We start from the raw sequence: 72089 nt of genomic DNA, 5'->3' as shown, positions 1-72089 counted from the left end.
TGGGTACACCGATGATTCTGCACTGAAATGCATGCTTGATAAAAAAAGAAGCTAAACAAAGATTGATTAGGTGGATTTTATTGCTACAAGAGTTTGACCTTGAGATTAAATCTAAGAAATGTGTAAAGAATGTTTGTGGCAGATCGCTTGTTTAGATTAGAACACATTAGTAGTGGTCGTCGAGATAATGACATTGATGCTTGGTTTTCTGATGAACAATTGTCTGTGCTGACAAACTGTCCCTGGTAACTGAATTTTGAAAATTTCTTTGTAGTAGATTCTCTCCTTCCAAATTTATCATTTCATTAACGAAAAAAATTCTTTCCAGATGTAAAATATTATTTTTGGGAAGATTCAAGATCTGTGCAGATTCAATGATAAGGACTATCATGATTGTGAGGTAGGTGGTCAGTTTGGAGCAACAAGAACAACGAAAAATGTAATTGAATGAGGTTTTTACTAGCCTAGTATTTTTAAGGATTCTTTTGCATAATTTCTTACTTGTGATAGGAGTCTGCACACATGTAACATCTCTAAAATTCATGAAAAATATCATTGAGTTTGAAGTGTTTTATGTCAGGGTGTGGATTTTATGGGACCTTTTTCTGCTTTTTTTACAAAAAAATATATTTTGGTAGTTGTTCAAATCGTGAAATCAAGAGAATATTGGAAAAGACGGTGAATGTAAGTAGGAATGATTTGTCCGTAAGGTTGGATAATGCCCTATGGGTATATCAGATTGTCTTTAAAACACCTATTGGCACTACACCATAGGTTGATTTTTGTAAGACATATCATTTACCAGTTGAAATAGCGCACAAAGCATATTGTGTGACTAATGTACTAAATTTGTATTTTACTTCTGCAAGTGAAAATATACTGCTACAATTAGACCAATTGGAGGAGTTCAGAGAGCAAGCCTATGACTTGGCATTGTCATACAAATAACAGACAAAATTTTCTCATGACGAGAGCATCAAGAATAGATAATTCAAGAAAGGTGAGGCGGTTCTTTCGTACAATTCCAGACTGAGGATGTTCTATATAAAGCTCAAGTCCAGATGGTATGGACCATTTTTTATCACCAAGGTGTACTCGTCGGGTATTGTAGTTGTTGAACGCGTGTCTTCCAATTGCAAGGCTGCTGGATGCAACAACCAAGAAGCTGAAGAAGTGAGTGGCAGTTGCAACCGATTAAAACAGCAAGTGGCAGTTAGGAACGGAAGGCATGAAGGAATAAAGAGACAGAGATATATATCTTCTTATTGAATTGTGGAACTTACTAATATACACACAAGAACAACAAAGAATACACCACCAAAAGAGAGAAAAGAAAGAACAGAGAGATCAAGGGATATAGGCTTGATTGCAGTTATTTCTTCTTGCACTGATAGACTTGAAAGTCTTGTATACTGTAACACAAGAGAGTAGATTCAGATATTGATCAATAAAGGTATTTGGCTGTTCTCCCGTGGATGTAGGCTACATGATAGCCGAACCACGTAAAATGATTCTTGTGTTCTTCATTCTTTTGGTTTTTTTTCTTCTGTGATTCTTTAAAGAATACGAGTGTGATTGTAAATCGAACAACATACTCAACAGTAGCTCTGAAAGAAGCCAAGGACGGGATGATCACAGTCAATGCTGACCACAGTCTTGTAACCTATTTACTCCAGGGTGAGAAAAAAATTGGAATGTGGAGGATGATAGAGGTCGTAGTTGCATATTTTATTATGTTGATTTTATTTTTGCATAAATTTGTGTGTTGATCCACGTTTTCTTCATTATGTTGTTAATGCATGCCTATGGTGACTTCTCACGTACGTCGGTTGAATTGTAGGTGAAAAAGATCAAAATTTATGAGAATTTTTGAAGCAAGACATAAGATGTCACGCCACGTGAATGCATGAAGATTGAGGAAGCAAAACAATTAAGGGGGAACTAGGACGGTTGTTTTTGACTGCTCTAGCTTGAATCAATAAAGATTTTAGTGCTAGAACAGAGGACTTGGCGCTATGAAGATAATTTATTACCGCCCCAGCACATCCATGTGCAGTCTGAAGTGTGCAGACAATTAATGTCGCGCTAGGACAGTGTTTTCTGACCGCCCTAGCGCGACTAAAGGAAAGAAGAATCTGCCTGATTTATTTCAACTCTCGAGGACTCTTGGCTGCTTCTATATCTTATGGTAGACCTGTTACACAAGATTAATCATGAGACTACACAAATCTCAGCTGCCACAAGGAAGAAAAAAGTTCGGAGTCGAGGAGGCAAGGAAGAACGCGAGATTTTCATGCTGTGTTTTCTCATTTCTTCATTTTTGAATATTTTTAGTTTGAAGACGTTTTCAAACATATTTTTTATATTTCTATGGCGACTTTGAATAGATGAATTTCATTTTTTTTTTGGGATTTAGGGGATGCTACCCAAATTTTTTTTATTAATTTAATTCTTGTTTTTGTTTCATGTTTGATTATGTTATTGTTTGCATTTGAATCATTGAAGTGTAGCTAGCTTCTATGAAATTTTTACCTTGTGAATGAATTCGATAGAAGATTTTGCAATAGGAACAAGTAACATCATTTTTGAATTTACAATTTACATATACATATGAAATTAAATACACGTTGATAATGATAATCTAATAGATAGAATTAAAGCTAGGGAATTTCACAAATCGTTAATCCAGTCACCTCTAATAAATAATTTGAGAGAGTATCTATACATACACAACTTTCGACATTAATTATTTGAATAAGTCATGGGTAGGTAACTATTCTCTCATATTCTTTCTTCTCGGGAGTTGATGACTACGTAACTTTGTAAAACTAATGTCAATCACATAACTTTAAGATAAAATAATAGTTGGTAAAATTGTAATAAATTGATTGCCCTATATCTTTAAATTTCATTTATAGTTTAGATTGTCCGATGAATGAATTATTTCGTTCATGATGCACCAGTGCAGAATGTAAATGAACCATGCCGTTGGTGAGCTACTCAGAGTATGGCTCGATAAAAATCTCTTCGAGATCGTTCGTGTGAGAGCTCGAATTTTCAGCAGCAGCTAGCAATTTTAGTAGCAAATGAAAATTCCAGCAGAAGCTAGCAATTCCAGCATCAAGCTTATATTCCAGAACTTGATATTTTCCAGCAGATTGAATTCCAGCAGATAGAATCCAGCAGCAGAAAAACGAGATTCCAGCAGACAGTTACTAATTAAACTCATGACTTGTAACTGAAATATTCAAAATGGAATAAAGGTTGTTAAACGCAAATTATGGTCATTAAGAGGGAGTCTAACAGTCAGATTTTGACCTATAAATAACACTCTCAAATCTCTGATTGATGTTACACAAATCCTGAGTTATCACTTGAATTTTCGAGTTAAGAGAGTGCTTATTTTCGAGCTGTAAAATCCAGTAGAAAGAGCAACCAGATTCCAGAAGACCGCAACCGAAATTCATTGAGCAAATTACGGTAAGTGGGCTTATGTTTAAATATCTTGAAAACTGTTTGATGATTTCTGTTTTAAAGCAAAGTATATTTTTGATTCCTGATATCTGATTTCGAAGCACTGAAACTTAGTGAACTAATGGTAGGAATATATATTCTAAACATTACTGGTGACTGATTACTGGCCTCACCCCTTAGAGGAGAGAACATATAGGGGACTGATATCAGTTTAGCCATGAAATTCACGAACGTGTTCAGTGCTTACTTGTTAAACTTCTGATTTCTGATTACTGAATACTGATTACTGATTTCTGAATACCGAATACTGATTTCCGTTATGATAATAAGAATTCTTTATATTTTCGAATTACTGTTTTTGTATGATAATGATTTCGAAAACTGGGAGTTATTCCCGCCCCTGCTTACTGAGTGACAATCATATCACTCACCCACCAAACCTATCTCAGATAAGAGTACTGAAGAAATGTTAGAAGAGGAAGAGCAGATCCAGTTCTGGGGCTGGTGAAGAAGACTGTTATTATCAGTTTTAAATTATATTTTCCGCTGCATCTGTAGAAGCAATGTTTTGTCTGTTTTACATTTCCGCTGTAAAACATTTATCTTTGAGTTCGTATCAGATAATGAATTATTTCGTATTATGAATAAAAATACTGTTTTACATTTCCGCTGTAAAACATTTATCTTTGAGAGCAACGCCGGTGTCAACCAACCCCCGTCTCGGGGCGTGACATTGAAGTGGTATCAGAGCAGAACCGGGTCTCATAATCTGGGGATGAGGAACAAGAAATAATGAGTTCTTATAGACTTCTGAAAATAGGTTCTGAAAGTTACTGAAAATAAATCTCGGGAATAGACTACTGAAAATAATAAGCTACTGTAATAGACTACTGAAATGATAGACTGAATACGTACAGTTAGGAAAATCAGTAGGGAAACAAACCAGTAAACCAGTATATCTGAAACCAGAACCAGTAGATGGAAACCAGAACCAGTAGATGGAAATCAGTAAACCCAAAACCAGTAGCCCGAAATCAGAACCAGTAGACGAATCAGTAGATCTGAATGCAGAAGACTGAGTCAGCAGACTCGGAATGTAGCAGACAATGCTGGAAAAGCAGCAGACTGATTGCAGTAGCATCAGAGCGGAAGTAGATAAAGAATTCCAGCAGGCTAATGCAGTAGACATTGCAAATGGCATGGAAGTTGAGGTGTTTTTCGCGCAAACTTCAAACGGCCATAACTTTTGATCCAGGAGGAATTTTTACTATTAAAAGTAGGCGTTGGAAAGCTCTCGACGAGGAGTTTTACACCAAACTTGGTACCATTCATGTTCTTGATGTGAAGGATATTTAGTAAATTTTTCACGCAATTTTGAGACCGAAAATTTTTGGGCTATTTCTTCTATTAATTGTATAGGCATACTGATTCTGTTCATTCCAGTAATTGTCTATATTTCGACTGGTATTCTTGATATCGTTTCTGAACCTTCACTCTCATGTTTTGGATGTAGGATATGGCTGACCAGATTAGCTACATTAAGAGCTTAGAGAGGAAGCTAGAAAAACTCAAGGAGAATAACTACTGCCTAAAGTTGGACAGAGATGAGTTAGAGCGTCGAGCAGAGCACTTAGAGGGTGATGTTCAACGTTATGCTCACTATATGCATGAAGCAGAAGAGAGGAATAGGAAGACTCAAGAGGAGTTTGAAATATCCCAAGAGACTGTGGCAGAATTCATCGAGCTACGTGATAAACTAGTTGACAAGATCCAAATACTCAAGGATCAGAATCACCAACTCGTGCACCAGCATAATCAGTATAGTGAACAGACTGATGCACATATTCATGAGTTGCAGAGTACTGTTGAAGTTCTTAGCGACCAGAATGCAGTTCTGCATGGTCATATTGAACATCTACAAGCAGTAATAGCCAACCAGGAAGAAGAACCTGAGGAGGATCCAGAAGAAGAAGAAGAAGTTGAAGAGGATCCTATGGAATTGGGATTAGGAGAAGTAGTAGATTAGCCTATCAGTAGTTGTTTTCTTTGTAATAGCACTTGTTCTATTTGCATCTCTGTTTCCATTTTCGAAGTTCAGTTGTAATTGCACTTTCTTGGAAAATCAATAAAATTTCTTTCTATCAATTGATTTCATATTTAATTCTCGAGCAATTACTTAAACATTGTGTTTCTTTCGTTTAGTTCATATTCTGCCAAAACCTTAGAATTTTCATAATTGTAGGATATGGACGGAAGACCATTGAGAAACAACCGCAACCCTCGTTACAACAAACGTAACAACAACCGCAACGATGAGGATGCACAACCGCAGCAGCAACAACAACAACAACAACCACCAGCGGTTGGACTCAGTCATGCCGATTTGATGGCCATAGCCACGATTGTGGCAACTACGCTGCAAGGGTTTGTCAACCCAAATGCTAATCAGCCACCACCATCACCTCCAGCTCAGAATGGAACGAAGCAGCACTATGAGGCTCTACGAAGAGCAAGAGTTCCAAATTTTGATGGAAGCTCCGATCCTGAGGTCGTACAAAATTGGATGAAGGAGGTCGAGAATCACCTTTGACTCCTGGAGGTTCCACAAGCGATCAAGGTAGATGTGATTACACCATTTCTTGTGGACAAAGCTGCCAAATGGTGGGAAGGAGTCTCACCAGCTATGTTAGAGGCGGGACCTATCACTTGGCAAAGGTTCCGAGAGACATTCTTGAGGCAGTACTTTCCGACAGCAGTTCGAGTGCAGAAGCTGTCAGAATTTGAAAGCTTGGTTCAAGAACCAAACATGACTGTAGTGGAGTATTCATCCAAGTTCCACTCATTGGGAACTTACTCACCAACCATCATGGGAGACGAGGCCTTGAAGATGCAACGCTTCAAGAAGGGATTGAACAGCCGTATTCAATCTGCCCTTGCCATTATCGAGCCCAACAGTTTTGATGAATTGATGGGAGCAGCCATCAGGGCTGAGAACGATATTAAGAGGCGTGAAAGCAAGAACAAACTCAAACGTCTTCAGTCAAGTCAGTACCAACAGGGCCAACAATTCAAGAGGCCTAGGTTCCCAAGCAACCAATTCACCAGTGATTCAGCCAAAGGAACCACTTCTTCTCCATCAAGCAAAGAGGGAGTCAAGTGCCAAAATTGTGGATTCACTCACACTGGTGAATGCCGCAAGATTTCTGGAGCTTGTTTTCGTTGTGGAAAGATGGGCCACCGCATTGCTCAATGCCCTTTTCTGGATCCAAGGAATGGACCAGCAGGAGGAACAACTCCAAATAAGCCTAAGGAGAACAAGCCAAATGCTCGAGTCTAAGCTATAACTCAAGAAGAGGCTGACAACTCCAATGATGTCGTAGCCGGTACCATTCTAATCAATAATATACCTGCTTATGTGTTATTTGATTGTGGTGCTACGCATTCATTCATGTCTAAGAGATTTGCCAAGAGGTTAGGAGCTAAGCCTGATGACTTAGAAGAACCATATAGAGTAGCAACCCTTGCAAATCGAATTTTAGAAACTCGCACTCTATATTGGGATATTAGTGTCCTCATAGAAGATTAGAATTTCAAGGCAAACCTGATTCAACTAAACATGGTGGACTTCGATGTAATTCTTGGAATGGATTGGTTAGCCAAGAATCATGCCTTAGTAGACTGTCATGGAAAGACGGTAACCATCCAAGCTCCACACCAAGAGAAAATTTTATTTCATGGCAAGACCAAAGAACGAAAGACTCTTCTTTCTGCTTCTCAAACTTGGAAAGCCATGAAAAGTTGAGAAGAAGTTTACCTAGCCATGTTAAGCGAGGTAAAACAAGAAATTGCACCCACACTAGAAAAGATTCAGGTAGTGCAAGAATTCCCGGATGTCTTTCCTGAAGAACTCCCGGGCGAACTTCCTGATCGCGAAGCGGAATTTGAGATTAACTTAGTGCCCAATGCTACACCAATCTCAAAAGCACCATACCGAATGTCTCCAGCAGAGTTGAAAGAACTCAAAGAGCAACTTCAAGAGTTGTTGGACAAGAAGCAAATCCGACCAAGCGCATCTCCGTGGGGAGCTCCTGTCTTATTTGTAAAGAAAAAGGACGGAAGTATGAGGATGTGTATCGATTCCAGAGAGCTGAACAAGATCACAATAAAAAACAAGTATCCGCTTCCAAGGATTGATGACTTGTTTGACCAACTTAAAGGAGCTTCAGTCTTTTCCAAGCTCGAATTGAGGTCAGGCTACCACCAATTGAAGGTCAAATCGGATGATATTCCAAAGACAGCCTTCAGAACAAGGTACGGACACTATGAGTTCACAGTGAGGCCGTTCGGATTAACAAACGCTCCGGCAGTATTCATGGATCTGATGAATAGAGTGTTTAAAACATTTCTTAACAAGTTTGTGGTGGTATTCATCGACGACATTCTATTATATTCGTCAAGCGAAGAAGACCACAAAGAACATCTTCGTCTCACCCTCCAGAAGCTGAGAGAAAAGGAACTATACGCCAAGTTCAAGAAATGCGAATTCTGGCTAGAGAGCGTCGCATTCTTGGGACACATAATATCAGCAGCAGGAGTATCTGTGGACCCTAAGAAAGTAGAGGCAATCTCGGATTGGCCTAGACCAAAGAGTGTGACAGAAATACGAAGTTTCTTGGGATTAGCAGGCTATTATCGAAAATTTGTTGAAGGATTCTCTTCAATAGCCGTACCACTCACCAAGCTCACACAAAAGAACTCTAAGTTTCAATGGAGTGAAAAATGTGAGCAAAGCTTCGAGACTTTGAAGAAGAAGCTTACATCCACACCAGTGCTAGTATTACCTATGGAAGGTAAGGACTACACCGTCTACAGTGATGCATCCAAAGAAGGGTTGGGATGTGTACTCATGCAGGAGGGAAGGGTGATTGCATACGCATCAAGGCAGTTGAAGCCGTATGAACAAAATTACCCAACGCATGACCTCGAACTAGCTGCAGTGGTATTCGCACTAAAGATTTGGAGACATTATCTTTATGGAGCCAAGTGTGATATTTTCACCGATCACCAAAGTCTCAAATATTTGTTCACTCAAAGGGAACTAAATATGAGACAAAGACGGTGGATTGAACTCAAAAAGGATTACGACTTGACGATAAGCTACCATCCAGGCAAAGCCAACAAGGTAGCAGATGCTTTAAGTCGAAAGAATATGAGTAAGGTAATCCTGACATCACTTTCAGCATAACCATGTCTTCGAGAGACAATCAAGATAAGCCAAGATAGAGATTCCGCTTTGGTGAAACTGAAAGAGCAAGCCAAAAAAGGGAAATCACAAGATTTCGAGATAGACAACAAAGGAATCTTGTGGATGAAAGGACGATTGTGTGTACCAGACGTTGATAACCTTCGACAAGAAGTAATGTCTGAAACACATAAGTCAAAATTTTCAATTCATCCTGGCAGTACCAAAATGTACAGAGACTTGAAGAAAAATTTCTGGTGGAGTGGAATGAAGAGGGACGTGGCAACGTTCGTTTCTAAATGTCACGTGTGCCAACAAGTCAAAGCAGAGCACCAGAGACCTGGTGGACTTCTTCAACCATTAGAAATCCCGGAATGGAAATGAGAACATATTTCCATGGATTTTGTAGTTGGGTTACCCAAGTCGAGACAAAGTCATGATGGAATATGGGTAATCGTAGATAGACTCACAAAATCTGCGCATTTCTTACCCGTACGTATGAACTATAATCTGGACAAGCTAGCCACCTTGTACATGAATGAGATCGTGCGATTACATGGAGTACCAGATAGCATACTATCAGACAGAGATCCTAGATTTACATCTCGATTTTGGAAGAGCTTTCAACAAGCTATGGGAACCAAGGTTACTTTTAGTACGGCTTATCACCCTCAAACCGACGGCCAAACTGAGAGGACCATTCAAACTCTAGAAGATATGCTGAGAGCATGTGCTCTAGACTTCAGTGATAATTGGAGCGAACATCTGCCCTTAATCGAGTTCGCGTACAATAATGGTTACCACAGCAGCATTGGAATGGCACCATACGAAGCTCTGTATGGACGAAAGTGTCGATCGCCACTGTATTGGAATGAGGTCGGGGAAAAAGCCATTGTTGGACCCGAAATGATCCAAGAAACAGTGAATAAAGTTGTTGTGATCAAGGAGAGATTAAAAGCTGCACAAGATCGACAGAAAAGCTGGGCTGACCTTAAAAGAAGACCCGTGGAATTCGAAGTTGGAGAGAAGGTATATGTGAAAGTGTCACCCATGAAGGGTGTAATCCGATTCAATAAGGCTGGGAAACTAAATCCCAGATACGTCGGACCATTTGAAATTCTTGAGAAAGTGGGAACACTTGCTTATAGATTAGCACTCCCACCCGACATGTCAAGATTTCACAATGTATTCCACGTCTCGCAGCTGAGGAGATATATTTCTGATCCAAGTCATGTTCTGGAAGCTGGATCACTTTTGGTTGAGAGCAACCTAAATGAAGAACTGAAGTATGAAGAAATTCCGATTCGGATTGTAGATAACAAAGACCAAGTACTAAGGAGACGAACTATTCCATATGTCAAAGTACAATGGTCCAACCACACCGAAAGAGAAGCTACTTGGGAGTTGGAAGAAAAGATGCGAGATTAATACCCTTATCTCTTTGAGGAGCATGTGCAACCAAGCTTCGAGGACGAAACTCCTCATAAGGAGGGAGGGATGTGAGAGCTCGAATTTTCAGCAGCATCTAGCAATTTCAGTAGCAAATGAAAATTCCAGCAGAAGCTAGCAATTCCAGCATCAAGCTAATATTCCAGAACTTGATATTTTCCAGCAGATTGAATTCCAGCAGATTGAATCCAGCAGCAGAAGAACGAGATTCCAGCAGACAGTTACTAATTAAACTCATGACTTGTAACTTAAGTATTCAAAATGGAATAAAGGCTGTTAAACGCAAATTATGGTCATTAAGAGGGAGTCTAACAGTCAGATTTTGACCTATAAATAACACTCTCAAATCTCTGATTGATGTTACACAAATCCTGAGTTATCACTTGAATTTTCGAGTTAAGAGAGTGCTTATTTTCGAGCTGTAAAATCCAGTAGAAAGAGCAACCAGATTCCAGAAGACCGCAATCGAAATTCTTTGAGCAAATTACGGTAAGTGGGCTTATGTTTAAATATCTTGAAAAATGTTTGATGATTTCTGTTTTAAAGAAAAGTATATTCTTGATTCCTGCTATCTGATTTCGAAGCACTGAAACTTAGTGAACTAATGGTAGGAATATATATTCTGAACATTACTGATTATTGATTACTGGCCTCACCCCTTAGAGGAGAGAACATATAGGGGACTGATATCAGTTTAGCCATGAAATCACGAACGTGTTCAGTGCTTTTTTGTTAAACTTCTGATTTCTGATTACTGAATATTGATTACTGATATCTACTGAATACTGATTTCCGTTATGATAATAAGAATTCTGTATATTTTCGAATTACTGTTTTTGTATGATAATGATTTCGAAAACTGGGAGTTATTTCCACCCCTGCTTACTGAGTGACAATCATATCACTCACCCACCAAACCCATCTCAGATAAAAGTACTGAAGAAATGTTAGAAGAGGAAGAGCAGATCCAGTTCTGGGACTGGTGAAGAAGACTGTTCTTATCAGTTTTAAATTATATTTTCCGCTGCATCTGTAGAAGCAATGTTTTGTCTGTTTTACATTTCCGCTGTAAAACATTTATCTTTGAGTTCGTATCAGACAATGAATTATTTAGTATTATGAATAAAAAGACTGATTTCTGAATTTTGTACTTCTGAGGCTTGTTGTTTTCGAATGTAACTTTGAGAGCAACGCCGGTGTCAACCAACCCCCGTCCCGGGGCGTGACAGTTCGTTAAGCTTAACGAGCCGAGTTTGAGCTTACATATATTCCCCTCTTAATCTCGCAAGCATGTTCGCGAGCTCAAACTCAGCTCATTTATGTCGATCTCGCTGAAGATTGACTTGTTTGTTGGGTATGAGTATACAATTAACTTGTATTATTTCACATCAAAATTTGAGTAAAAAAGGAAGTGATTTAAATCCTATAAAATGAGAAGTTTACCCTATTAAATTATCATATCTTAGTCGGACTTTTTCCCAAGAATGTCTGACGAGCTCGAAAATACGTTTGAGCTATTCACGAGCTTAATACTTATGAAATAAGCCAAGCTCGAACCTGATATTGTTTGGTTCAAATCGACTCGTTTACATCCCTACATCGGTGTATTCTATATGTACTCCAGTTTATTCCAAGTTTTCCAACGACGTAACACCGTCAACTTATTGAGAAAAAAGAAAAAAAAAACCCACTTTAATATCTTGTTTTCGAGAACTAAGTGGCTCAAAAGGGACATAAAAAATGTATTCTTCTTCATTTCAAGTGTCATACAACACTTCTTCCAATCTCGGATGGGGAAAATTTGTAGGAATGACTTAACGATAATCCATGTCCTACACAACTAAGGAAACATCGGTGAAGCTGTAATGAAATGCAAATAGTTTCGTCGAAGGTGACATCACTGGGATGATTCTAGATCGAGTGAAATATTTGTAAAACTGATGTCAAATTACACACAACTTTAAAATAAAATAATAATAATAAATAAATAAAAGTTGGTTTCTTAATAAAAACTGTCATAAATTGATTGTCCTAAATCTTTCAAATTTCATTTTCATAGTTCAAAATTGTTGGATATGAATGAATTATTTTGTCCGTGATGTACGTCACGTGCTTGTGGTGTTTTAATTTATAACCTCACACTTTGGGCGACACAACATATCAATGCTAGAGAAAAGGCACCATCATTATGCAACCACTTATTCAAATATATATGAATTTGTCACATATACTAATATAGAACTATTCATGGAATATTCATAAATAAATACATCTGTAAATGAATTAATAACTATTATTTTTTGGGGAAAAACCAAAGAGACACGTCAGCGTCACATCGAAAAAAAATAATAAAAAATTGCTAAAATAACGAATGTTGATATATCAAGACTTGAATTTGACAATATAGTCGAAATATACATTACTATTCATTGGCGATATTGTATACTCGAAATTAGGGGTGTGTATGATATGGTCTAAACATGAAGACCGAAAATTCAAATCAGAAAAAAACCGAAAACCAGATCGAACCATAATATGAAGTTCTTATTTTGGTTATATAATATAAAATCAAAATAATTAAATTTTGATTATGGTTTTATGTAACTCAAAACGGAACCGATCATTTATATTTATACTACTAGTAACTTAATATAATTTTAAAAATTAAAATATAAATTATTGTGTTTCTATTTATATTTTTTTAATCTATTTTTCCATGTGTCAAAATGGTCCTATGCATTCCAAATTTACATGATGAAATCCTCAACATCCTGAAACATTATAAACAAACAAATTTGAGAAGATGATAGTCACGAGACCATTTTCTTCCAAAAATTGGTCACCAATGAGATCAACAAATGTAAAATCCGTCACAAATTTGGAATGAAGGATCACAAATGAGATCCCATTTTCTTCCACAAATTGGTCTTAATTTCATTCCATTTCCATTTTTTCAGGGTGATTGAAGGAAAACGATGAGAATGATAAGATGAAACCAGAACAGGAGATCGATTAACTCAAGGAAAAAATGGTCTCGGAGCTATCATATGTTCGATCCCATATGTGTTGGAATATCGTTTTCTTGCATGGAAGATGCAATATAAATTTAAAATTTTCCAAATAATTTTCATTTTGACAATCAAAATTCTTGGATGCCATAAGATTCAAATCCATACATATGATGTTTATAGTTATTTACGTTTACTTTCTAAACAATTGACACCAAAATACTCCGGATTTTAACGTATGATAATCATTCTTATAAATCCCCACAAACGATCTACTGAAAGTTTCTTTTCTTCAATCTCCAAGAATTAAGTCAATGATTGAAAGCTTTGTCACTTGCCTAGATTGCACTAGAAATGTAGATAAATTTGCATCGTGAATTGGTCGCTGGAAGTTGGTAGAACTACGACGGTATAGCGACGACAAGCGGCGTGATGGTGGAAGAGGGAGGTTTCGGCCGTGACCCTTGTCTTGTACAAGGTGGTGGATGATTTTGAGAGTTATGACGAGAGAGATAAAGTCTAACATCTTAATATGATACGCATTATCATATTTATAATTTCATGGATTGATTTAAAATCCTACTACGGCTCTTGTGTTAGAATCCTATTAGTATTCTAACTCAGGAGATTTGGCCTTGTCAAAAACTCTACTATGTTTTATTATCTAACTATGAGCCTACTAGCTAGATTTGTATTAGGATTATCCAATCCAATTAGTCAACTAATCCAAGTTGCGTCACGATATCATGTAGTATTTTCAAATTTCAACAATACATGACATAATTAAATAACTATTAATTAATTTTAGGTTCTTCTAGAATATTCCACGAAAATTTCACATAGTAATCAAAATTACTTAATTAATATTTAATTAATATATTCAAAATTTACTAATTAAATAATCGTGACTCCATTATAATCAAGATCTACGATCAGAAACTGTCGTTGTGATGATGGTATAAATATATTACTTTAATGAAAATTAAAAATTTCTAATATCAAAATTTTACGCTGACTCATTTTTGGCAGCTACCAACCTATTTTGGAACTCATTCACTTAATTAGGCAGTTGTACAATACTTACAAAATTAACAGTCAAACTAACTTCCAATATGAAACTCACTTATAAACTCCTTCATAATAAATATGTTCGATTTTCATAAAACTTAATCATCAAATTCAATCTTTGAATTTGACCATCTCAATGAGAATACATAATTCAATACTTGTGATCCTCAATAGTTTAGAGCTACAGTTAATCGTTGGTTCACAACTTCATGTGATTCAGGACAATATTTGTTCTTATTCGAGTTTATCCGAATTAGCCTCATTATTTTCATCAACCTCTCGACCAAGAACGTCAGAACTCAAGTCTGATTGCGCCAATTGGATCATGGTAAAAATGCCTAGTAATATCATCCCATGATATCCCAGGTTGTACTGATAGTTTCTGTAAGAACCAGTAAGTTATGATTAGCATACATTAACACTCTTTTAAACATGTATATCCTAATCGAATCTGTAACAATTTATATATGGAGATTTGCAAATGAACTTGATAACGATCTGATGTATTTTTGAGTAATTATAGTGTCCATCATATGCGTAACTAAGAAAACACATTTTTATAATGCACATATTTTACTCTAACCAGAGATTCCTTGCGCTATTAACTCATCAAATCACATAAGATATCCACCCATAGTTGAGCAGTGAATCTCGAAACACAATGTATCGACTCCTACATATGTCAAAACTACACACATCCTCGCTACTGATGACTTTCGTGGAGCCGATAAACAAATCAAAGTGCAGTGCTAGTACGTAGAGTCTCCATGTTGTCCCGGGTCAAAGGACTAATAGTGTACAAACATACTAATCCACTCGACAAGTGATAATCAATTGGAAAGTCCAAGGGATAATTGTTCAGTGCAATCGTCATATGATCAACCCTCTGTATGGTTGGTTATCTCCATGCTCATATTAATGAAACATGACGTTAACACCACAGATACTAGTATCGAGCTTGAACAAAATTTATCATTCTTTTATCTGGCTGAATCGACTAAGAACAAATTTATAATATACTTCATAATGAATTTCATGATCCGCGTGACTTGTGAGCTTCATGGTACTTATAGAATACTCATATTTATGTAGTAGTCTATAAATCATGATAATCAGATAAACTGTGTTGGGCATTCTATACATGACAAAAGCAGTACCCAATGGTATTGCTCTTGTGATTGGGGATATTGTTTATATAAATTGTTATATATATAAATATAAGAAAAGACGAGAGATATACATATACCAATACATACAAAATGTTATATGCATGATATAAAAAGTCCAGAGTACAGAGACTTGACCGAGGCAGCAATGGAGTTTGCCACAAACTTTAAAAACAGTATCCTTTTCTTCCTCTGGTGTCTCGCCCTCTAATCCTTCCCTTTTCCAGCTTGTTTCACCAAACATGGAACAACACTTCCGAGCTCAAAATATGGTCGCCAGTTTTGCTAACACTTTACACCATTTTAACTGAGTGAACTTAATCCAGCTGGTTGCTCATGGATTTTGGTGTTACAAGCTTCGATAACTTGGCGTATTGCAATATTAAAAATGGCAGCTTCGCTTCAGCTAATGGCGCCGAGTCGAAAAAGCTTAAATGGTGTGGATCTGGATTTGTGAAGCAAGAGAGGACGTTAAATGAAGATGTTTTTAGGGAGCTTAAATTGAACGAAACTTGTAATAGCGGCAATTTCTTTGAAGGGCAGCAGCAAATGCTCAGTTTCTCTGCCCCAAATTCGCAGACTGTAACTTGGCCTTATCTTCAACACATATCATCAAGTCCCTTTAGCAAGAACACAGGTCAGTGCAAGTTGTTCATCTGAAATGTGTGCAAAAATGGGATGAGTAAGAATAAAGAATTTGCGACTTTTGTCAACAGTGGCAAAGATTTGTTTTTGCTGTTCAGGTTAAATGGTCTTGTCATGTGGGTGGAATGAACAGATTCGCCCAGAAAATGCTACCGTTTTCTCGAAATTTTTCGGACATTTTTTACCAAGAAAAGGTTTTTTTTTTTTTGCCATCTTTTCATCATTCATTCTGAATGGTTTTTGCAGGAGTGAGAGGCTCGTTTCTTACTCCCGCACAATGGATTGAGCTAGAGCACCAAGCTTTGATCTACAAATATATCACTGCAAATGTTCCTGTACCTTCTTGTTTTCTGAATCCCATCAGAAAAGCTTTGGAATCTTCTGGTTTGTCTTCCTTTTCTGGCCTTAAACCCAGTGCATGTGAGTAATTTTTGTGCTTTTCCCCAACTGCTTGGAAAATGTGATGTTTTATTTTAATTGTGAAATGGTTTCTTGAATGAAAAATGGGCAGTTGGATGGGGTGGCTTTCATCTGGGATTCTCCAGCACTGATCCTGAGCCGGGGCGGTGCCGTAGGACGGATGGGAAGAAATGGCGGTGCGCCAGAGATGCGGTTGCTGACCAGAAATACTGTGAACGGCACATGAACAGAGGTCGCCACCGTTCAAGAAAGCCTGTGGAAGGCCAAACTGGCCATTCCGCCTCCACGATCACCACCATTTCCGGTATGACGGCGCCCAACGACTCCTCAAAGCCTACGCCTCCGGCTCGTGCCTCCTCTGAATCCAACGCTCTCCGCCTCTCACACAACCGACAAGTCCACAGCTTGGAGCTCGGAATGCCTAATATTATAGTTAATAGGTGAGCTCTATGGTTTCACATGATGTTACCTGCCTTGTTGTGTATCAGTATGACTACAGATAGGTTTGAAGAACTTTCCTTTTACTTTGAAAAAAATTTAATCACTTAACTCACTCGTTGAACAAAAAGATATAAATAGGAGCCTTTGAAATCTCAAACTACACTAGTTCGGTGGTAAGTGTGGAACTCAAATTTTTAAAAATTGAGCAGACATCTAAACATTATGTCTCGATCGTTTGTGTCTATCGACCATCACATATAGTAATGGAGGCCATTTTTTCTTCCTAACTTTCATGCTATTGTGGTTTGTGCTGCAATAGAATGCAGGATCGAAAAGTTTTTGGCAATGGGCCGTTGCGACTTATAAGTTATTATAACTCAGTAACATTCCAATTGTTTTTCACTCTCAGATGTGTTCCTGAGAAGGATAATGCGAAAGGGGTGAATCGACATGCTACCATCCTTTCCATGGCGACTTCAGGGACAAGTCTTAAGGAAAACCAGTATGACAAATCCTCTCCTCGTTCAGAGTTTGGATTAGTCTCTTCAGACTCTTTACTCAACCCTTTAGACAGGAGTTCGTCAATCGTCAGTTGTGGAAACCACAGTACTTCAGACGACATCAATGATCAAGAAAACAAATCTAAAACTCCGCTTCAACAGTTCATAAATAACTGGCCGAAAAGCCATTCAGAACAGAGTTCTACCTTTTCTTGGCCTGATCACCTTGATATTCAACCGGACGGAACACAGCTCTCGATTTCTATCCCAGTTGCAACCTCAAACTTCATGTCTCCTACTTTGCCTTCGGCGAAAAATGAACTTCAAGCAAACCGAATGGGCTTAGGCTTTGGCAAGATTAGTCCTACTGAAGAAAATCGAATCCAAGCCAACTTTATTCCGATATCGTGGGAAGGGGGACCCCTTGGAGAGGCATTGAGTACCACAAACAACAGCTCCCTCGGGTTCATTAATGCTAAAGCATTAAGCCTCATAGAGATCCAGGATAATAGCCGTCGATCAGCATTCGGTTCACTGTCTAACAGCAGTTGAGGGAATAGTTCACCACCCGAAATGGAAAACTTGTGACGTACCTCGTCTCCATGTCTGAAGGATCCATATTTAAACCAGTGATCGTGTCTTATTGTCTTAGCACACGTTGCATATCAGAGATTAATTTGTTTAAGATAATGTAATATTTCCTTTTTAACTTTATTATCATGGTCCGTATTGTATCTGAATGTCGAAATGAGTCGTCGAATTGCCTCATTTTCTTCTATTTGATGTTGAAATTGTATGATTTTGTCTGGTATATTATGTTTATTCTCATTTTTCTGAGGTTGGTGGGAAGGAAGCATGCTGGCTTTTGGGGAATTTAGATGATATACTCACTAGAAAGAGCTTTCTTGATATTTTGTGAACTAAAAACTTGGTTGTTGGTGGAATCTCATTTCTAATTGGGCTATTTTGTTTTTGGTTTACAAATGACAGTCAGAACTGAGACTTGGTCTTGTAATTGAGGTTTTTTTAAATAGTTTTTGGTCTTGTTTCAGCAAAATATTGATGTGATGTCGAAAAATACTGACTTGATATTAAAATATATATCCACTCTGGCAAAATAAGACCACTAGCTGAAAAGAACCAACTTACAAAATCAAAACTCATTTCTGATTTTTTAGAGGAGCAAAATCCAAAACAGGTTATGGGTCAACCATTTTTCCTAAATATTATAAATTCACTGTTTTTTTTTTTTTGTACGAATGTGGATATGAAATAATTGATAGCAATATAGGCTTTATTTTGGTAGGATCTTGAGAGCAGAAGTGATTTTGATAGATACAAACCAAATATGATATCCAATTGTATGAATCATCGGTTCCGAGTTTATTTGTACTAGAGAATGATGCCCACGTGTAGGGATGACAACTTTCCCCACGGGTTTGAGCCTCGCGGGAAAAACCCGAAATGGGGATGAGGATCCCCGATTTTTTCGGGTTTATGTTCGGGTTCGGGGATTTTTTTAAATCCCCGATGTAATTCGGGGCGGGTATGAGATTACTATCCCCATCCCCGAAATCTCCGAACCCGTCCCGAAAATAATATCAATAATAAAATAATAGTATTATTAATATTAATAATATTATTATTTTTTAAAATATTAATAATCTTATTATTATTAATATTGATATTGATATTAATATTAATATTATCTCTAATAATAATAGATAATAATAACTTTTGGTTTGAGAAAATCTCCGAATTCATCGTCGTGTTGCCATATTAATATTTTTGAAACGGGGAAGATAAGTTGATCCCCGAAGTTTCGGGTTTGAGGATTCCCCGAACCTGAAAAAGCGGGGATCGGGGTGGGGATGGAATTTGGGGATAAGGATGGTAATGGCAAACCCGCCCCCGCCCATTGCCATCCCCCTACCCACGTGATGCATGTATAAACTAATAATCCAAATTTGCTAAGGACAATTGTTTAGTCCAAATCCTTTCAAACCCACTAACAATTGAAGCCCTTAAAATATGAAGAGCCAAATGGGCAAAGCCATGAAGGGATCAGTTGATGAACACAATGAGAGGAGTATATTCACAATCCACACAATGAGAGGAGTTAGATTCACAATCCACGATGAACGATTGTGGAAGATGGCCAAATTGTTTGGTGGAGTGGAACAAAAGCTGAAAAGAAGAATCAGAAAAGAAGTTCGACAAAAAATCACAAAAAGCTACAGCTTCTTCAAATTCTCTCAATAATTTATCGGTGTATTTTCAATTTCCAGCATTCTAATTTCTTTAATTTTTGACATATTCATCTAACTTTCTTGTAAAAATATCGTTTAAGTTCATAAAAACATAATTAAATTTGATGTTGTACGTAGATTATCTCTATAATTTCATCATATTCATCAGTTTATATTTTTATCTTTGAAGTCATATCGATGAAATTATAACAAACAGTCGAATCCGACACACAACGCTTGACAAAAAAAAAAGTTAGATCATTCCATATTTGACACGATCACATATCTGACACGTCCACGATGAATCTTTGAAGAAAATTGGATTTACAGAGTCAAGAACTGGACTTTTTCCCGAAATGATGAAAACAACCAATGATTGTATATATTTCTGCACCTTAAAAGCACAACAGTAGGCACTTGCGACTCCACAATGCAAGAGCCACGGTTCCCAGTGTCCCTTTCGTCCAGTTGATTTTCGACGTTCTACTGATGCATAACATTTTGTAACAACAGGTTCAATCGGCAGTTGCACCCCTTTGGCCAGCCTCAACTTCCTATTTTCTTCGTGCCCAGTCCAGAAGAAAATCCGTAAATATATGCTCATGTTCGGGCATTTTCCCATATCCTGCATATGATACACAAGTCTGTAAGAACCATAGAAGTTGCAACCTCTTGCACATCTAAAACTATATTACAGCCACCAAAAATTGTTTCCATCTTTGAAATGAAACATCATTGTCATGACACGGCTTCGACTCATACCATGATTGATAAATTCCAGCAAAACAAGTGGGGATACCAGCTTCTGGAGTGAGCTCTCATCATAGGCAAGAGACAACTCATGTGACTTTGCAACCAAAGGCTTTGCCACTGAAATATATGTGGATTGATATAAATTATACAGTAATAATGAGGACAAAATTATAACTAAATTTCAAATCCATATACCAAACTGCACAAAAGTATGAATTTCGGCAATCCAGTGAACAGTTTGATTTTTGCATAAATATGATGCTGGTGAAATGAGTGCACCTGAGTTAAAACTGACACAACTTGTGATAACATACCAATGGGCAGGCCTTAAACCAGCCTTGTTCACTGCATCTGGAATGGACGCTGGATCATTCTTGATAACCAACTGTTTGGGGACACCAACTGTTCCTGAAAAAAAATTGAAAACCCTTAATATAAAGCTTTTGCTGAGGAGACATTTCTGGATTAGGTAAAGTCCGAAAACAGATTTAAACAGTAAAAAAATTTGAATGGAGGAAGATTTTGCATAAACTATTCAATATAAGAATGTTAAAAAGCCTGAAAATCCTTGTGTTCAAAAACTACTCCTCAACCAAAAGAACAGAAGAATTTAAGCCACGAAAGAAAGTGCGGAAGGCTAATCTGTAAAGTTACCATAGGGGTCTGAAAGATTCAGGTCAGCAACATCTCGAAGCATGGATTGACGATTGTGAACATTCTAAATGGCATCAGGAGGATCAAGAACGGTTACCTCCGGATGTGCCTGCCTGTAATCCTTCAGCAAAGGTAAACAATGATTGGAGGGGACCCTTAACAGAACCTGCTTATATATTCGTGTATATTCAAGCAAGGTATACATTTCCTCTGCAACCAAATATGTTATACAATTTTTATGACGAAAAAGTAGTTGGAAGATCAAGAAGCCTTATTCAAGGTGAGGTAGCAAACCATAAATTTTGCAAGTATGTTAATCACAATATGATAGCCACAAACACTTTATTTTCCATAGACACTACACTTTCTTCACTGCTTCAGTCAGTAAGCGTCAATGATTTAGCTGGGTTTATTTGGTCAAGCGCTAGCTTGGTCTCCCATGAGTGATGATTAATCATATGATCGAAAAAAAATCCAACAAAAGTTACATTCTAAAACAAAATGGGACCATGTATGGTGATAAATATGCAGAAAGATCAAGAAGCATGCTTCTAAAAGGCATTCGTCTCTTTTTCGTAAACCTTCAAGCTGACAAGAAAATTATGGTGCAAATTTTTTCCTCCAAAATGCAGCACAGAAGATACAGTCATTTGATCCAGACTAAATTCCAAGATTACTGAACAAAAATGGAACGCGTTTCTGCAATTGAATTATCATCACACTTTAACAAGTGAAATCGATGAACAAAACTGTTAAAATGATCCTTTTTATAACAGGAAAATTATCTTATTGCAAACATACAGGAGTAGCAGTCAGTATGATTGATTCCATTGTTAAGATTACGTGTTAAACAACCAATACCTCAAGAGAGGAAAAAGGAACTTTATTTTACATATTAAACCCCTCGTAGCATTTGAGCTGTGGATATCACAACACTTGGTTTTCTTATACTGGTCTTCTTTGAAAGCTATCTATATATTGCACACATGAACAAACATGCAGTGAAAATGTAAGAAATCCAAACCTCTAGGTATCATTAAGCTACAAGGATTTTTAATGGCTATACACAGTATATATATTAACTATTATTATATGTCCCAACTGGAAATTTGGCGAAATACCTTGTTGTAGCATACATCGATTAAGAATATAAATTCACAAATATCCATAACACCATAAGAATAAAGAACTACAAAACTATAAAAACACATTGTTTAGACATCTCCTCAAAATCTGTAGCTTGTACTGGACCCTTGAAGAAAACAATCACTGAAAAGATAAGACCAGGAATCCTCAACCTGCTGCAAATTGCTAAATATCCCATTGAAGGAGAAAATCCTCTAAAAGCTGGAATCTTGAGGCTCCAACCTCAATTATCAAGTCATGATTTACTATGGAGGAGCGAGGAAATCACTCTACAAATTTTTCAGATAATAAGCTTAAAAAGCCAAAGACATCAGGCTGCCAGCGAATCACTGACAACTTGAGTCCAATCTGTATCATCAATGCCTGCCATGAAGTTGCCTAAATAGCTAGATGTGGACATCTATGATATTTCTTGCAGGTATTTACAGTAGCTAAATATAGAATAAAATACAAAATGATGAGACCAACCTCAAGTATGTGCCGCCATTCCTTTCCTGATAACTGCACAACAATTTAAGCATGTAAGATTTATGGATACAGTGAATGGACAGAATCTGAAAAGTAGGCATGATGGCAAAATTTCAATTCGAAAATAAACAAGCACATTCAAAAAGGCATAGTGTCGAAAGGACCTTGATCTGAAAGGGGTGTACTGGATCGATAGCCACAAATACGATTCCCTTCTTCCTGCATTTTGAAATCAAAACATGCTTAGCTAATGATAGTATCCAGGGGTTCAGATATTCCACAACAGTTAAAAGAGTGAGTCTAGTTTCATGAAATAAAATTAAGGAAAAAAACACAATACACTGGCAATTGATTAGAGCCATCACTGAAAACTCGTAGAATATTATACAGTTTTCTCTTTTCTCCACAATAAAATGACAAATCAAGCTGTAATACCAAGACAGGTATTTTACATCATTTTATCCCAATCCAATCCAATCCAATCCAATCCAGTCCAAATCCAAACATCCAGAAAAGACAAATGTTGGTTTATTTCTGGGGTTGACTGTGCACACGAGCACAGAAGAAAATGTCAAAGACATTGTTGATCATCAAAAAGCTTTCCGACAAAGAATGGATCCAGAATAGTACACCACGAGCTGCGAAAACCCCAATGACAAAACATAGGAAATTCCGCTTAAAATATATCCTATAAGAACTTTCAAATTTTCAATCACAAAACTTAAGCAACATCCGCAATAATAGTAGCATTCAGAATTTTAAAAACCAGAAGCAACGTCCGCACTAACATTTACCCCATTTATCATTCGTTAAACCATCTCAAAAATCAGAAACCCAACTCACTGGGCATCTTTAATCATAAACCACACAAGTATCCAGCATAGAAAAGGATAAAATCAGATCAAAATCACTTGAACCCGAACTCTAAACACAGCTCAGGAACATTTATTTTCTAGTGACGCATCCAAAAAATCATGTCACTTTCAACAGAAACGAATGAATCAAATTACCAAAAAAACAAAATTTACAATGCCCAAATAAATAAATAAATAAAATGCCTTCATTTTATTTTTATAATAAAGATTCCCAAATGACACAAGAAATCGGCTTACCTTGCTAAACGTTCAAGCTCGGGCTGCAAAAAACTCTTGATTTTCTTAGATGTAAGAGCATAACCCGCCACCATTGGAATGACCGGGTTAATCATATGTTATTTGATGATAATTAAGATTAATAATTTTAAATTTTTCAATTTAAAATTATTAAGTCAAATAATTAAATTTTGTGTTTAAAATATGTATCAAAAAAATATCGGTTTATAGGAGATATTAAAATACATATTTAAATTTTATAGCATACAAAAGTTAAATAAAATAGGTTGAATCAAGTTTCGAATAAAAAAAAATAAATAAATAAACACACATATAATATTGATATATATTATAAAATAATAATAATAATCCTCAAATTTTTTCTCCTAAGCCGTGCGTTCTTGCTTAGCTTCTGTTCTTCGTTTCATTATAATTCTCGTTTGTTTTGATCGACCATATTTCCATCATCGGTCATCGAAAAATTAAAGTAAATATATGATTGGAAAGCCTTCGAGGAGAGTTACGTTTTTTGTACCCATATTGAGGTGTTTCTCGATACTTTTTGAAAACTCGTCTTCTCTTTCTCCGTTAAATCGTCACCATATGTCGCCGAAGTTCGGGGGTCATATGCTTCATTTTGGTGTGTATATTGAGGTATAAAACATGATTCCAGAAATTGGTTAAGGATTGCTCCATTTTTAGATCAAATTTGATATTAATGTTGATATTGATTGTATTTTTATTACAAACTTTGAATTGATTTGAGGTATTGAGAAAAATTTCAGAATATTTAACAAGATATTTTTGAATTAGTGAGATGAATAAATCGAGTATCAACCAGTTTGATGCTTTGCGACAAATTAAAATTGAAATGATTGATTTTAGGTATTTTAGTCGAATATTGGAATTTTAGGAATTTAAAATGTCTAAATTGTTGAAATTGGATTTTTATTGAATTTAAATGATTTTGGAAATTTTATATAATAATAAGAAAATTTAAATTAGTATTCAGGTTATTTGTCTTTGTTGGCAATTCCAGGACTTTCTTGAGGATTTAAGTTACTGGTAAATTAGTTGAGGTACGTAGAGATCAGTTAATTTTCATAATGTCTGACAGAGGCATCTGATGAATCTGTGTATGATTTATTTGCTATTTGTTGATTTATGTGATATTATATGCTGACTCGCATATTATCAATTGGTAATTGATGTGCAAAATAAAATAAAATATTTTATTTGTTCACACACATTTTATTTTAGTTAGACACATCAATACGCTGAATATATCATATTGAGCCTATCTGTTATTGAGATCCAGTTATATTTCGGTTGAGATCTGTTATATATGTATGATAGGATATGGTGTTCTGGAGATGCTTGGCTACCTTGATTCGGTCCGTCTGAGGTTGTTGCTGGCTTCGAGGCTGGGCCATATCCCAGGCACGGTCCGTTGAGTTGTGGACCATCTCGAGCATTTATGTATGATTGTTGATATCGATCATTTGACTCCTGATATACCGATATCTTGCACATATTCATGCATTGCATTGCATTCATGAATGGAATCATTGCATATCTATGTCATATATCGTGGTTTCTTGATGTCTCATACTGGGGTTGCTGACCTGCGAGAGGGGGCTGTCGTGTCTTTTGTGTGTGGACATAACAGGTGGTACAGGTGGTTCGACCTCAGGTGCTCGAGAGAAAGCCTCAGGAAGTACCAGAGCTCCTTGAGAGTAGACTCGGTTGTATTTATGTATTGGATGGTGTTGCTGTCTCCCAGATATTATATGTATATATTTGGAGGATTGTATTATGGTATTATCGAACCTTGTCGGCTCTATGATATTTTGGTTTGTATATGTCATGATCGTGTCTGGCTGACACATGTATATTTTGTTGTGTTTATTGATCGCATATGTTGTTTATTTTGAGTATTTGATTTTCTGGTATGTCCTATTTACGAGAAGGTCATGCAGAAATTTTTGTAGGCCCAAACGCAAATTTTTAATTCATTTTTCCGATGTTTGCTAATTAATCAAGATTGTATGTTAATAAATCGTTAATTAGGATAACAGGCCCTCACAGTTGGTATCAGAGCGTAGACTGGGATACGCTCGTACTAGAGTTAGTACACTCGAGTTTAGGTACAAGAGATTTGTGTGTATGTGTTTGATTATTTGAAATTATTTGCTCTTGCCTGGAATGAATTACATGTTAGTATCTTAGAGATATGACATGTAGATTATACATTTGAGTTTTATTTCGGCTCTTTGGATTATATTGAGATTATTGAATATTTTGGGAATTTAACCTTAAATTTTGTAGAATGACAACTAGAGGAAATAAAGGGAAAGGAAAAGAAGTGGCTCAGGAATCCGGGGCACAGAGTATCGGAGGAAATGATAGAATTCCTCGGGGTAGGCGCGGGCGTCCTGCTGCAAGGGTATCCGATAAAGCTGATGCAGAGGTAGAACAGTTGGTGCACAGAGTTGATGAAATGGAATTGATTGTAGCTCGATTTCAGAATATGCATCCTGCGAAATTATTTGGAAATGAAGGCAGTGATCGAGCAGAAGGATGGTTGAAACACATGGAATTCCTGTTTAACATAGTACATTATGATTCTGATAGAAAGTTAACTATGACAGTTTTCATTTTCCAATTACGAGATCGTGCACAACGTTGGTGGGAGGCTACTACAAATGTATTGCAGCAAACAGGTAGTCAGATCATTTGGGAGGTGTTTCGTACTAATATTTTCCAAGAATATGCTCACCATCCTATTACTCAGCCAGAGAATCAGAATTTCATCGACTAGTTCAAGGCAATATGTCTGTTGAGGAATATGCTCGACAACTTTCTGTTGTTCTCACTTATGTACCACACGTGGCTGTCAGTGAAAAGGGAAAAAGTTCAAAAATTTTGGAAGGACTGGACTACCAAATACATGATATGGTTATGGCTGGGTCGCTTACAACTCATGCAGAAGCTATTGATATGGCGATTGGAATTGAGGTGGGGTTGAGACGAGGCAAACAACCACAGGCTCCACCAATACCTAGTGGTAGTTCATATCTTTGAGCAAGTACACTATTCATTCCACCTCAACAGTCATACCAACAACAAAAACAAAAACAATTCAGACCAAAAAGAAAACAATTTAAAAAGAAATATCAGTCAAGTTCCTCTAGTTTGACCAGTTCACAAAGTGCAATAGGTGGATAGTACCCCATGATTTTCTGTGATAGATGTAGAGGCAGACACCCTACTGTGCAGTGTAGCGGAGTACAGGGGTCATGTCATAGTTGTGGTCAGCCAGGGCAAAATGCCAGAGTTTGTCCGAGCCGTGACAGAGACAGATGCAGCCACAGCAGTTGCCTTATGGCAGAGGTAGTTTTCCAGGTGGCTCATCTCAGCGACCATTTGCTCATGTACCGTCCTACCAGCAGTCTAGTTACCCACAGGTCAGGGGTAATGTGCCATAGTCTTTTCAGGGTCCCCAACAAGCCCGAGTGTATGCTTTGACTGAGGATCAGGCTAGAGAGGCTCCAGGCGTGGTGATCGTAGGTACTTGCCTTATTTACGATCATATTGCACGAGTTTTATTTGATACTGGAGCATCTCATTCATTCATTGCATCCGATTATGTTGATGAATATGAACTTTGGACCACATCATTTCATGAAACTGTATCTGTGTCTACGCCAGTTGGTCGATTTATTCCATCTGGCTAATTGTGTTAGATTATGTGTTGTATTTCGATGATAGCATTATGATCACAAACTTGATTATATTACCGATGCATGATTTTGATTGTATCATTTTTATGGACATATTGTCCAGTTATCGAGCCACTGTAAATTGTTTTCATGGTGCAGTACGATTTAGGCCATACTATGGTAGCAAATGAAATTTTTATGTTCGAGGATCACAGACTAAGATACCGTTAGTCTCAGCGATGGAAATGTTTAGATTATTATCTTCAGGAAATGAGGGATATATGGTTTATGTTGTGGATTCTACAAATAAAGAACCGAAATTATCTGATATCCCAGTCGCGAAACCCGATGTCTTTCCTGAAGAAATACATGGCTTTCCACCGCAGAGAGAAATCGATTTTAGCATCGACTTGATGCTGGGAACTGCGCCGATCTCTAGAGAGCCGTACAGAATGGCTCCTGCAGAACTGAAAGAATTGAAAGATCAGTTACAGGACTTACTCGAAAAAGGTTATATACGCTCTAGTATGTCACCCTGGGGAGCGCATGTACTGTTTGTAAAGAAGAAAGATGGTTCCATGAGAATGTGCATTGATTATAGGCAGCTCAATCAAGTCACTGTTAAAAATAAATACCCTCTGCCTAGAATTAATGACTTGTTTGATCAGCTTCAAGGAAATTCTGTTTATTGGAAGATTGATCTTAGATCAGGGTACCATCAACTTCGGGTTAAAGAAGACGATGTTCCTAAAACAGCTTTTAGAACTAGATATTGGCACTATGAATTTCTATTAATGTCATTTGGTTTAACAAATGCACCAGCAATGTTTATAGATTTGATGAATATAGTATTCAAAAATTTTCTAGATAAGTTCGTTATTGTCTTTATTGATGATATACTGGTGTATTCGAGATCAAAGCAGGAACATAAGGAACATTTATGATTGGTTCTTCAAAAACTTCGAGATTCTCAATTGTATGCTAAGTTGTCGAAGTGTGAATTTTGGATAGATAACGTGATATTTTTGGGTCACGTGATATCAGCCCAAGGTATATCTGTAGATCCGAGTAAAGTTGAAACAATCATGAATTGGGCTAGACCAACCAATATACCAGAAATTCGAAGTTTTATGGGATTGGCTGAGTATTACAGACGATTCATTGAAGGATTTTCACAGATTGCCCGAACTATTACCCAACTAACCAAGAAATATGCAAGATTTATTTGGTCAGATGAATGCGAGAAGAGTTTTCTTACATTGAAAGAGAAGCTGACAACAGCACCAGTGTTGGCATTGCCATCTGGATTAGGTGGATTTGTGGTTTGTACTGATGCATCATCGAGAGGTTTGGGATGTGTTTTAATGCAACATGGAAAAGTTATTGCCTAGGCTTCGAAGCAATTGAAAACATGTGCATCGCGATATCCTGTTCTTGATCTTGAACTAGCAGCTATTTTTTTTTTTTGCTTTAAAATTTTGGCGACATTATTTATATGGTGAACAATTTATTATCTACTCAGATCATAAGAGTTTGAAATATCTGTTTAATCAGTCAGAACTGAATATAAGACAGAGACGATGGTTTGATTTACTGAAAGATTTTGACTTGGAAATACAGTATCGGCCAGGAAGAATGAATCAGGTTGCATATGCATTAAGCCGGAAGTATCACGATGTTATGATAGCATCTATCCATTTCTGACAGAATTATGATGATTTATGTACTTCAGGTTGGAATTTTTAGCCGAAAGGCAATCATTTTATTGTTTCTGCTTTACAATTTGAGCCGAAGATTATTTAGAAGATCAGGAAAGCTCAAAAGAATGATCCACAGGTTCAGAAATCAAAAGACTTGGTTTTGTTTGGTAACCCAGATAAATACAATATCTCATCAGATAGTTGTTTACGCATGAATAACAGGTTAGTGGTACCAAATGTCACAAGATTGTGAGAAGCATTGCTTCACGAGGCGCATTGCAGTCGTCATAGTGTTCATCCTGGTACTCATAGAATGTACCACATACTGAAGCCATATTTCTGGTGGGATGCGATGAAGAGAGATATTTCAAATTTGTAGTGAAATGTTTGACATGCCAGGAGGTTAAAGCCGAGAGAATGAAACCTGGAGGTATGTTACAGAGTTTAGAAATACAACAATGGAACTGGGAACATATTGCAATGGGCTTCATGACTCACTTGCCCAGATCAAACAGACGTTGCGATGCTATCTGGGTGATAGTCGACAAATTGTCCAAATCAGCACACTTTATTCCATACGATCGTACTTATGCTTATAATAAAATGGCACGATTACATGTGGATAATGTTATTCCATTGCATTGAGTTCCAGTATCTATTGTATCCGATCGAGATCCATATTTGCTTCCCAGTTTTGGAGTAGTCTTCAGAATGCTTTCGGTACTAAGTTGGCAATGAGTACATCTTATCATCCCCAAACAGATGGTCATACAGAGAGGACTATACAAACTTTGGAAGATACGTTACGATTCGTGGTCATGGATTTTGGGGGAAACTGGCAAGAATCTTTACCATTGGTTGAATTCTCATACAATAATAGTTTTCAAACAACTATTGGGATGGCACCATTCGAAGCTTTGTATTGTAGAAGGTGTCGATCGTCCGTATGTTGGAATGAGGTTGGAGAAAAACCATTGGTATAACCCGAGTTCATTGAAGAGATGAATGAAAAGATTAATTTGATTAGAAAAAGGATGAAAGCATCTCAGGATCGTCAAGCTAGCCACGCAAATAAAAGTCGTAGGCCTTTATAATTTCATGTTGGTGGTCAAGTTTTCTTGAAAGTGTCACCGTTCCGTGGCACGATGATATTTGGCGAAATTGTTGAGAGGATCGGCTTATTGGCTTATTTGTTGGACTTTCCGTAGAGATTGTTTGATATACATGATGTGTTTCATGTATCTATACTGCAGAAGTATGAGCCGGATCCATCTCATGTTCTGAGACCCGAGGATGTGAAGTTGGACAGTTCTCTTAGCTATGTTGAGTATTCTATACAGATTCTTGATCGAAAGGATAAGCAACTTCGAAATAAGACGATTCTACTGGTTATGGTACAGTGGAGTAAATATGGGACTGAAAAGGCTATATGGGAGCTGGAGGCTAAAATGCATCAAGAATGACCTTACTTGTTTGAAACTGTCACAAATTATTCCAGTCACAATTGTTCCATGTACTCTGACTTTCCTATGTACTATCAGTGGTATATGTTTGACTATGTTGTATAAGGTATGTTGTGTGTTTTGATTTCGAGGACGAAATCTTTTGTTAGAGGAGGAGAAATGTAATAATCTTTTGTTGAGGAATTTAAAATAATTAAGTCAAATAATTAAATTGCTTATTTAAAATATATATTAGAATATATCGGTTTATAGGCGATATTAAAATACATATTTAAATTTTATAGCACATTAAAGTTGAAATAAAATAGACCGGGTCAAGTTTCGAACCCAAAAGAGAAAAGATAAACACACACATATAATATTGATATTAATAATATATATATATATATATATTATATATATATATATATATATATATATATATATATATAATAAAATAATCATAATAATCCTTAAATTTTTTCTCGTAAACCGCGCGTTCTTCCCGTAGCTTATGTTCACTTTGATCGACTATATTTCCACCACCGGTCATCGAAAAATTAAAGTAAATATATGGTTGGAAAGCCCTCGACAAGAGCTACGTTTTGGTACCCATATTGAAGTGCTTCTCGACACTTTTTGAAAACCTGTCTTCCCTTTCTCCGTTAAATCGTCGTCGTACATCGCCGGATTTCGGAAACTGATTGAAGACTTTTGTTCTCTGGTTCATATGCTTCATTTTGGTGTATATATTGAGGTATAAATCATGATTCCAGAAATTAGTTAAGGATTGCTCCATTTTTTGGTTAAATTTTATATCAATATTGATACTGATTATATTTTTTAGTACAAACTTTGAGTTGATTCGAGGTATTGAACAAATTTCAGAATATTTAACAAGAGATTTTTGAATTAGTGAGATGAATAAATCGAGTATAAACCAGTTCGATGCTTTGCGACGAATTAAATAGAAATTATTGATTTTAGGCATTTTAGTTAAATATTGGAATTTTAGGAATTTATTTGGATTTTTATTGAATTTAAATGGTTCTGGAAATTTTATATAATAATAAGATCATTTAAATTAATATTCATGTGGTTTGTCTCTGTTGGCATTTCCAGGACTTTCTTGAGGATTTAAGTTATTGGTAAATTAGTTGAGGTACGTAGATATCAGTTAATTTTCACGATGTCTGACAGAGGCATCTGATGATCATGCGTGTGATTTATTTTTTATTTGTTGATTTATGTGATATTATATGCTGAATCGCATATTATCAATTGGTAATTGATGCGCAAAATAAAATAAAATATTTCTTTTGTACACACACATTTTATTTTAGTTAAACACATCAATACCACTGAAAATATTATATTGAGCCTATCTGTGATTGAGATTTAGTTATATTTTGGTTGAGATCCATTATATATGTATGATATAATATGGTGTTCTGGAGATGTTTGGCTACCTTGATTCGGTCCGTCTTAGGTAGTTGCTGGCTTCGAGGCTGGGCCATATCCCAGGCACGGTCCATTGAGTCGTGGACCATCTCGAGCATTTATGTATGATTGTTGATATCGATCATTTGACTCCTGATATCTTGCACATATTCATGCATTGCATCATTGCATTTCTATGTCATATATCGTGGTTTCTTGATGTCTCGTACTGGGGTTGCTGACCCACGAGAGGGGGTTGTCGTGTCTTTTGTGTGTGTACATGACATGTGGTACAGGTGGTTCAACCTCAAGCGCTCAAGAGGAAGCCTCAAGAAGTACCAGAGCTCCTTGAGAGTAGACTCGGTTGTATTTAGGTACTACATTGTGTTGTTGTCTCCCAGATATTATATGTATATATTTGGAGGTTTGTATTATGGTATTATCGAGCCTTGTCGACTCTATGATATTTTGGTTTGTATATGTCATGATCGTGTTTGGCTGACACATGTTTATGTTGTTGTGTTTATTGATGGCATATGTTGTTTATTTTGAGTATTTGATTCTCTGGTATGTCCTATTTACGGGAAGGTCATGACGAAATTTTTATAGGCCCAAACGCAAATTTTTAACTCACTTTTCTGCTGTTTACTAATTAATCAAGATTGCATGTTAATAAATCGTTATTAGGATAACGGGCCCTCACAACCATTGCCGCATTCAACGCGAGCACCGGCGAAGCCATATACTTCCTCTGTGTTTTCTGTTCCTCCACTCCTCCTCCATGATCACACACGCTATTTCACCCATCATCCTATCCCAAAACCTATCTACACATGCGTGTGTATAAACAAAACGCAACCCCTTGTTAGAAGTGAGCTTTTGTGGAAATACGTGTTTACCAATTTACTCAAATTCATTTTAGTATAAAATACAATTTAAGAAAGGTTGTCAATTTTTTAAGGCACAATTGTGAACCTTCCGCATTGCAGTTGTGATGAATTCATTTTACCAAAATTCTCGATAATTCTGAAATGGTATCAGGGCAATAATCCAATCCAAACTCTTCCATGGCCAAAGGTGGTGAAGCTTCGAGGAATCAGACTGCTGCTCAAGCATCGATGGAGGATTCAAGCAGCCCGTTCTATTTGCACAATGGTGATCATCCAGGATTGAATCTGGTGTCGCATGTCCTTACAGGTACGAATTGTAATACCTGGAATCGTGCTATGTCAATGGCTTTGACAGCCAAAAATAAGCTTGGATTTGTCGACGTTAGCTTCTCGCGACCTCCAATTGAAGATCTTCTATACAGATTCTGGTTGAGATGCCATAGTATGGTGATATCATGGATTCCGAACTCTGTTAATCGCGAAATTGCTGATAGCCTACTGTATTTCTCGACGGCACATGAAATTTGGTTAGATCTGTGTGATCGCTTTCAACAGAGCAATGCTCCTCGCATTTTCCAAATAAAAAAATTGTTAAGTGGATTGCAGCAAAGTTCTATTGATGTTAGTACATACTATACGCGAATGAGAACACTTTGGTATGAATTGAAATAATTTCAACCAGTTTCGGTGTGTAAACGTGGTGTTATGAAGGATTGTATCAATTACAATAACCAGGAGTGCATCATGCAGTTCCTGATGGGGTTGAATGAGTCTTATGATCAGAATCGAGCTCAAATTCTCATGATGGATCCATTGTTTGTCATCCCGAAGATTTTCTCATTAGTCATGCAAGAGGAGAGACAACGATCTATTCACACTGATGTGTTCAGTTCATCTAGGAATAAATCCTCCACACCTTTTCACTCATCTCACATTGCTGTTGTCAAAGGCACTTTCGTTGGTAAAGACGGTCGAGATAACAAAAGTGATAATAGGCATGTCTGCTCTCACTGTAATACCAAGGCCACACTATGGATAAATGCTATAAGATACATGGATATCCGCCGGGGCATCCGAGGCACGAGAATAAACAAACTGACACTAAAATTCATGTTAATCAAGTTCCTGAGAAGGCTGTGAACCATGCTGGAGATGCGTTGAGTCCAGAACAATGTAAACAGCTCATTGCATTCTTGAGTTCTCAACTCCAAATTGATTGTGTCCTTCTTCAGATTCACAACAGTATGAGAATTGTGAGGTTTTGGATTCTTGCTTCAGCGGTATGTTTCCTTCATGCCTTAATCTCCTCTCTAACATTCATACGCATTAGGTGTTAGACATCGGTGCCACTCACCACATTTGTTGATCATTATTCATGTATCACACCTCGACACCTGTTTCCTCTAAAGTTACTCTTCCAAACGGTTCCAATACACCAGCAACACATATAAGATCAGCTCATATGTCCCCTAACTTCATACTTGAAGATGTGTTGTGTGTTCCTGCTTTCCATTTTAATATCATATCCATCAGTCCATTAACCAATAATGTGCATTGTTCTGTGTCTTTTTCCTCTAATTCTTGTCATATTCAGGTTCTCACCAAGGACATGATGATTAGGATGGGTAAACGAGTTGGCAACCTAAATGTTCTAGAAACCTCAATTCTATCTCCAATTGTCTGTAATGTCTCTTTCACTCAATACAAGTTATGGCATTATCGTGTGGGTCATCATTCCCCTACTAGACTATCTGTAATTGGAAATAATTCGAGTTGTATTGAAGTATTGATTCAATAAAACATGATGAATTGTTTGACTGTTCCATTTGTCATATGTCCAAGAAAAATATATTGCCATTCTTTTCAAATAATTTCATTCGTGATGCTTCTTTTGATTTAATCCACATTATATCTGGGGTCCCTTCCAACCAGTAAGTGTCGAAGGATATAAGTATTTCCTCAATATTGTTGATGACCATTCACGTTTTACTTGGACTCATTTATTGAAAAATAAATCTGATGTTCTAACCATCTTCCCTGATTTTTGCAAGCTGGTTTCAACTCAATTTGGGGCCAAGATTAAAGCAGTCAGATCAGACAATGCCCATGAATTATATTTTGCTGAGTTCTTCATATCAGAAGGTATAATTTCCTACAAATCTTGTGTTGAACATCGCCGACAAATTCTGTTGTGGAGCGCAAATATCAATATCTTCTGAATGTTGCATGAGTCTTGATGTTTCAATCTCACATTCCTTTGTTCTATTGGACAGATTGCATCAATACCGCATCTTATTTAATAAATAGAACTCATTATCCAAGTTTGAATGACAAATCTCCATTTGTGTTTTTGTACCATAAACTTCCAAATTACACATACCTCAAGTCCTTTGGTTGTTTGTGTTATGGCTCCACACTGCCAAGCCAACGCACCAAATTCTCTCCTTGAGCCGTAAAATCTGTCTTCCTTGGTTACCCATCTGGCTATAAGGCATATAAACTCCTCAATCTAGAAACAAATGAAACTTACATATCTCGTGATGTTATTTTCCATGAGAGTGTATTTCCCTTTGAGAGCCAAAGCCTGACTAATAATGATTTCTTTTGTGATAGTGTTTTTCCAACTCAGCATGCACCAATCTCCTCTTCTGATCATGGTGAACATCTTCCCTCCACTCAACATTCAGTTCAACCGTCTCACTTACGCGATTATCATTGCTTCACTGTTAATTTTCTCATTCCTTCTTCTATTATCCATCCATTGAAGAGTATGCTCAATTACCACAGATTATCTTCTTCCTCTAGAGAATTTGTCAATAATATATCTACTATTATTGAGTCCCAATCATTCTCTCAAGATTTTGTTTCTTCGGAGTGGCGTCAAGCCATGTTGGATGAGTTGCAAGCCTTGGAACGCAATGGGACTTGTACCATTGTTCCTTTGCCACCTGGGAAGAGTGTTGTTGTAAATGGGTCTATAAAGCCAAATTCTTGGCTGATGGGACTCTAGAACGCTATAAGTGTCGCTTAGTGGCCAAAAGATATGCTCAACAAGAAGGGATTGACTACTGTGAGACATTTTCCCTCGTTGTGCCAAGCTTGTTATCGTTCGGAGTTTATTGTCTTTAGCTGCTATACGTGGCTGACACTTAATGCAATTAGATGTGAACAATACCTTCTTGGATGATGATCTTTCTGAAGAGGTATATATGTCCTTACCTAATGGCTATCAGATCAAGGAGGAGTCCTTACCTTCTCACGCTGTATGCAAGTTACACAAGTCTATATACGGCCTTAAACAAACGTCGCGGCAATGGTATACAAAGTTCTCCTCAACTTTGATTTGTATTGGCTTTGTTCAATCACAAGCCGATCACTCTTTGTTCACTCGAACTCATAAAGATGCATTCATAGTATTTTTGGTCTATTTGGATTATGTAGTTATAGCCACAAATGATGAGGCAGAAGCTAAGGCCTTAAAGATATTTCTTAATGACCAGTTTAAGTTGAAAGACTTAGGTAATCTAAGATACTTCCTTGGAATTGAAGTTGCGAAGTCAAAGTGTGGCATTTATAGTTGTAAGGTCACTATACTTTGCAGCTGCTCGCTGACACCACTCTTCTTGGGTGCAAACCACGAACAACACCTATGTATGTTAATATAAAGCTTATACATGATGATGGTGAATTGCTCCCTGATTCCTCTTTTTATCCCAGGTTGGTGAGCAAACTCTTATATCTTATAGTCACTCGGTCTGATTTGGCTTATTCTGTTAACAAGCTCAGCCAATTCGTGTCTGCTCCACGAGATAAACATCTGCAAGCAGTTTACTCGGTGCTCAAATATATAAAAGGAACAACTCTGGTCAAGGACTATTCAATAGTTCATCATCTGCTCTTAAGTTGAGTTTATTCACAGATTCTGATTGGGCAGCTTGCTCGGATACACGCAGATCCATTTCCGACTTTTGTGTGCTTCTTGGAGATTCCATCATATCTTGGAAGTCAAAGAAGAAACATACCGTGTCTAAATCTTCAACTGAAGCGGAGTATAGGTCCATGACGAATGGTACTTGTGAAGTGGTCTGGATGTTATGCTTGTTGAAAGATTTGCATGTCCATATTGATGGTCCAGTGGCCTTATTCAGTGACAATCAATCAGCTATACACATTGCTTCAAATCCAGTCTTTCACGAATGAACAAAGCATATCGAGATCGATTGCCATGTTGTGCGTGAAAGAATACAAGTTGGAATCATCAAGGTTTTCTACATTGCTTCCCATTTGCAATTGGCCGAAATTTTCACCAAATCTCTTCTTCCAGGAAGATTTCGGGACACGTGTTAGTCAAGATGGGAATTCAAAATATACATTCTCCATCTTGAGGGGGAGTATTAGAACTGAGCTTTTGTGGGAACACATTTTTACCAATTTAGTCAACTTCATTTTAGTATAAAATACAAGTTATCAAGTTAGGAAAGGTTATCATTTTTTAAGCCACAATTGTGAATTTCCCGCATTACAGTTGTGATGAATTCATTTACCAAAATTCTCAACAATTCCGAGATCCATGTATACGTATATCTTTATATTCTGTTCATTTTCAATTTCACATGAAATTCAATATGTTATTTCAAAAAAATCAATGCCTTTGATTACATTTCTTTGTTTGAAATTAAGATTTGATTTCTTCGGATGGATCAAATGTCAAATATTTTCAAGATCAGCGTTATACAAATTAGTTAGAAAATGGTAATTAATTCAGCTTGTTCATAGCAAATATACATTATATTTTTAAAGTTGAGATATTTAAAGTAATTAATATGCTCTGTTTTAATAATTATATATTAATAAAATATTAAAATTTTAATGTCAATTACATGTAGTTCTGCAGGTAGAATCTTTGTTCCTAAGTATTAATTTGTAGATTCAATTCCTATTTTAATGTTTTCTGCAGGTAGAATCTTTGTTCCTAAGTATTAAGTTGTAGATTCAATTCCTATTTTAATGTTTCTTTTTCCTTTTTTATATTTATTTTTTTAATTCATATATCAAAATTACAATAAAATCTTTGTTATTTTTAATAATTATACTTTGATCTTCATTTAAATATAAACTAAATGAATTATAAAAAATATTATATAAACACACAACACGTACAACAATAAAAAAGTATAAAATAGAGATACGAGCCGACACGAGTTGAGAGGAGAAGGATACTAGAAAGATTGTGTTGTACTTCCACGCGCCGCCCATCCTATGATTCATATCTTCACTCTTTTTCTAATAAATTCTAATTTGTCTAACTAAAAAAAAAATTATAAATTCTAACTTGTTTTATTCTTTTTTAGCATATGTTTTATCTTTTTGTTTCAAAGTTCTTTTCTATATTCTTTGTATATAATTAAAAACACCATTGAAAGTCATCCATATTTTCATAATATATACACACACACACACACACAGAGATGCTTGTTCAAACAATCACACGTCAGTATTTACCCCACTTTCGTTTATTTAAATTATCGAGTTCAATTCCGGAAAACAAAAAGTAATCATAATCTCATATTAACGCGTGTCTGTGCGCTCCACACACATTATTTAATGTGCGTACATTCATGTGCTGGATAGGGCGTGAGAATTGTTAACAATGGTGGCCTAACATACATGATGATGTCTCCTTTTTAAATATATTGTTTAAATTCAAATTTATCAATTTTTAAAAAAGAAAGCCAGATTTTAAAATAAATTAAAAATAAATTTAAATAAAAAAATAACAGTTGTTTTTATTTTAAATTTAAAACAATATAGATTTTAAAATAAATTTAAATAAAAAAATAACGGTTGTTTTTATTTTAAAAATTAAAAAATTGTTTTAGCAGCTAATTAACGACTAGTTTAATAAAAAAAATAAAATATTCATCTATAAATACTCACACACTACACAAATAATTTCAAACATCAAAACACATTATTCTACATCATAAATCACTGCAAAAATCTTTTCTCTTCTATTTTCATCATCTCAAATTCTTTTTTAAAAAAATTTCTTAAATCCCACTTTGTTCCCAAATGGATGTAAATTACTGAGGGTTTTTTTAGAAATTTCGTGAATTATCCAAAAATGCCAGAAGAAAATACATCTTCCCGAAATTCACAAATTCCACCAAATTATCCACATAATCCATATCTACCAAATTATCCATCTAATCCACATGCAACCAGTATGCATTTATATCTCCGATGGAAAATGAACCGGCCACTTCCACTTTCGTCCTAGAAACTCAATTGTCCGACCGTGAATCCCCAATTGAAGTTGCAAATTTGGAGAATGTGGATTCTGTTGTTGAGGGCAGAAAAAAACGGTCAACCTGGAGAAAAGTTGAAGACGAGGTCTTAGGGAGATCGTTTTTCACTATCAGCGATGGCCCAATCATCGACAATGATAGAAAGGCGAAAGCTTTCTGGGGATGTGTTGCAAGCTGCTACAATGACAATCGTCTTGCAGGTACACCCAATAGAAGTACTAGTGTCATATGATCACACTGGCACAATACCATCAAAAAAATATATCGATTCAATACAAATTACATAAGTATTTATAATGCATATAGTAGCGGCCATAGTGATGAGGATATACTACGGCTTGCATATGAAAAATATCGCGAGGAAAATAACTGCATCGCATTTAATCTTGAGCATGTGTGGAGAATCGTAAAAGACCGTCCAATGTTTACTCCAAAGTCCGTTGATCACCTTGTTTGCACGAAGAAGGCAAGGACCTCGGAGTTGGGAGCAAGCAACACCTCATCCAACCAAGATGCGAGTCTACATGTAGACCTAAACGAAGAAGAAAATCGTCCGATGGGTCAGAAGGCAGCAAAAAGAAAAGGAAAAGGAAAAGAGATCGGACATGGAGTGTATGACAACAAAATTGGACAATATGTTTGCAAAGTTTACTGAGTATACAAAAAAGCTGAAGTTGAAATGAAACAAAAACAACTCGAAGTAGAGGAGATGAAAACAAAAGCTGCCATGGCCAAAGTTCAACTAAAGGAATACGCAATCCTTTCGAAAGACAATTTGCAAATGACATATGAGCAACTTATCATCCACAAACGTCTATGTAAAGAAATTAGAGGAGATGGAATATTTAATTTTCAGTTATTGTATTTTCAATTATTTTTAATTTTCATTATTATAATTTTAATTCAATATAATTTTTATTTCAGTTAATGTAACTCACGGGTCAATTAATATAGTTGTTGCAAAGTAGTCATTGGATAGCAGTTGCAAAGTAATCATTAAAATATAGCCATTGCAAATATGGTCATTGGAAAGTAGCCGTTGGAATATAGCCGTAGCAAAGTAGTCTTTGGAATATAGCCGTTTTAAATTTGATCATCGGGAAGTAGCTGTTGGAATATAGCCATTGAGAAGAAAAAATATATATAGACACCTTGTGCTATACTATTTTCATTCTACAAATATACCATTAGGAAAACACGTAGACTTGAATTTGTTTACTCCAAAATGTCTCAATATTCCAGTAGTTCCAGCTCTAGCTCAACAAGTGAAAACGAAGTCCAAGTTGAAGTCGATGACGAAGATTATGATCCGGGGAAAGAGCTAATGTCATTGATACTTTTACAAAGCCGACAAATAGTTGAAGTATATCAAATTAATAACGTGATGCGGCGAAGAAGAAGGTTTATCCAAATAAATCGTGAAGTCGAGCATGCCAGGCTCTTCAATGATTATTTCTCCACAAACCCGGTGTATCCAGAACAAATATTTCGAAGATGATTTCGCATGCGAAGAGATTTATTCTTTCGAATAGTGAATGAACTTGAGAATTGTTCATCGTATTTTCAGCAAAGGGACGATGCTGCGATAAGAAAATGCTTGTCACCACTGCAAAAATGCATGGCTCCAATTCGTCTATTGGTGTATGGAGTCCCGGCCGACCATCTTGACGAGTACCTACGCATGGGTGAATCTACTGCCATCAAATGTCTTTTCAAGTTCTACGGACATGTGGTTGAACTATTTGGTGATCGATATTTGAGAAGGCCAAATGCTGATGATGTTCAACGTTTTCTTCAAATGCATGATGAAAGGCACGAGTTCCCTGGAATGTTGGGCAGCCTTGATCGCATGCACTAGGAATGGAAAAATTGCTCAATTGCTTGGAAAGGCCAGTCTACAGGAGGCCATGGGTCACCAACAATCGTGCTTGAAGCGTTCGCATCTAAAGACTTGTGGATATGACATGCATTCTTTGGTTTCGCCGGTTCATGTAATGATCTTAACGTGTAGTACGAATATCTCATATCCAATAATGTCTTGCAAGGAAATGCCCAGAGATTAATTTCATGGTCAACGAGACTCAATATACGAAAGGATATTATTTAACAGATGGAATATATCCGGAATGGGCCACTTTCATGAAGACTTTTCCTTGCCCGGAGGATCCCAAGAAAAGGATTTTTAAAGAAAGACAAGAATCTGCAAGAAAATATGTTGAACGAGCATTTGGGGTGCTCCAAGCTCGATGAGCAATTTTCAGAGGTCCAGCTCGTTACTGGTACAGAAAAAAGTTAAAACATTTTATGTTAGCGTGCATTATTTTACATAACATGTTTGTTGATATCCAAACAAATTCAGAAATACGTGACACTCATGTGTATCACCAACTTCGTGCCGACTTAGTTGAGCATATTTGGTCTCAATACAACAACAATCCTTGAATTAGTATTTTGCATCTTCTCTTAAGTTTAATTTATATTTTTTTATGCAAGTGTTATTTATTTTTATATGTTGTGCTGTTTCATTTTAAGTTTATAATAATTTTTAATTTTTTTAAAAACAACACTCATAAAATAAAATAAAATAATTTTACGTACTAAATATATAAAAATTGTTGTGAAAAAGTAAAAATTTATGGTAAAAAGTAAAAATCTCAAACTCTCAAAATTTACCAAACTACACACTTTATAATATTTTTCTCTCTACTCAATTGTGATTTTCTTCACAAATGAGAGATCTATTTATAGGAAATCTTTACAAATAATCCAAAAATAAAATATATCATTACCTACATCATCACACACTAATTTTCAATATTTACAACTCTTATTTTCAACATTCAAATATTCAATACACATATTTTAAATATATTTTTCAACACTCCCCCTTGTGATAATGATCATAATGATTGTCTTCATTACGTGTTTTTATACTGCCTCGTTAAAAACCTTACTAGGAAAAATCCATTGGGATAAAAACCATAGTAAGGGAAAAAGAGTGCAGTCACGTAAACTCCCCCTGATGTTGACATGAACAATTCTTCACAAATTTCGTAGATTGCGCATCCCAATATTATATATGTGCTTTCTGAATATTGTCGTAGGAAGTGCCTTTGTGAAGAGATCTGATGAGTTTTCACTTGATTGAATGTGACGAACATCAATACATTTATTCTTCTCAAGCTCCTTGTGAATGCGAAGAACTTAGGAGGAATATGTTTAGTTCCGTCGCTTTTTATGTATCCTTCTTTCATTTGAGCAACACATGCAGCATTATCTTCATATAGTATCACAGGCTTCTCATCGAATGATAATCCGCATGAGATTTGAATATGTTGGGTCAATGATTTTAACCACACACATTCACGACTTGTTTCATGTAGTGCAATAATCTCGGCATGATTTGATGAAGTTGTTACGAGCGTTTGTTTCTGTGAACGCAAAGAAATTGCAGTGCCTCCACGAGTAAAAACATATCCAGTTTGGGAACGTGCCTTGTGTGGATCAGATAAGTATCCAGCATCGGCATAACCAATTATACTTGGATTAGCATCTTTTGAATACAAAAGTCCCAAGTCTGTCGTTCCTCGTAGATAACGGAATATATGTTTAATTCCGTTCTAGTGTCTCTTTGTTGGATATGTGCTAAATCTTGCCAACAAATTTATGGCAAAAGATATATCAGGCCTTGTACAATTTGTAAAATACATAAGGGCACCGATAGCACTTAGATATGGTACTTCTAAACCAAGAATATCTTCATCTTCTTCACATGGTCGGAATGGATCCTTTTCTATGTTTAATGATCTAACAACCATTGAAGTACTTGAAGGATTTGCTTTATCCATATTAAAACGTTTAAGGATCTTTTCTGTATAATTTGTCTGGTGAACAAACATTCCACATTCTTTTTGTTCAATTTGTAAACCCAGACAATACTTGGTTTTTCCAAAATCCTTCATTTCAAATTCTTCCTTCAAGTATGACACAACTTCTTGAATTTCGTTATTTGTTCCAATGATGTTTAAATCATCAACATATACAGCAATAATTACGCATCCGGATGTTGTTTTCTTAATGAAAACACAAGGGCATATTGAATTATTTACATATCCCTTTTTCATCAAGTGATCACTTAGTCGATTATACCACATTCGACCTGATTGCTTTAACCCATATAATGATCTTTGTAATTTCACAGAATAACATTCCTTGGGTTTTGAACTTTGTGCTTCAGGCATCTTAAATCCTTCAGGGATTTTCATATATATATATATTACTATCAAGTGATCCATATAAGTAAGCTGTAACAACATCCATAAGACACATTTCTAAATTTTCAGATACCGCCAAGCTAATCAAATACTGAAACGTAATTGCATCCATCACAGGAGAATACGTTTCTTCATAATCAATTCCAGGTCTTTGAGAAAAACCTTGTGCAACAAGTCGAGCTTTATATCTTACTATTTCATTTTTCTCATTTCACTTTCGAATAAAAACCCATTTGTATCCAACAGGTTTTACACCTTCAGGTGTAAGGACTATAGGTCCAAAAACATTACGTTTATTTAGCGAATCCAATTCAACCTGGATGGCTTCTTTCCATTTTATCCAATCCTGCCGATTTTTACATTCACCAAAAGATTTTGGTTCATAATCTTCATTATCATTTATGATGTCGATTGCCACATTATAAGAAAATATATCGTCGATTTCTTCTATATCTTTTCGGTTCCATATTTTCCAGTATTAATATAATTGATAGAGATTTCATGATTCTCGTCAGTTTGTGGTTCTGACAGAACATTTTCATCATCATGTGTTTCTTCAGGAACACCATTCTCTAATTTGTGATCATCATGTGTTTCTTCAGAAACATCATTCTTTATTTTGTGATCATCGTGTTTCTCTATGAATTTTCTTTTTCGAGGATTTTTATCCTTGGAACCGACTGGCCTTACACGCTTCAAGCGTTTAATGACATCATGAGTATCTTTAATTTGTTTCTTTGGAATTTCAATTCGAGCAGGGGCATTTGCAGCATGTATATATGATTTAGTTACCCCTTTTGTGTCTGCAAATGCATCTGGTATTTGATTTGCTATTCTTTGCAAGTGTACAATTTGTTGTAAATCTTTTTCACATTGTTTTGTTCTTGGATCCAGATGTAACAATGATGATACATACCATGTAATTTCTTTTTCGGCATGTTTCTGTTCTCCCCCTAACATTGGGAAGATTTCCTCATTAAAATGACAATCAGCAAAACGTGCTGTGAACACATCTCCTGTCTGAGGTTCAAGATATCGAATGATTGATGGACTATCATAACCGATATAAATTCCAACATTTCTTTGAGGTCCCATTTTTTTTTCGTTGTGGTGGTGCAATAGGCACATACACCATACATCCAAAAATTCTCAGATGAGAAATGTCTGGTTCTTTATCAAATGTAAGCTGCAATGAGGAGTATTTATGATATGCACTTGGTCTGATGCGAATTAATGAAGCAGCATGTAAAATTGCATGTCCCCATATAGAAATAGGGAGCTTTGTTTTCATAATCATTGGTCTAGCAATCATTTGCAGACGTTTAATCAATGATTCAGCCAATCCATTCTGTGTATGTAATGAGCATCAGGATGCTCAACAATGATTCCCATAGACATACAATAATCATTGAAAGTCTGGGAAGTAAATTCACCAGCATTATCAAGTCTAATTTTCTTGATTGTATAATCGGGAAATTGATTCCTCAATTTTATTATTTGAGCAAGTAATCTTGCAAATGCAACATTTCGAGTTGACAATAAACATACATGTGACAATCTGCTGGAGGCATCAATCAATACCATAAAGTATCTAAATGGTCCACATGGTGGATGGATTGGTCCACAAATATCACCCTGAATACGTTCAAGAAACATTGGTGATTCAGTTTGAATTTTGACTGGTGATGGTCTTATAATAAGTTTTCCAAGAGAACATGCTTTACATTGAAACTTATTATTCTGAAAGATCTTCTGGTCTTTCAGTGGATGACCATGTGTATTTTCTATAATTCTTCGCATCATTGTTGAACCAGGATGTCCCAATCGATCATGCCAATTGGTTAATATCGAAGAATTATCAACTACCATGTTTGATTCAATTGGACTTATATGTGTATAATGCAATCCAGTAGGGAGCATTGATAGTTTTTCAATCACATATTTCTTTCCTAATTTATATGTGATAAGACACATATATTTCTCATTCCCTTCATTCATTATTTGAGTATCATACCCATGGGAATATATATCATTAAAACTCAACAAATTTCTTTTCGATTGTGGTGAATATAAAGCATCATTGATCAAAAATTTTGTACCATTAGGTAACAAAAATTGTGCTTTACCACATCCTTTAATCAAGTCTACATGACCTGATATTGTATTCACCGTTGTTTTTTGTTGGTTTTAGTTCCAAGAAATATCTTTTATCTCGGAGGATAGTGTGCGTTGTACCACTATCGGGTATGCAAACTTCAGCTTTGCTCATAGCATTTTCCATATTTGAACTTCAAAAAATATGCAATGAAATAAATTACTGGCAATATATATTTAAATATAACACATATCATAATTATACAATAAAACATTATTCTATGAATACATGAAAAATAAATTATTGTACATTTATATTCTACCATTATATTGTTCATTTTCAGAGAAAAATCGTTGAGAAAATCTGCAGCATCAATATTGTTCATTTCTATCCCACCAACATATTGATCATTTCCAGAGAAATCATTCATAAAATTACCAGCATCAAAATGAGTTGAATCACTCAAACGGTCACTGCGTTCAGTGAAGTTGGTCTCTTTTTCTTTCCCCTTTCATGATTCTTTATAAAGTTTACAAAGGTGCTCAGGGGCTCGACAAACTTTGGACCAATGTCCTGGAGTACCACATCTGTAACAAGAACTTTCATATCTTTTTGAGTGATTCTCATTAACACTTGTATTCTCATGATGCCTTTTCTGTGGATGGTTTGGGACGCTCTTTTGAGATGAGTTATAAAAATAACTATCTCTATTATTTTCAAAACCACGGCCGCGTCCACGACCACGACCAATTCCACGTCCACGTCCACGACCACGACCACGACCTCGACCTCGACCTCGACCAAAATCTTGTCTTTGAATTTGATTTTGGTTCCGAGGTTTAAATTCATTTTTACTTACAGCATTTACTTCTGGAAATGCTGTTGATCCGGTGGGTCGGGACTGATGATTTCTCATTAATAGCTCGTTGTTTTTTTCGTCACAAGAAGACAGGCGATGAGCTCAGAATATCTCGCAAATCCACGTACTCTATATTGTTGCTGTAGAGTAATATTTGATGCATGAAACGTGGAAAATGTTTTTTCAAGCATCTCAGATTCTGTGACCTCATGTCCACAAAATTTTAGCTGCGAGATTATTCGATACATCGCTGAATTATAATCACTGAATTTCTTAAAATCTTGGAATCTTAACATATTCCATTCATCACGGGCGGTCGGAAGTATAACTTTCCTTATATGTTCAAATCTTTCTTTCAATCCTTTCCACAAAGCCATGGAATTTTTTTCAGTCAGATATTCACATTTTAATCTCTCGTCGAGATGTCGACGCAAAAATATCATGGCTCTTGCCTTTTCTTGTGATATACATATGCCATTTTCTTTAATAGTCTCGCTTAGACCCAATGACTCAAGATGCATTTCTACATCGAGAGTCCATGACATATAATTCTTTCCCGTGATGTCGAGCGCAACAAATTCGAGCTTTGTTAAATTTGACATGGTGGTACTAAAAAAAATTACGATGCATTTTATTAGTAAATAAATATTGCAATACAAAGTAACGGATAAACAACAAGTACAAGTATTTGTAAAAATAAAGAAAACGCACGAGGAGGATATTCTCCGATAAATACAAGACTCGTGAGTATGATAACCAAAATAATTAAAAATATCCTTGAGAAAGCCATCTTCTTTTTTCTTCGAAAAATTTGATGATGAATAATTTTTAGAGAAGAAGAGAAAGTTGGAGTGATTGAATGTGTTTGTGAGATCATATTTATAGGGCAAAAACTAGCCGTTTTTTACCATTTATGACCGTTGGTGTACAAAAAAATAAAGGTATGTATTTGTATAATTTTATGGTAATAATATGGTATATATAATATTAGACATGTTTAAATAATTATGTATATCATATCATAATATTATAATGAGTGTCATAATTTATTTTTTTTAAAAACCTTATAGGCTTTTATACTTGTCGTATCCTTTACCGGGAGTGTGGGATGTCGTCTTAACATCCTCCCAGGATTTATAACAAGTTTATGAAAAATTTATTTTTATTATTTCTAATAATAACATTATATTGTATATTAAATAAATACACAATAAATAAATAACAGTAAAATAAATATAATTACTTTTGTTACCTTTTTCTTCTGTTTGGAGCTTGGAAAAGTATGTAGGACTTTTAGAGCTTCGTGCTGATAACGTGTTGTGAAAAAGTAAAAATTTATGGTAAAAAGTAAAAATCTCAAACTCTCAAAATTACCAAACTACACACTTTATAATATTTTTCTCTCTACTCAATTGTGATTTTCTTCACAAATGAGATATCTATTTATAGGAAATCTTTACAAATAATCCAAAAATAAAATACATCATTACCTACATCATCACACACTAATTTTCAATATTTACAACTCTTATTTTCAACATTCAAATATTCAACATTCAAATATTCAATACACACATTTTAAATATATTTTTCAACAAAAACATATTATTACTAATATAAAATTATAATAATTTAAATTTTGTAAATAATTTGAAATTAAATTTATTTAATGTAAAGTAAGATTAAGATGAATGAATGGACAACATGACGTATAAATAATAAGTGTTAATGTTAAAATGAATGTGGGAGAATAGATATGTTAATATAATGTATATATGACATGTAGATCTTACGATTTTTTATGAGGTGATGGCTATTATAACAATAACGAATGCGGGTGCCCTTAAGTATTTTATCTAGATTTATCATTAAAAATATTTTTCAATTATATAGTCTTTTATCATGGACCTTATCTTCTCTTAGGAGGAATAGGCATGTCATATTTTGACACATGGTTGCAACCAATACAGCTCGTTCTATAACATATGCTATGAAAATGAATTTAACCAAATCGAAATATAGATTGCGAACATGTCATTTGTGATTGATTATATAACAAATCCTTATTTCAGATTATACCCATTAAACAAATATTGATTTTTTCGTCTCGTATGTTTTGTCTGCTATTTATTCTATTTTCTTCACGTATGGTGTTTATTGCATGTATTTTTTAAAGACAAAAACTTGCGTGAGACGGTCTCACGGTTCGTATTTTGTGAGACATATATCTTATTTGGATTATCTATGAAAATATATTAATTTTTATGCTAAGAGTATTATTTTTTATTGTGAATATCGGTAGGATTGACCCGTCTCGTCTCACAAGAGACCTACTCTTTTTTAAATAATTTTTACAAACTAAACTTTTTTAAGCAAAATGTAGCATGATTTGAAATATCAACTATAGCAGATGATTTCTTCATGTTGCTAAAGTGTTGGATATAACTCAAAATAAGAATAATATGATCTCAAGGAAATATGACTATTATAAAACCAATATCCATGACCTAAACAAATATTAATTAAATAAAATTATATATCAAATCAAATGATCAAATATCATAATCAGATTATAAAAGAAAATAAAAAGATTATAAAAGAAAATAAAAATCTTGTTGAAATGCAAAATTTTATGATAATAAAATACCATTGATATTGGTCTACCCCGCAAGCGGTCAAGTAACGACCCGACCCGACCCATCTCGCTCCGCGCTATAAAATCTGCTCCGAGAGCATGGAGGGTTACATGTGACGATATTGCCATCCTCCTCGTCTGTAGTCAAAACCCCGGATAATTAAGGCCAACTTTACTGCTGTAAGTCGCAAATTTTCTTGCTTCATTTGGATTTACTCCTGCAATTCAGCTATTATTTGCTCTGATATGTGAACATAATCAGTGTGCTCGTGCGTCATTGAATGCTTAGTCGTACAAAAAAATCAGTTTTTTTTTTTTTTAATAAAGCTGATGATTAGATCCTGTGAACACGGCTCCTGTTGAATTCTTGTATGTATCTATAAAGTTCGAATCTTTTTCCTAAAAGAATAGAAGAATGTAATTTTAGTGAGTAAAAAATTGTTCGTATCGGTGGTATTTCATTTCTGAAACATGTGGGTTGGACTGGTTTTTCATTTGGGAAAATGTGTGGGTTTAGAGTGGTTGGATTTACTTATACGTTATACCAAGGAATTGGCATAAATTTTTTTGTAATTACTGCAAACAGAAGGTTCGGTGTTTATGGCTCTAAAATATTTGGATGGCAGTACCGTGGAGCCTTTTGGTCTGGAGAATATCCTTCATTCTAACTGGTCTAGACTTGTAGTAAGATAGATGGATGTGAATGATGTAAGTTGAATGAATGCAAGATTGCTTTGGAATATTTTGTGGCACTGAGTCACTCTTATGTTTTACTTTTAGGTTCTTTTTGTTAATTTTAATTTTTCCGAGCGCCTTTCTCACGCCATTGGACACAATTATTTGATGATCAATGAACATGACGAGAAGGCATTAGCATTAGAAGTTATATTAGGAATAGAAATGCAAGTTTTTTTAATCCATATACGTTATAGGAGAGAGTGAGAGAATCCATCAGAAGGGGAATATAGATATATTGGAATAAAACACGTGTGTTTTCGTATTTGAAAAATTAAATCAAGTTATCCCATTTTGAAAACCTCAGACGTATGTAAGATGTGATGGCCAATACTACTTTCAACTGAATGTTTTTTATTTTGTTTATGAGGTTTAACTGTGCGTCAAGATAAGTGGAACTTGCTGCCTATAAAATATTATTATTAACATCTTTGTCTCTATGTTTCAACTATGATTAATCATCTGAAGTTTGAACTTTCAGATTTGTAAATTTAATTGTGGAGCTCGTGTTTCTGTTATTAAAATTGTTTTCCACGTGTTCGCCCCATTTGATCTTTTTGAGACAAAAATCACGTGTTTGCCCCATGTAACTTTTTTGAGACAAATTTTCCTTTTCTGTTATATTATATAAATTTAACTATTCAATTTTATTGGAATGATATATTTTTTTATTCTAGTTCATGGCCTTTGGCCAATATAGACACAAATTGTTTTATCAACCATCTTTATTTGTCAAATTCGTAGGGCCTTGTTATCATGTGTCTGTATTTCCGTATGACATTACATTATTTCCCAAATTATTTGATGGATTACACAATGTGTCCCAAGATTAGATCATACCTTATTGACCAAATCAGTTAATGATCCTCACAGGTTGCCCAAGGATTCAACCTTACCTTATTTTCCAATCATTTTAAGAATTGTACTTGTTGGTCTATGATTCAACCTTACCGTATTTACCAAATTAAGAATTGATCAAGAATCGGAATCTTGCTATAACGGTAAGGATGGAATTATAATTGTAAAATAACAAATTGACCATCAAAGGTTTACCGAGTCTGAGGATAGATAGATAAGGCGAAGATCACAAAGGAAAAAGAGGAGACGAATTAACATCCACTTAAAGAAGTCTGACTCTAGAAGGGATACCAAATTATTCAATAAAGGTCCTTTTGTAGAACATTAAATAAAGACACTTTCCCTAAAATATAGCATCCGAGTTGTGGGAAATGTTACCAGGGTGATTGGGCACGCTTCCCGCATTAGGAATGATGAATTTTGGGATAAATGACACTGGGTCTATGTAGCGCCCTTACCCGAGCCACTACTAAACAGACTAATAAACATGCAACATTAAACTTAATACCAACAATTAAACAGCGGAAACCAAATACGTAATCATCTTACAACCCAAATGAAAACAAAGCAATAACGACAGTCTTAAACATTAATACAACCATAACAAATACAAAACATAACCCTGAACGAGAAAACGATAAACCACAGAAAACCTCCACTGGATCACCACCGAAAACCCAACTGCTCTAGCCACTGCCCTGGTCGTCCGAACCGTCCAACCTAAGACCTGCCCCGTGGAATGGGGTGCCCAAGATGAAAACAAGGACGTGAGCAACAATCGCCCAATACGAGAATGTACGAGTATACAAACTGATATGATGCATGCAAAATGCAATATGCTCGGATATCAAGGATCAAGTCAAGAATCTCATGCTCAGTCTAGAGGCGCCTGAGTGTGTAGTCTCTGATCTGCCCTAGGCATGTTTTGGCTCCCACACTCATCATCAAGACGTGGACCTGCAATGTCCAGGTCATCAGAGCCCGCGGGTCCCGTCGGACACTGTAGCTCTCGATGCCCCATCGTCCACAATACAGAATAGGGCTGAGCGGCCCCAACAAACGAGGTATATCTCAAAAGATATCAGGCTCAACATGATATGTCATGCATAATATGCCAAAGCAGTAAAACATGTATCATGCAACAGATAAATATGCAGCATATAAGTGTGTATACTACGCTTGGATATCTCAGTCAGTACATCACGTACCTCACTAAAACAATCTGACAGAAAGCTCTGAACCTAGACAATACCAACATAATGAAATCACTAACAAACCAGATCAAACATGCTACAAAGATCTCCCTAATGATCCTTAAATCACTATCTAAGGATTTAGGAATATACCTGCGTCCGTCGTCAGCCCGCTGATGATGTCTCGATCTCAGTTCACCGACCCTCCTCGAGTCGACACTAGCTCCGAAACTTCCCGACACCAAAGTGCCCTAGAAACTGACTAGAAACTATGGTAAAACTAGCACTTTCTCTGAAGAATGCGGTGAAGAAAACAAAAGAATCGGCTTCCATTTATAGGCTGCATCCGGACTATTTCAGAAAATCCGAACCAATCTTATCTGCCACGTGTCGGAATCTCATTGGTCTAGTTGGATTTCTCGAGATAATGTAATCCGAAGTAGGTCGGGTTATCCATTTAAAATTCGGTGGATACCAACAACTTGATCCCGAATTATTAATCCTTAATAATACTTAAATTAACTACTCATTAATTATCTCTTAATTAATATTTCATTCAAAATAAGAATTCGGGTCATTACAGTCTACTTTGTGGTGGCGAGTGGCTCATAATTGGGGATTTAATGCAATTGAACCTTTTGATAAAAAGTCAAATAGTGTTAAGATCAGTGAGATTATAAGATCATTTGAATATTTGATGAATTAATTAGCGAATTGGAGATAAGCAATTCCCCACTTTATAAGACTTTACCTGGTATGGTTTAAGTAGTGTTTGTATTTGTTATAGGCTTGACCATTTTTTATGTTCTCTAGTTATTTAGAATGTGTTGTTTAATCAGGCATGGCATAGAAGGTGAAGGTTTTTCATTTGCAATGCATTGCCGGCCTTTTGCTTTTTTGCACGAAAATGAGAAGAATCTATGTACTTTTGATGCTCGCTCATGGAAATTGAAAGATCGATGGTGAAGGTTGCATGAAAATGAGAAGAACCTGTGTAATTTTGATGCTTATTCTATGAGATAATCTTTTGTAAGGTTGAAGAATGAGTCCAGTTTGTAACGTTGTAACAATGTGGTATCCTTAGTTGGTTTCTGGCAAGTCAAATTCACATGTCTCCCATTAGAAGGAATTCCATGGAGCTCGACCTTTTGGGAAACTGTTAGGAACTCAAATCACAGATACAAAGAAACTATAATTTCATTAACTAAAACAGAAAATTACTCCAGAAATGATCAATTCTCACAAGGAGAATGACCCCTAGAGCAGAAAATATTCTAAGAGAATAAATTTCTCTCTCCCTAGCATTGCTAGAAACAACCGTAACAAAATACATATCTCTATCCAAATAACTACCCTATACCCTTTTCGCAAGATAACTAACATCATCCCATTTAATTCTGACACACATATATTATATCTTTCTATTTGAATCCAGCCCATTATCACTACTACCCATAAAAGCCCATAACAGAAACATTAGTCGAAGTAGCGAAATGATTGGGTGGATGGAGGATAGCTTTTATTTCTCTAAGAAATAAGATCTCTGGGATTAGATAGGTTTTTTCTTCACTTTCTCCCAGTATTCTTCACGTCCATAATCTAGATGCTTGTAAGAGCGACAAAAAAAAGATAATTACAAGATCTCACATAATCTCTTTGGTAAAGATTTTAAAGGAAATTGTGTTCACTTAGTTTTTCCTGTGAATGTTAACATCTACATGAAATTTAATATGTTTGGAAGAGAAAAAATACAAAATATTGCAGAAGTTAGTGATACTAACTACTATTTTGAGCTGTGGAAAGAAGAAACAAGGGTAATTTTGAATGAACAATGGAGATGAAACTCTTTTTGTGAGAACATCAAGTAATAGTTTGCAACTTTGGCACCACTACACAAAGATATTGAAGGATTGCCATTTAGCTGACTTCTAATTGGATGATGACCTATACAAGTCTAAGTCATCAACTATGTACTTTGTATGTGTAACATTTAGGAATTTAGGTTGCCATTAAAATCTTTGAATGGTTGAATGTCTTGTCCTCCTATCATACATTTCTATGCTGATTTCATATTCAATTATCATCAATTAAAAAGTGTCCATGATTTGTGTGTATATTCAGTTTTTTCAATGCTCATTACTATGTAAGTGGTTCGCTCGAAGATATTGCATCTTGACTACTTTGTTTGTAATCTTCATGTTGATTTTAGCTCTTGCCATTCTTTGCAGTAGCTACCGTTTTCTCAGGGTGAGTTCTTCAGAATGTCTGCTCAGATGACACCTTCTAAGAGGCCAAATGAGCGGTCTCTTTCAGATGTCAATGTTAGAAGGAAATGGCGAAAATCAGCAGCACTGGGTTCTGATCACGCACCTTCTAGAGGATCTTCTGCTAGAAACATTATACGGTTTCTTTTCCCTGCTTCCAAAATTGGAATTGTCATTGGCAAAGGTGGTAGCAATATAGCTCAAATACGTCTGGAAACTGGAGCAATGGTCCATGTTGAGGAAAATGTGCCTGGATGTGATGAAAGAGTCGTCGTTATAGCTGGTCCGGATAAGGATAAGGACACAAATAGCGAAGTTGTGAACGAACAGGTTAAGGCTGATGATGGTGAGGAGACAAAAATCACTGAGTCGGGTGATAATCCAGATGGTAAGCAGACAAAAATCTCTGATTCTGGTGATAATCCAGATGAACATGGGGAAACTAACGAAGACAAGCTGTCTGTTCCGGTTGACCATTCCCAAGCGGAGAAGGAAAATGAGTCTTCAGCCGTTCAGAAAGCTTTGTTGGTTGTGTTTGATAAATTGATTGATGGATTGCCAGTGACAGATGAAGAAAGCAATAAGCAGGCTTCATCTGTTGTTAGGTTACTTGTCTTCTCCAGTCAAGTAGGCTGCCTGTTAGGGAAAGCTGGCAGTGTGATTAAACAAATGTCATCTGAAAGTGGGGCGCAGATTCGGATTCTTCCAAAGGACAAACTACCTTCCTGTGCATCTTCTTTTGATGAACTCGTCCAGGTAATTCTAAATAGTTCTGTTTTTCTTTAGATATTACCACATAAAGACTGTTTGATGATCTCAGTGAACTATTTCGACAGCACTTGTAGTAGTTGTCAATGCTTGACACTTAATTTGAGCATCAGCTTTACCTAGGAAGTGTGTCTTTGTAATTATTTTACCTTTCTATAGAGAAACCGCTTGGTACTGTTGTCTTATGTTCATTTACATTATGTGAAGGGACTAAAAACACATGGATTATGACCAACTGGATCTTTAATGAAATGTGTGAAAGTTGCATTCTTGGATTAAATAAGGTTTGGAATAAATTTAGTATTGATTTGCTGAATTGATATGCTTTCAAAACTGTGGCAGATATCCGGAAACATTGATGCTGTTAGGAAAGCTCTTCAATCTGTATCCCAGCAATTGCTTCATTGTTTTCTTCGTGATGAGGACTCTCTTTCGGCCAATGTTAGTGGTCCATCATCTCATTCCTCTGGTCTTTCTAGGCAGGAAAGATTTCCATCTTCCAACCGTCCATTTCATGGACATGGACCGCCTTTTTCTCATGGATTTCATGATGCTGGGGTCGGTATTCCTGGCAGAATGAATCTTCCTCCTGAAATCCTGAGCTTCCGGTTGTTGTGTAGCGGTGAGAAGGTAGGCGGGGTAATTGGAAAGGGAGGTTCTATAGTGAAGACAGTTCAACATGAAACTGGTTGTGAGATCAAGGTCCTTGATGGTGTGGGTGATTCAGAGGATCGCATAATAGTTATATCTGGTCCAGCTGTATGAGTTTTTTTAAACTTGGTTTTGTGTTTTTTTTTTCTCTGCCACTTTTAACAGATGGTATATATGAATAAATTGCAACCTTTGAACTCCGTCAAATGCAGCACCCCAATGATGGAATATCTGCCCCCCAAGAGGCATTACTTCAAGTACAATCCAGAATATTTAGGGCCGCCCCTGAAAGCAAGGAGAAAGTTATGATAGCCAAACTCCTTGTCACCTCTAATCAAATTGGATGTCTCCTTGGAAAGGGTGGCTCTGTTATTTCTGAGATGAGGAAGTCAACTGGAGCTTATATCCGTATATTGGGTAAAGACCAGATCCCAAACTGTGCTTCAGAAAATGAAGAAGTAGTTCAGGTACAACTGCATGCATGATGTTGATATTTGTGCTGCCATTTCTTGAGAGTTGCATATCATATTCTTGTTACTTTGTGATGTAGATGTGGCACAATATTTTTGTATCTTACATCCGTGTTATAATACAATAAAGAATAGGATTTTTCAGGTATTTTTCTTGCATTAATTGTTGTGTAGGTAAATGGGGACTTTGAAGTAGTTCAAGAAGCTCTATTGCAAATAACAACAAGGTTGAGAAATCATTTTTTTCGAGATGCATTTCCACCACAGAGTCACCCTCCCAATCCCGCATTTATGGACCAAGTGATGCCTCCATTTCCATCGTACATTGGAAGGAGGGAGTTCTCACCTCCTGGATCGTTCTCTGCTAGAGGTCCAGCGTTTAATAACTTTGATGGTCCTGGTGGTCCACCTCAACATGGTGGTTTTGATCCGCTTGACGATCGCCCACCTTTTGCACATGATTTTCCCAGACCATGGGGGCCTCCGGTAAATACCTTTATGTCATAGCTTTTTGGAAAACTTGCAAGATAAAACTTTATCTTTTCCAATCATGCCATCTGCATTCAAGTTATTGCACGGAAACTTAAATTTTGTTTTTTTGCCTTGCCCTAATTCTAAAGCTGACATTCATTTGCTATGGTATTCCACGAAAAAGATGGAACTTGCTCATGTTCTTGCTTTCCTGTTGTGCAGGGACCTGTTGAAGGTCCTGGCTCTATGGGATTCCCAAACTATCCAGGAGCTCCTCCTAGAAGACTTGGTGGATTTCCAGGGTTTGTCCTTCTAAATTGTCACAAATAATCTACTCGCCTAATATCTTGTGGATTCTGATTTGGAGTTTTTTTTATTCACTAAGTAGAGGACATCAGCCAGCTATTATCACAAGCACGAGTGTGGAAGTTGTTGTGCCTCGCTTTGTTGTTCCTGCAATCTATGGAGAGGATGGTGGATGTCTGAGACAAATTCTCGAGGTATGCATGTTAATATGGCCTGTGTTTCCCACTTTATTGATTATTTTCTCTTCACTAGTTAGATATTTCTTCTTTAACATTTATTTTGTTCATTGGTTTTGATTCATGGAAGATGCGCAGAGCTTTCTTCTATTGGTAGTAGCCTCATTTGGCTTTGATTCTTATTGATGTTCTACGCCCTAAATTTGTTTGCCTCCCTTCTCCATCTTTGGGTTAAATTGTCCGTTGTCTCATTTACTCAATACGTTTCATAAAAATTCAGCATTTTTCTGCATGAAGTTTCTTCAAGAAGGCAGCTTTTTGACTTTCATTTCTGTCTTGCTGTCAGTTATACATACTCACAGTAGGCGCAGGTACATATCATCACTTGTTCAATTGATGATTTCATGTTAGTTTGCTTGTTGGACTCGAACTCCTTTAGAAACATGTATCTTTTTTTAGAAACATGTATTCCTTGTGGATTCCTCTCAAGCTGTCTTGTATGTTATTTGTGAATTAAGGCCTAAGGAGGTTTGTTCTCAAACTTCATTTTAAGTTGCTCTCTAAGCGTAGTCAAAGTAATTGCGTTTCTCAGGGAGAAAAAGTAAATAATCAAATAAGTGTTTTGTCCTTCCAGATATCCGAAGCTAAAATAACCATCTCTGATTCAATGCCCGGGGCAACGGAAACCATGATTAGAATATCCGGGACACCAGAACAGGCAAATGCTGCACAGAGTCTCATTCAAGCTTTTGTAATGAGTGAGACGGAAGGATCTTGAAAAGTGATAAGATGGTGTTTCCCTGGCTCTTATTGACTACAAATGCTTTTATCACAAAGATTGTTTTTGGCAGTCCATTTCCGCATATCTTTCTTATATAATATATACTTTTTAAGTTGTCAAAAAAATGGTGGCTCTACTTCAAATTGGTAAGAATTTGAGGGAGCTCTATGATTTAGCTAAGTTATCGATCTTTTGTTATCGGACACATGGATAGGGCGCGTAGACTGTTCGTTTGGTATTGATGTAGATCGAGCTGAAAACTAATGCAAAAATCCCAATCTTTGCAAGCTGTAGATCATCTATTTCTTCGTTGATGTGGATGAGTTATTTGTAGAGTTTGTTTTGGTTTGGAGTGTTGGAACTTTTTTTTTTGTTTGTCTACTCTTTTTTTCCCTGGAGGGTATCAAATTCAATCCAGATTTTTGAACCTATGATACTGGGATCTAATACCACCTCTGTTTTCGTTTTTAATTAATAATTTAGGAATCCAGTTGAAAATTTAAAATTCTCGACTTTACATTAACATAGTTGAGACGTGTACAAATGAGTCAAGGCTAGATTAATCTATACTATTTTATTAAGTGTGAGGCACTTAGAGTAATTAATTTTGATGTCATGGTATGTTTTAATAATTATATATATTAATAAAATGTTAAAATTTTAATGTAAGTCATATGTAGTTTAGAGTCATTGTTTTTTTGGGTTTATGTTATAGGTTCAATTCTTGATATCATTTTTTTATTTTTTAATTTATATATCAAAATTATAGTGTAATCTTTCACTATTTTTTATAATTATATTTTGATCCTCATTCAAATATAAATTAAATGAATTATAAAAAATATTATATAAACACGCAATGTGTGCGTCAGTGTATTAATATCTAATAACCATCATTGTTTGAGAAAACAAATTTTACTTGGGTCGAGCATCGGTCTCAAGTCTCAACCAATAATAACCTTTGGAGTTGCAGTGAGCAGCATCTCCAACCGTAGAATCTCGTTAAGAAATTAACCATTCATAAGTTCTATTTCATGTAGATCAACACACATCCAGCAAAACAAAAACCTCGGGCCCAACCATTGCATGGCAAAGGTTGTGTAGGGTGAGGTACACCCGATGGTAGCGACGCAGCTAGAAAATGGAGGTTGAGGGCAAAAAAAAATTTAGAATAACAAAAATGAATATTAGTAGGAAAAGTGATAAGAGTATTGTGAAGTGAGTGTCTTGCAAGTTGGCATCTTGAGTCAAGCCAAGTCGATGGATGGGTTTCAGTTATAGACAACGTCTAATTGGGATAACAAATCAACTGCCAGGTGTAATAGATAGGCTTCGTAATCGGTGGTAGGCGGGAATATAAAAGAGAGATGGAAGGCTTGAGGGAAAGACACTGATAAGAAAAGAAATTACAGAGGAGCGAGAGGGAAGAAGAGAGATCTGAAAATCATAAAAGATTGTATTCTTTGTTCTTGAGAGAAGCTCTGTAATTGTAATTGTAATTGTAATTGTAATTGTGATCGAGTACCTTGGTTCATTCAATAAAAAGATTGGTTGTTCTCCCGTGGACGTAGGCACTTCTTTGCCGAACCACGTAAATCTCTTTGAATGTGTTATATTGTTGTGTGTGAGTTGCTGTAATTCCATATCCTTGAAGAACGAACACTAACTAGTGGCGCCGTCTGTGGGAATCTACGAGGATGGGTTCGTTAAAATTCGACATTGAAAAATTCTCAGGCAAAAATGATTTTGGCTTGTGGAGGATCAGGATGCGTGCGATCTTGGTGCAACAAGGACTTGTCGAAGCCCTGAACGGAGAAGCAAATATGGCTACAACCTTGAAGGACACAGAAAAGGAAACAATTCTGGAGAAGGCCCATAGTGCAATCATTCTCAGCCTTGGAGATAAAGTCCTTCGTGAAGTCTCGAAGGAGAAATCTGCAAAAGATATATGGAATAAGCTGGAAAAGTTGTACATGGCCAAATCTTTGGCCAATCGCCTATACATGAAGCAACGCTTGTACTCCTTCAAGATCAGAGATGAGAAAAATCTCCTGGATGAAATCGATGAATTCAACAAGATTTTGAATGATCTGGATAATGTGGACATCAAACTTGAAGAGGAGGACAATGCTCTGTTTCTGCTGAATGCACTCCCTCATGCATATGACAATTTCAGAGAAGCTATGTTGTATGGAAGAGAAAAGACAATCTCGCTTGAAGAGGTCTTATCAGCCATTCAAGCGAAGGAACTTCAGAGGAACCATCAAACAACAAAAGAACCTCAAGGTGAGATACTTCATGTGCGAGGGAGAACAGAAAAGAGATCGCAAAAGGGGCCAAGAAACCGATCCAGATCAAAGAGTCAAACAAAGTATAAATGCTTCAATTGCCATCGTGAAGGACACTTTAAAAGAGATTGCCCAGAAAAGAAAAGAAGATACCAAGAAAGGCCCAAACAAAATGATGAAGTAGCAGCTGTAGTTGATGGATACGAATCAACAGAATCTCTCATGATCTCATATCAAGATCCTAATAATGACTGGATTCTTGATTCGGGATGCACTTTCCACATGTGCTCTATGAAATCTTGGTTTGAAAGCTTCATAGAATCTGATGAAGGATTAGTGCTACTGGGAAATAATAAGCCATGCAGAATTAAATGTACTGGCTCTATCAGATTGAGAATGCACGATGGACAAGACAGGCTACTGAACCAAGTGAGGTATGTTCCTGAATTAAAAAGGAATTTGATCTCACTAGGGACTCTTGATAGTGATGGTTTCATGTTTAAATCTGAAAATGGAACTATGAAAGTGATGAAGGGTTCATTAGTTGTCATGAAAGCTGTAAAGAGGAACTCACTGTATGTACTTCAAGGAAATACAGTGGTCGGTGGAGATGCTATGGCACAAATGACAGCCAATAATGCAAGTCTTTGGCATTTAAGGCTTGGCCATGTGGGGGAAAAGGGTTGATTGAATTATCAAGACAAGACCTGCTGTGTGGGGACAAAATTCAAAGCTTATAATTTTGTGAGAACTGCATGTTTGGAAAAGCAAAAAGGGTGCACTTCGGATGTGGTAAACACACAACAAACAAGCCCCTAGATTATGTTCATGCTGACCTTTGGGGCCCCTCAAGGACAGCAACTCATGGAGGAGGGAGATATTTTTTGTCCATAGTAGATGACTATACCAGGAGACTATGGGTTTACATATTGAAAACAGAGGATGAAGCAGCCCTGAAATTCAAAGAATGGTTGCAGGAAACCGAGAATAAACTGGACAGAAAATTGAAGCATCTCCGAACAGTTAATGGATTAGAATTCTTTTATGAATCATTCAAGGAACTTTGCAAGTCAAAGGGAATCACAAGACACAGGACTGTTGCTGGAAACCCACAACAAAATGGGGTAGCAGAAAGGATGAATAGTACATTGTTAGAACAAGTGAGATGCATGATAATAAATGCTGGTTTACCTAAATCTTTCTGGGGAGCAGCTATACATACAGCATGCTACTTGATAAACCGATGCTCTTCAAGTGCTATCAATTTTAAAACACCAATGGAATTGTGGAAAGGAAGCCCAAGTGAATACTCACAACTTAGAGTATTTGGTTGTTTGGCATATGCCCATTTCAAGCAAGATAAACTAGGAGCAAGGGCTTTAAGATGCATCTTTATTGGTTACCCGGATGGAGTCAAAGGATATAAAGTATGGAATTTGGAAGCCACTGGTCCTAAATGCTTTAATACAAGGGACATCACTTTTGATGAAAGCAAGATGGGCTATGGATGGAAAGAAGGGTGCACTGTGATGAGCAAAACAGGTTATCAAGAAACACCAATTGAGGTGGAGCCAATTCATAATACCCCACAAGAGTCTGTGGTAGAAGAAGATGAAGTTTCCATAAGAATTACAGATCATCATGCTACTACCCAGGATCAACAAACACACATTTTAGCAAGAGACAGGCCGGGAAGAGAAGTGAGACCCCCTAAGAGGTATGCACATGCAGACTTAACATGGTATGCTCTTACTGTAGCTGAAGAGGTGGAGTCCCTTGAGCCAGCAACCTATGAGAAAGCTATCACTTGCAGCAAAAGAAAAGAATGGCAAGAAGCAATGGATGATGAACTTCAATGCCTACTGAAAAACAATACGTGGCAGCTGGTAAACAAACCCAAGGGGCACAGAATACTAGGATGTAAATGGTTGTATAAAGTTAAAGAAGGGCTGACGGAAGCAGAAAAATTTAAGTACAAAGCAAGGTTGGTGGCGAAAGGTTATTCTCAGCTGGAAGGATTAGACTTCAATGAGATTTTCTCCCCGGTTTTCAAACACTGCTCTATAAGAATAATACTTGCTTTAGTAGCCCACTTGGACATGGAGCTTGAACAACTCGATGTAAAAACCGCATTCCTCCATGGAGAGCTCGAAGAAACCATTTATACGGAAAAGCCTAAAGGGTTTGAGCCAAAAGGGTCTGAACAGAAAGTTTGCCTTCTTAAAAGATCTCTCTATGGACTTAAACAAAGTCCTAGACAATGGTATAAGAGGTTCAATGTGTTTATGTTAAAGATCAACTTCGAAAGGAGTAGTTATGATAGTTGTGTCTACTTTAAACTCGGAGACAATGGAGTGATGACTTACCTCTTACTGTATGTGGATGATATGCTCATTGCTAGTGTGAGCAAATCTGAAATACAAGCTTTAAAACAGCTGCTTAGTTCAGAATTCGAAATGAAAGACTTGGGAAAAGCCAAGAGGATATTAGGGATGGAAATCACAAGGAAAAGGGACCACAAGATTCTGTTTTTGAGCCAAGAGACATACATAAAGAAAGTGCTCAAACGTTTCAATATGCATGATACTAAAACAGTTAGCACACCATTAGGACACCACTTCAAACTCTCTCTGGTACAGTCACCCACAAGTGCAGAGGAGAGGATGAAAATGATGAATGTTCCATATGCTAGTGGTGTGGGAAGCATCATGTATGGGATGGTTTGTAGTCGACCGGACTTAGCCCACACAATAAGTTTGATTTCCAGGTTCATGGCCGATCCGGGGCAGCCTCATTGGGAAGCGCTGAAATGGACTCTAAGATACTTAAGGGGCACGGTGAATGTGTGATTAATGTTCAATAATCAACCTGGAATCACAAAACAACCTCTTGAAGGTTTTGTGGATTCTGATTTTGCAGAGAACATAGACACAAGAAAGTCCGTAACAGGTTATGTCTTTACCTTATTTGGTACAGCTATTAGCTGGAAAGCTACATTACAGTCAGTGGTAGCTCTATCTACTACCGAAGCAGAGTTTATAGCTGTCACGGAGGCAATTAAGGAAGCAATCTGGCTGAAGGGACTCCTAGTTGAGCTTGGAATAAAACAAGAACATGTGGTGGTAAACTGTGATAATCAAAGTGCGATCCATCTGTCAAAGCACCTTGTATTCCATGAACGATCGAAGCATATTGATGTCAAGCTGCATTTTGTAAGGGATATCATCTCTAAGGGAGAGATCAAACTTGAGAAGATAGCAACTGAAAACAACCCTGCAGATATGCTAACAAAGTCACTGCCTCATGTCAAGCTCAAGTCCTGCTTGCACTTGATTAATACAGTGACTGCATAATAGATCAAGTTGGAGAATGGAGAGTAGCCAAGCTTGGAGACAAGGTGGAGATTTGTGAAGTGAGTGTCTCGCAAGTTGGCATCTTGAGTCAAGCTAAGTCAATGGATGGGTTTCAGTTATAGACAACGGCTAATTGGGATAACAAACCAACTGCCAGGTATAACAGATAGGCTTCTTAATCGGTGGTAGGTGGGAATATAAAAGAGAGATGGAAGGCTTGAGGGAAAGACACTGATAAGAAAAGAAATTACAGAGGAGCGAGAGGGAAGAAGAGATATCTGAAAATCATAAAAGATTGTATTCTTTGTTCTTGAGAGAAGCTCTGTAATTGTAATTGTAATTGTAATTGTGATCGAGTACCTTGGTTCATTCAATAAAAAGATTGGTTGCTCTCCCGTGGACGTGGGCACTTCTTTGTCGAACCACGTAAATCTCTTTGTATGTGTTATATTGATGTGTGTGAGTTGCTGTAATTCCACATCCTTGAAGAACGAACACTAACAAGTATAATTAATTTTTGACATCTAATCAATGAAATTAAAAAATCGAGGCGATGACCACTCCCACCCATCAGCTTCGTCCCGACGGAGCTTAGAATCAGTCTTATGATTGGTACATAATACATGCACTTTTACCTTGAAAAGGCTCGAGTTTCAACGTATCCTCGTAGACCTCACACGTGAAAATAAATATGAATAATTGGATTCAATGTTAAGTTATCCTATAAGTTACCTCACAAAACCATATGAATCTTGATTGTCTTAGGTTATGCAAAAATATATACCAAAAGAGTGGCACTCCACGTACTATGGGATCCATACATAATAAGATCATGTTACAAAATACTAGTACAAAAGACTCATGACTGAGTTTTGAAAGGCTTGTATTTCTTCACTTCTTGCGCGAGCCCTTGTACGGATCCAGCAGCTGCGACCAGAGACACGAACAAGCAAGCCCAAGTCAGTATCTTTAGCCATATCCATGTGAAGGAATACTTTGGTATCTTGGCCTGTGATATGTAGATTTCTATGGGAAAATACACCGTCAACGGATAGAAAGACGCCGCCCCGATCAAGCTCAAGAAATCATTGAAAAATGGGAATATCATGGCAACCACGGCTGTTACTATAACGTATGCTGTTCGCCACAACAGTCGAAAGAAGCTGATGTGGTATGGCCCGACTAATGGGATGTTTATCGCATGTTCTGTCGTGATCAACTTGTTTTCCGGCCATTTCATATTGCACAGTTTCTCCACGAACCCAAATACCGGTTGCGCAAAGACCTGTTTCATGATTTAATCAACTGTCAAAAATTCCATTTTGGTAGGAAAATTTATATATGAGCATGTTACATGAAAAACAAAGTACTTCGTCAAATCATATGCATCTGTATTCACTCGGGGATTTTACCTGATAAGCGCCTACGAGATGAATGACAATGCAAATATTGGCAAAATCTACCAGCCAAAATGGCTCATAGAACCCGAAACCAGTGAGGAAATTGCCCGGTGCATCGTTTCCGAAGGCGGCATACCCGACGCAGCCGCACAACATGTAGAACAACGTTGTGGTAGATACTCCCACAAACGAAGCTTTCTTCATTACCTTGTTCTCTGGGATCCCTGATCTTAATGTGTCCTAAAAATTTACATTAAAATATAGCATGAAAATAATGAGGACCTCGTGAAAATCCATATTTCGAAATTTTTTGTAATATTATACTATCGTGAATACATTTTTCAAGAGGCAAAGAGTCGGAATACTGAAAAAGTGCCAATCACGTTTACAACTTAAAGTAAATATTACCATTTTACAGCCTGCGACAATAATTTTCTAAGCTAAAAAGGGGAACAAAACATGACGTTTAAACTGCTATACGATTTAAAATATTTGAATTTCACTATTACCACCAACTATAGTTTTTGGTAAAGTGACAAACAATTTAAACGTGGCGCTTCGATTTTTGTATGATTGAAACTGCTGCCACCGACTATAGTTTTTATAATGACGCATACGCTTAGTCCTACAAACTAGTTTGTAACATCTCTAGACAACAATAATTAATCTATTTATTTACTTTATATAACTTAATGTCATTATAAAATAAAATACCATGCACAAAAAATTTATCTCCATAAATATTTATTTATTGTAAATAAAAAAAATACAGAGAGAGAATTAGTTTTATTAATTGATTTCCACTGACATCATAACTACTGTCAAAAAAATATTTAAATTAATATAAAAGTGGATTTAAAAATTATTTGAATAGGCTAAATCGGAGAATTCGATATCATAAATTCGAAATCCATCGTTTCAAATTCATCAACCAAATGTACCCTTAGTCAATTTATTCAATATTCTTCGAAAAGAAATTGTCATCATTTATAAAATTTGTACTAAAATAAACATTGTTCTTTTTTACTTTTCTTTTTATTTTTGATCGTACAACAGTTTAAACGTCGCATACGACTCCTTTTAAGCAGATTCATAAAGAAAACAAATCCCCATTTGCGACGTATTAGTGAATACCAAAGAACGTGACACCTAAATGAAGCATATTTTATTGTAATGAACTCACTCATTCACAAGGCACTTGGACCCAAAAATATTTACTTTAAAAAAGTATTAAATTGCTTGTTTTTTAATATATATTTTTAAGAAAAAAAATGGCTTTGTCTTCGAATTTTCATAGTAACATGCAACTGAAAAAAAGACTTCTAATATTAAAATGTGAAATTACGTTAATAAAAAAAATAAAATCCTTAAATTTTAACATGTACACATAAATGACATCTTAGCATCGTCTCCACATTCTTTTTAATAGTTCCATCGTTAAAATCGATGGCATTACTCATTATTAATTGAATATTGTCAAAAAAATGAAATTTGATTTAACAAAAAAATATTGTATTTTGAGTGTAATGATAAATAAAAAAAATATTTTTCGGACAAATAGATTAATAATATATAATTTAACGGTTACCTTCTTATAGGTATCGTTTTTTCATATTTTATTGTATTGTTTTTAGTTCGTTTTTGCATGTTTGGTATGTTTTTACCGCCCTAGCTCGCTCGAAAGAAGTTTCAAAGATGAGGACAGTGAAAGTCGCGCTTGGACGGTAATTTAGACAGCCCCAACGACTCAAGAAGGAATTTTTTTTTGCGTAGATTTATTCTTGAGCACACTTGATTATGTTATTGGTTTTTATGTATTTTTGGAGTATAATCAACTTCGAAGTCAATTTATTTGTTATTATTGAGACAGATAGCAGATATTATAACAAGCCAGGGTAACATAATGCACTGATCTACAACTTACATAGACCATACGAGGTTGGGTACATGTTGATAATCATAGACCGAAAATCGAAATCTAGAAGATTCCAAAGTTCATTAATGTAACATAACACAAAGACACTTGATTATAGTATGATGTTGAATATAGCTCGACAGAATATAATGATAGATTAAGGAATCCCGTAAAAAACATGACTTAAAAAATTAAAATCAATAATTAGAGAAGATTAACAGGTAAGTTAACCGAAATCCAAACAATTTTTTTGTTTATCATTTGAATTGTATTATTTATATTGCGTTTGTTTCATCATTTTATTTCAGTATTAATTTAGTTTATTAATTAATTCTCTTATCGTTGTAATTAACCAAAGATTGCGTTTAAGGTAAATTTCTCATTTATCAATCTATATAGAAAAATACTCTTATTTGATACATTATATTAAAACTTGATCCATACACTTTCATTATTATAAATTATTGTATTAAAAAAGCTGTATAACATTTTATATCCTTATGACTTCAGTCGCTGCTGCACATGCATGGAAACATCCAAGTTAGGCTGGGCCAATATCTAATTTATTGCATGATCATGAGGATTTTACTAAAATTTCTAATTTTTTTTATATATTTGAAAAAAACATAAAAAAAAAATTAAGTTATATTAGTTATTATATTTAAAATATTTTAATTAATTTTTATATAATAATAATAATAATAATATGTATTAGCAAATATACTAAGTAATAGAGCTATCAAAAACAATTACACTCATCGAATCTACTCGTCCGCCGAATAAAACACGTGAGATGAGAGACAATATCTTGATCAAAAAAATTACGAATCAGTCTGTCGGGACAAATTTCTCATGAGACAAGCCTTCTCTACCACATAAAATAGACGAATTAAGTTAATAATTTTATAACCCGCCAAAAATGACGAGTTATAAGTCGGCCTCCTATGCCTTTTTTTATTAGATCTACTAGTCAAGTTATTTAGGCTCGACTTCAAGGGTTGAAGAGTGTGCCAATCTATTTTTCGTGATTCGTGTTACGTGTATAAATCTTTTCATCTCGATGAGAACATTAATTAAATTAATAAATAATTAGAAATTTATTAAATAACAATAATATTTTTTATGATATTTCTTTGAATTTCATCAATATATTTTGTAGGACCGAGCGCTTGCCGCTTTACCAAAAGCTATAGTTGGTGATAGTGGTGCAACTCAAATCTTTTAAATCGCACAGCAGCTCAAGCATCACGGTTCGATCGCTTGCAAGGACAATTATTGCACCCAACATGTTCTCCACAAATTATTATTATTATTATTATTATAAAAATTTAAAACTATGGGTTAAAATAATTATTAATTAACGTAATAAATATATTTTACGTAGTAAAATCCCAATAATATCGTAGTATTTTGAATTTCTTATAATGATAAATATTTAATTTAATTATTAAAAAAAATTAAAATAGAAAGTGATAATACCTGGATTTCAATAAGAACAGTAGAATAAGCATAAGCAAATGCAATGTCTCCAATGGCTTGAAAGCTTCTCCAAACCTTCTCTGAACCAGCCACGTCCACTCCTACACTTGTCCCCGTTAGGCTAGTCCTCACATGTGCACCACCTATATATTTTATTTAAATATTATTATTATAATTATTTAGATAAACTATAACAACTATAATCTTATCGGCCCGAATTAAATATATTTAAAGTTTCTGATCTTAATCAATCTTTTAAGAATAGATTTCTTGTGAAACAGTATCACGAATCTCTTTATTTGTGAGACAGATCAATCCTACCGATATTCACAATAAAAATTAAAATTCTTAACATAAAAAGTAATACTTTTTCATGATCACCCAAATAAGAGATCAATATCACAAAATACGACATGTGAGACCGTTCCAAACAAATTTTTGTCTTTTTTATTTTAGATTTTTGTCGTGACATGACATCATATATTACTTACTATCGACTCGACTCGACTCGACTCGCTTTGTGTGATCAAATGTCCGAATTAACTATATTTAAAGTTTCTGGCCTTAGTCGATTATTTTCTCATTTTAAGTTTCCGTCGTGACATGACATCAGATATTACTTACGATTGACTCGAGTAGCTTTGTGTGCATGTGATCAAGTGTTGTTTCTATATAAATGTATATATAACTTACCTGCAACCCTAGCAATGGAGAGGCCAATTCCAATGGTGGAGTAAGCAAATGACATTATGGCTGCCACAATTGAGAGCCACCAAAGCTTGTGGAAATTTGGTATTTGGCTAAGAACTAATTGGATCGCTGCAAATATGATCATGAATGGGTAGTTCGATATCGAGCACAGTGCGTGATCGTGCCCGTGTCTATGGAAACAATTCGACCTCTTCACCGCTCTAAAATTAAAATATTCAAAATAATTATATATATATGATCAATTCTACGAATAAAAAGTATTTAATTTTTCTTTATATAATTAAAAAAAAATTTACTTACACCATACTAATTGATGCAGTGATTGTGTATCCAATGGTGACGCCAACAAGATTGCCGTACTGAGCCAACCCACATAGCTGAACTTTCAAACCGCCTAAAAAAAAAAAAGTATTATTATTATCATTTAATTTTAAAAAAAACTGCTAAAAAATTGATAATTCGATGTCAGACGAAATATAATTATACCATAAAATTTAAGTTTAATATTATAAAAGAATATTTAAATTTTATAAACATGAAATATGATTTTTTTTACCAAATCCCGAGTCGTGATTGGACTCATCACGAATCTTTATTGGTGAAATATGTCAACCCTAACAATACTCACAGTAAAAAATAATATTCTTAGTATAAAAAAGTAATATTTTTTTTTATGGATGACCCAAATAAGAAATTTGTCTCACAAAATATTAAGAAAAAGAAATCTAATATATCTTTTGTGAGACGATTTCATCGTTTTATATCCATGATACAAGTTGACATAATTCATACATATATTGAAAAAACATATTTTGACATCAAAAATTATATTATTTCATAGACGACCGTATCACAAAATTGATCCGTCAAACTGAATTCGCATGACCTATTTAAAAAAGCTAATAAAACGCAAATAAAAGATTGTTAAGTCATCTTCGACCACAAAATCTACTTTGGTGTAAATTTTACACTAATTAGTGTGATTTCTGCACCAAATACAACATTTATCTCCAACTCATTTACTTCAAATCTTACACCAAAAAATATTCTCGAAATATTCTTTTTATTTATATAATTTATAAATCATTAAAAAAATTAAAAAAAAAAAGTACCAAACAAACAAATTAAAAAAATAAGTACTTCTGAGCCAAATTGGTGCAGAGGATACCTCTTACGCCAAATTTGGCGCAGAGGTGGAGGCTGCATTATTTTGGCCATCGGAGTCGATCTTTACACCATTTTGATGCAAAGATTGGAAATGTCCTCAAGAACCAAACCAAAATAGCGCAGCCTTTATTGGAGCCAATCTTTGCACCAAAACAATGCAAAAGTTGGGAGATGCCCTTCGGAACCAAACCAAAATAACGCAGTCTTTACTGGAGACTATCTTTGCACCGCAAAGGTTGGAGATGTCTTTACGGAACCAAAAAACACTTGACGTACGCATCATTACTAATAGCTGCTGGGGCTTTGCCTGACTTGACTACATTTGATTTATTGGGAATTGAACTCGAAAAAATTAAGAAAAAACGGGAAATTGGTCTCCAGTCTTCAGTCGTCGATTTTTTTCGTGTTCAGTCTATGAGTACTTTTTTAGTACCATCACATGAAATGTACCACATGTCTACATGAAGTGTACCACATTTTGTATGACATAGTACCACAATTTTGTGAGTAGGGAGTGAACCCAAAGAAATGTTTTGATTGGAAATTTTTGACCAACTTCTCCGAGAAAAAAAGACACGATCATAAATAAAAGTGTCCATTTTCAAAACATAAGTAAAAGTTTTCGGGAAATTATAATATAAATAAAAGTTTTCCAGAAATTATAATAATTTCTGCCATAAATTTTTTTTTTCATAAAATTCCATCTTCACATAATCTAAAGCATACACAAATTAAAGATATTACAAATAATCACACCACCATATTGTATATAATAAATACATACAAATATGATAGTATATAGTAATAAAGTACCTAAATGAGCACGGACAACATCCATGTAAGTGTAGTTTCTAGCGCCGTTCACCGGGCCCGGCGCCCGGTATCCGTCGGCGAGCAGAGTCGAAGTGTAGTAGGTGATAAACGAGAATGCCATCAGCACCGCCGGCCCCGCCACCCACCCCAGCTGCGCAATCGCCCACGCCAGAGACAGCACGCCGGACCCTATCACCGCCGTCACTATGTGGGCGCTCGCAGTCACCAGCGTCCCTTCAGTTCAAATACTTCATCACACCCCCAAATCAATATCTAAACCCACCCAAAAAAAAAAAAAACACAAACACACACACACAAACACATATATACAGGAGAGTGTATGTATATGTACCAGTTCTTCTGGGTCGGCCATCGTCGTCGAGGAACTTGGATGGTTGAGATTGTGGGGTTTGTTCTATGTCCATGGAGTGTTTGTTGAAATCTTTGCCGTCGGCCATTTTTGGGTTGTGGAATTAATTTGAGCTATGAAAATGAAGGGATAATATAAGGGGAGAGAGTGAAACAATATTTGGAGTTAAATTAGATTAATGTAACAAAGTCAAAGCTTTAAGAATAATTGTTGGAGAATGGATGATTGTAATAATAGTCCACCAGACAAAACAAGGCACGTGAAAACATTTGTGTACAATTATAATTATGGAAGTATATATACATACATATATATATATATGTATGTATTATATATATATATATATATATATATATATATATTAGTGGGTCTTATGTGAGACCGTCTCACGGATCTTAATATGTTAGACGGGTCAACCTTATCCATATTCACAATAAAAAGTAATATTTTTAGCATAAAAAATAATATTTTTTCATGGATAACCCAAATAAGAGATCTATCTCACAAATACGACCCGTGAGACCGTCTCACACAAGTTTTTGATATATATATATATTGAGTAGTGATAATTGTTCGTGTTAAGAGATCGAGTTATCACTAGATTACATAATATATTATGTTAGTTTTAAAAATATATAACTTAACTCAAAATTAAATTGTTAAGGTATACTAGTATTCTGGCAAAACATGTTACATATGCATGAATTATATTTGAGTAGGTCTCTTATGAGACGGTCTCACGAATCTTTATGTGTGAAACGGGTCAATCCTATCGATATTC

General features: G+C 35.8%; 4 protein-coding genes and 1 pseudogene across 7 annotated transcripts; 3 read left to right on the top strand and 2 right to left on the bottom strand.

The window, feature by feature from the left end:
- The first annotated feature begins 15498 nt into the window (after positions 1-15498).
- Positions 15499-18215, top strand: LOC140827625 (growth-regulating factor 1-like). The gene is made up of 4 exons (XM_073190377.1): positions 15499-16044; positions 16299-16472; positions 16564-16912; positions 17323-18215. Exons 1-4 carry the CDS (start codon positions 15744-15746, stop codon positions 17963-17965), a joined length of 1467 nt encoding a protein of 488 aa, XP_073046478.1. The 5' UTR covers positions 15499-15743; the 3' UTR covers positions 17966-18215.
- A 1677-nt stretch (positions 18216-19892) lies between these two features.
- On the bottom strand, positions 19893-23684 carry LOC140827624 (inositol-tetrakisphosphate 1-kinase 3-like; annotated as a pseudogene).
- Positions 23685-26606: 2922 nt separating this feature from the next.
- On the top strand, positions 26607-30659 carry LOC140827375 (uncharacterized). Its single transcript, XM_073190037.1, has 8 exons — positions 26607-26841; positions 27026-27167; positions 27621-27676; positions 27764-28006; positions 28508-28843; positions 29528-29626; positions 29849-29916; positions 30450-30659. The coding sequence occupies exons 1-8, from the start codon at positions 26607-26609 to the stop codon at positions 30657-30659; spliced, it is 1389 nt and encodes a 462-aa protein (XP_073046138.1).
- Positions 30660-49232: 18573 nt separating this feature from the next.
- LOC140827623 (RNA-binding KH domain-containing protein RCF3-like) lies at positions 49233-58164 on the top strand. 3 transcript variants are annotated; one of them, XM_073190375.1, is made up of 8 exons: positions 49233-49319; positions 54154-54945; positions 55300-55716; positions 55821-56075; positions 56253-56564; positions 56772-56851; positions 56938-57049; positions 57666-58164. In XM_073190375.1, exons 2-8 carry the CDS (start codon positions 54187-54189, stop codon positions 57807-57809), a joined length of 2079 nt encoding a protein of 692 aa, XP_073046476.1. In that variant the 5' UTR covers positions 49233-49319; positions 54154-54186; the 3' UTR covers positions 57810-58164. The 3 variants fall into 3 exon arrangements, with proteins under 3 accessions (XP_073046476.1, XP_073046475.1, XP_073046477.1); XM_073190374.1 differs by having other exon boundaries at positions 56935-57049; XM_073190376.1 differs by lacking the exon at positions 55300-55716 and having other exon boundaries at positions 56935-57049.
- Positions 58165-64133: 5969 nt separating this feature from the next.
- Positions 64134-71512, bottom strand: LOC140827622 (amino acid permease 6-like). 2 transcript variants are annotated; one of them, XM_073190371.1, is made up of 7 exons: positions 71291-71512; positions 70939-71172; positions 69259-69352; positions 68941-69158; positions 68248-68390; positions 64866-65093; positions 64134-64738 (listed from the first exon to the last, which is right to left on the bottom strand). In XM_073190371.1, exons 1-7 carry the CDS (start codon positions 71394-71396, stop codon positions 64313-64315), a joined length of 1449 nt encoding a protein of 482 aa, XP_073046472.1. In that variant the 5' UTR covers positions 71397-71512; the 3' UTR covers positions 64134-64312. The 2 variants fall into 2 exon arrangements, with proteins under 2 accessions (XP_073046472.1, XP_073046474.1); XM_073190373.1 differs by having other exon boundaries at positions 70939-71186; positions 71291-71425.
- Between the last annotated feature and the right edge of the window lie 577 nt (positions 71513-72089).

The sequence above is a fragment of the Primulina eburnea genome, chromosome 3, assembly GCF_022965805.1.
Source record: "Primulina eburnea isolate SZY01 chromosome 3, ASM2296580v1, whole genome shotgun sequence".
In the NCBI taxonomy this organism is placed as follows: Eukaryota; Viridiplantae; Streptophyta; class Magnoliopsida; order Lamiales; family Gesneriaceae; genus Primulina; species Primulina eburnea.
Note: the sequence above shows the minus strand (reverse complement) of the source record. Positions and strands in the feature narration are given on the sequence as shown.

Coding starts and splice junctions, on each gene's coding strand:
- LOC140827625 (XM_073190377.1), top strand. CDS start 15,744: ATGGATTTTGGTGTTACAAGCTTCGATAACTTGGCGTATTGCAATATT. Junction 16,473..16,563: donor TGGCCTTAAACCCAGTGCAT/GTGAGTAATTTT, acceptor AAAAATGGGCAG/TTGGATGGGGTGGCTTTCAT. Junction 16,913..17,322: donor CCTAATATTATAGTTAATAG/GTGAGCTCTATG, acceptor TTTCACTCTCAG/ATGTGTTCCTGAGAAGGATA.
- LOC140827375 (XM_073190037.1), top strand. CDS start 26,607: ATGTCTGTTGAGGAATATGCTCGACAACTTTCTGTTGTTCTCACTTAT. Junction 26,842..27,025: donor GGCTCCACCAATACCTAGTG/GTAGTTCATATC, acceptor TTTCTGTGATAG/ATGTAGAGGCAGACACCCTA. Junction 27,677..27,763: donor ACGATTTAGGCCATACTATG/GTAGCAAATGAA, acceptor TATTATCTTCAG/GAAATGAGGGATATATGGTT.
- LOC140827623 (XM_073190374.1), top strand. CDS start 54,187: ATGTCTGCTCAGATGACACCTTCTAAGAGGCCAAATGAGCGGTCTCTT. Junction 54,946..55,299: donor CTTTTGATGAACTCGTCCAG/GTAATTCTAAAT, acceptor AAACTGTGGCAG/ATATCCGGAAACATTGATGC. Junction 56,076..56,252: donor AAAATGAAGAAGTAGTTCAG/GTACAACTGCAT, acceptor ATTGTTGTGTAG/GTAAATGGGGACTTTGAAGT.
- LOC140827622 (XM_073190371.1), bottom strand. CDS start 71,396: ATGGCCGACGGCAAAGATTTCAACAAACACTCCATGGACATAGAACAA. Junction 71,173..71,290: donor TGGCCGACCCAGAAGAACTG/GTACATATACAT, acceptor TTTGAACTGAAG/GGACGCTGGTGACTGCGAGC. Junction 69,159..69,258: donor ACTGCATCAATTAGTATGGT/GTAAGTAAATTT, acceptor TTTTAATTTTAG/AGCGGTGAAGAGGTCGAATT.